Source organism: Bidens hawaiensis, unplaced genomic scaffold, assembly GCF_021521415.1.
Source record: "Bidens hawaiensis isolate Kalapana, Puna unplaced genomic scaffold, B.hawaiensis_p1.1 tig00003182_1, whole genome shotgun sequence".
Lineage (NCBI taxonomy): Eukaryota > Viridiplantae > Streptophyta > Magnoliopsida > Asterales > Asteraceae > Bidens > Bidens hawaiensis.
This window is the reverse complement of record NW_027491173.1, coordinates 1,644,667-1,716,755: the sequence shown is the minus strand read 5'-3', so window position 1 is coordinate 1,716,755 and position 72,089 is coordinate 1,644,667. Positions and strand designations below refer to the sequence as shown.

Here is a 72,089-nt window from a genome sequence, read left to right as displayed (position 1 = left end):
TATGAAATATGTCCGTTGAACTTGAGTAACCGGCATGATTTTAAGCAGGAGAATAAATTTTTTTTAATTTTTTAATTTTTATTTTCATTTTTTTATTTTTATTAAGCACACACATACACACACATTCTTTTTGTATTTTTCTTTTTCTCCCCCTAAATTTTTACAGAAATTATGTACACAATTTAAATCTCAAAAATACTCGGTCTTCAAAACGTAACATCTTAAGAAACCCTACAAGCACATTGAATCTGGCTGTTCCGACCGGTTTCGTAAATAGGTCCGCCACATTATTATCAGTGTGGACCTGTTCAAGATGAATTAGCTTCCGGTCGTAACAGTCTCGGATAAAATGAATTTTGATATCGATGTGCTTGGTTTTAGAATGTTGTACCGGGTTTTTAACAACGGCAATGGTAGCATCATTTTCACAGAAAATAGAGGTAAAGATATTTCAGAACATGATCCAGCAATTGATGTTGCATCTATATGACATGTGAACAGCAGGTAGAAGCAGGATCATACTCAGCCTCAGTAGTGGATGTGGACACCGTTTTTTGTTTCTTGCATTGTCATGAGATGAGTCGATCACCCAATCAAAGTACCATTCTCTCCTCCCGTTAAGGGAACATACCTCCATTAAAAATTAGAATGTCGTGTAGTTGAGAGATGTCTCCTGTCATGTGCCTGTAACAACCACTATCAATATACCATGGTCTGATGATATTCCTTCATAGCTGTTCCTGCACGATGTGCGAGATTAGTTAGTTTTAGGTACCCAGTCCATAGTCATTCTGGGTAAGACTGACTTGTTCAAACGTGTCACGGGTTGCCATGACATATCTTCCTGATTATCAAAGATCGAACATGAAGGCTTTGAAGACTTTGTTACCGGAGACGTAGGCAATCATTTGTATTTGGGTTTTAAAACTTTATTGCTTGTACAAACGGTTGGCTTTGTCTCCAGTTTGTGGACGAAATACATTTTTGACTTTGACCTTTTAAACGATTTCGATTCGGAGGCCCACCTGGGTCTTTGAGCCGAACCCGAGTTTCCGTTCCGCTTTTGAACCGAATAAGGCTTGGTCTGATGGAAACTTGACCTGTCAACCTTGCTTCTCCTCCAATCACCATCAGAGGGCTTTGCCTTATAATACCTTGTCTTATCTGAGTTAAAATTCTTGTAGGTATTTTGAGGCATAGTCCTCTGTTGGCGTCTGTAATATGGAACATATGGGATATGTGAACAATTTCTAGCAATATGACCGGGAATGGCACAGTTGAAACAGGTTTGCCTTTTAACATAAAAATCGTTGTGGCCGATCCCTGGTCTTGCTCTGTTGTGTGAGTTTGTTTTTCCACTTTTGGACTTAGCACTGGATTTTTCACAGTTACAAGTACATGAACTTCCTTCTTTAACAAACTTGGGTGATGAATATTTATAAAAATTCTTATTTTTATCAAGTTTATTAGAAAGCAGATCACTGTTTTTAGTAGTTTTAGAGAAATCAACCACACGATTGTCTTTACTCTTAAGACCAGAGCCCACACAAACAATCGAACTAACAGAATTCAAAACAGGCAGTTTTAAAGAAACATCATAATTAATGTCTTTATTAAACGAAACACAAGAGTCATCATCCTCATCAGTCCATTCGTCAACAATTACTTTCTCTTCACATGAAGCAAACACATTAGAATCGTTCACTCCTGAAGTGGATGCATTCACAGGATCAGACTTGTCATTCTTATCTTTTCTTCCTGTTCTTTGGTGACAGGAAGTTGAACATAGTTGTCATTGTAAGGTGGAGGTACCTTGCTGTATCCTAATCCCTCACCTTCCTTCTCCTTCCACCATAATTGATTGTTAATCATTGAATTAACTACCTTACTGGAACCCTCGAACTTTTTAAAATCAAGTTAGCATTTAAGTTCAAAATTTCCAATTTGGAGGCTTCCAGATTAGCAGTTAATTCAGCAATTTCCTGCTTGGCATCTAGGTGGTGACAACACTTTATGCTGAATTCATATTTAAGCTTAGAAAGATCCTTTTTATTTGCTTCTATTTTATCTAAGAAGGATTTTTCATTTTTCTTAAGTTTAAAGTTTTCTGATTTTACTTTTTCCAAGTCTCTGATCAAGTTATCATTGTGGAGTTTATATAAGTTGATTTTATCAACACAATCTTGAGAACATGGTTGAAAATTTACCTTAGAGGATTTGGTGGTGAAGAAGGCCATGAACTTACCTCGGATGACTGGCCCAACGAATTAGAAGCCCACTTGAACAAAATCCAAAGCCCAACTAGGTGAGCCCAATGCTTTCAAAAGGCCGAGAACCTTGAAAAGTAACCGAGAACACTTGAAACTTGACCGAGAACAAGCAAAACTAGCCGAGAACGTTGAAATTTAACCGAAAACCTTGAACAGTGGCCGAGAACTTTGATCATTGACCGAAACTCTGATACTTAACCGAGAACTATGATTATTGACCGAGAACTGTCAAATCTGCCCGAAAACTCAAAGATCTTCCCGATAACACAATAAAGCCACCGAGAGCTATTAAAAGCTCAAGATACGGTGATCTCTGAAGATATGGTTAAATCCCGAGAATAAAGAAGGTTCTTGATTTGGTAATCTTAAAGATAGAATCAAATCCCACGAATGAAGGAATTTGAATTTAATTCAAAGATTAACTCAAATCCTTTCCAGAAAAATCTCAAGAACCCGAAGAACAGTTCTTCAAGATCCAGAAAACTTCAGCCAAAAACACACCCGTGAATCGCCGGTAGAATCCTTGATATCACCTATAACCGAGCCTAGAATAGGTCTATAGGCTCAGATACCAATTGTAAGTCTCGAATCTGGATCACTACAAATATGATATCAACAATCTAGGTGTTGGCGCGGAATTTCAACACTAGATGATTCAAGAACACAAACAAAGCTCAAACACGTCAAACACAAGAGTGGCTTCAAAACACACGTTAATATTAACGTCGGGTGCTTAAGCATTAGCAATACAATACACGTCTAAGAAAACCTTTTGACAGCTAATAACCACATGAACGAACAACTCAACTGATGACCCACTCACGAACCAACTGGCAACCCTACAAATGTAAACATACATCCTATATATAGACTACCAACCTAGGCCCAAAACAAAGTAAAGCCCACCAAAATCAATAGATTTCGGTTTACACATAAATGCCCAACTAAGCCCAATCTAATGTTAACAATACCAAGCATAAAACACAAAATATAGCCCAACAGAGGCAGTGGTGGTGACGGCGGAGGTGAGTGAAACGTCGCCGGCTTAATATGCTATGCTTTAATATGTATTTTTTGTAGTTAGAATTAATACTAATTATGTTTTAATTATTTGTGTGTTTTTGTTAAATGTTTTTTTGTTCTTGTTGTTCTTAGTGTTCTTGGTGTTGTGTTCTAAATATGGATTAATATTTGATGTTGTGTTTTAAAACACACTGTAATACAGATTACGATGTGTTTTTAGTGATGTAATTTAATTTTCTTTCCATATATAATACAACACACTAGACAATTATGCCGTTATAGTGTTATAAAACAAGTATTAAAATAAAACATACCGTTTAAAAAACACACTTTCCATCTAGACCATCAGATCACTAAAGCTAACGCACCAGATTAAATCTTACACTTTTTAGACATACTTCACTTCTTATTATAACTCCACCCTTTGTATATATATACAGGGGTAGGTTCTAGTGAAAACACCTCTTAAAGAGAAAACTTAAAAACTCCTAAAAACTTCTAAAAAACTTTGTTTAACTTTTAAAAGTTTTTTTTTTTGAATTTTCGTTTTTTTCCATTATTCTTATATGTTGTTATTGGTTAAAAAAAAAAAAAACTTGTCGGTAACCTCGTCGGTCTAGTGCGCAAGTGTAATAGTGTGCATTGCATATATGCAAAAGTGTTTGTATTGCATAAAATACAACACTATTGCACATATTTGATACACACTATTGTACATATGCAATATAAGACTAATACACACATCGAATACACATTAGTATGTATGTGTAATACAACATTAACGCACATGTGCACCACCTCGACTTTTATTTTATTATTATTTTTCCATATAATACAATACTACTACACATATACAATACACATATATTGAATATATGCAATAAAACACTATTAAACTCAAAAATACATAGTAATACACATGTGTAATACAACGGTATCGCACAGTATTACGTATGTGCATTACATCGGTTTTTTTTATTTTTTTATATTTTTAGAGTGAAATATAAGAAAATATAAGAATAATGGCTAAAACAGAATTTTGAAAATATTTTTTTATTTTTAATTAAAAATAATTCTTTAGGAGTTTTTAAGTTTTCTCTCTAAAGGTGAGTTTTCTCTTGATCCTCTCCCCATATATATATATATATATATATATATATATATATATATATATATATATATATATATATATATATATATATATATATATATATATATATATAGGGTAAGGATCCTAAGAGAACCATTGACAATGTACACATATGTATATTATCATTTACCTTAAATAAGAACTTTGATTTTTTTACTTTTTTTAATCTCTAGTTACGTAATATACACATATGTAATTTTTTTTTTCTTTTTAATTCGTATTATACCTATACACATATGTATACTTTCTTTTAATCTCTAGTTATGTAATGTACACATATGTACATTATCATTTACCTTAAATTATACATATGTGTATAGGAAAAAAACATGTGGCACATATATGTACATATTATACATATATGTATATGTATAATTTAGCTAAACCGAGAATTTTTTTTTACGTTTCTTTTTTTTAGAAACCGGGATGATAAATAAGAACTTTGGTTTTTTTACTTTTTTTATTTTTGTGTTTTTTTTTGTTTTATGATTTTTTTTTGTTTTTGGGTTTTTTTGTTGTCTAAAATGGTTCTCATAGTTCTCAATTCACAAAAAGTTCTCATATGATCCTGATCCTATATATATATATATATATATATATATATATATAGCACATTGGGTGCCACACCATGTCACACCACAACCTAAGGCGGAAATGCCGGGGCGTGATCCGATTGCTCACAGATCGAAGATACTATCATGAATATAAGTGACATTATCTAATTAAATATTTTATTCAAAGTATACACACATTATTCAATTACAACAAACAATTTAAATACATGAACATAAGCTCAAATAATGATTATCTTGATTATATCCTAAGGTTTTGTCTAAGTGTCCAAACTTCAATCTTCAATACAAGCAACCTGCATATGCGTTGCAAATGGAAAGAGTTTGTCAACATAAAGTTGAGTGAGAATATCACCAGTTTTGGCACAACAATATAAATAAGCATAGCGTGATAAAAGCGGTAAATATAACCAAGCCATAAACAAGTATGTAAACCGTTGCCAAGCGAATCGGGCGTTGGTCAATAGCATGAGGACCCAATACATGGAGTATGATGGACCCCTTCGAATATACGAATGAATGAATATTAACACAAGTAAGCATGTAACACGTATAATTGATTAAGTCACTCACAATTACACGTATGCACTTGTTTGATATACATATAGTATGAAATACGGATAGGTACGTATATGTACCCAAAACGTTTAGAAAAGTTGGTAAAATAGGGGAATGATAAACTCACCTTAGATTAATGATAACCGAATATAAATATGAATAAGCGAGCTAACGAATAAGCGAGTCGTCCACTACATGTCAAATGATATAAACAATTCAGAATCTGAAACTTTAGGATATGATGATATAAATAAAAACGAACTCGTTGCCGCTGGAATTAATCCAAACGGACGTTTAGAATTTAAGTTATGTTTGTTTTAAGATTTAAGCGAGCTGGTACTGACCAGAATCCGAACAGCGAGTCAGAAGTCAGATTTTGGTCAGTAGCCTTAAAATTTCATTACAAGAATAAAAGTCTTCTGGACCGAAATTTGAATCCGACGAGAAGTATGAGAAAACGTTAAGTCAAAGAAGTTGACTATTTTGCCCTTTAACGAGTTTTAAACGATTTGACCAGTCAACACCCTTCAACCATCGAAATTTATTGAAGGTTATTGACTTGGGAATATATATGAACGATTTCTATGTTTACTATTTACCCGGAAAGTGAAAGGATCAACAGAATCGTTGAGTCAAAGGTCCATACGCATGCAAAGTCAAACGAACAAGCCTGAGTCTTCAATGAATAAGCAAAAACCGAGAGGATACGAGATGGGCAGAGGCTAATAATGACTTGGAATGATTCTTAGGGTTTATGTGAAGGTTTATGGCAGATGAATGAGGCTTTCTTATATAGAGATTACAAAAACGAACCATATTTAGTAAATCTTGTGACATTCATGACAAAACGAGGTACACTATATTCATTACGTAACAAGTAAACGATAAATCGGTTAATTCGTAGTGTTTAAACGAGTAACCGACCGATACTAATTATGACCCGTATACATAATGAGGGGTCATATACGAGTTATATATATGTTATAGAGGCTAACATATTGATATTTAGGCCTTAGTACGTTTAAAACTCTTTAAACGAAAAAGGTTTCGTTTATCGATACGCTATAAGCTTAAACGCAATCGTTAATATCAAAACAAGCATTGTAGCATCCGTTAAGCCGAAAAAGATTTATAAAACACTTATATGACATGTTCTAAGCAATCCGTGAAAATATTTTGGAATTTTACAACGAGTCAGTACGTTTTTCTTATTTTACAAAAATAAGCTGAAAAACACTCGTTTTTACGCTATTTCTTACACCCGAATTAATTTTCTTGCGAAAAACCGGACCCGAACTAAATTTAAAGTGGGCTTTTCATGTTTGGGCTTGTATAATAAAATTAATGGGCCAAAACAGCCCATTATGGGCTCTTATTGAATCCCGATCGGAACAAGCCACCACACCACACTCCTTTTTATATAACTTATACCTTAAGTGTTTTTATCCATTCTAATTCATAACATTTGAAGTCCAAGCAGCTGCAAGGGTGATCTCCAGAAACTCTCAAAAACCTTAAGGTAAGGTCAAGTTTTAAGAAGATTTAACCAAGTTTGATTTATATAATTAACATATAAACATGTTTTAGTTAGTTTTAAACATGATTAACCATCCAAAAACCCTAAAAATCAAGTAAAATTATGTTTTGATGTTAAACATGTTTACAAACCAGGAACATATACTTTTTTGGTCAAAAACACGGATTAGAACATGAATACAACGTTTTTACGGTTAGAAAGTTCGGTTTGAACCCAAAACCGAAACCCTAATTATCAAGGCTGTTACATGGATGATTTATGCTTGGTTTGATGTTATATAATATGTAGATATACTGAGTTTGCAACCCGAGACCCGGAAAGTCGTTTAAGCTAGCAAAATCCATCGAAAACCGACAAGGTAAACCCGTAACACTCGTTTAGGGGCTGTTTAGTATTAGGTTGTGACGTGCTTGTTTTTAGCTTGTGAAAACTTGCAGGGACATCAGGGATCATATAAATGAGTCCCTGTTCAAATTTGGTAATTTTTCGATAAACGGAGAATATTTGGTGAATTTATTTCCGTTTATGAGCGTTTATTTGGGAAAAATAGCTAAACATGTTGAAAAATTCTGAAACTTGGTTTTGGAGTTTTATATGGGATGGTAAGATCAATGGTAAAGTTTGGGAATCATTGGAAATTCCTAAGTATGGTTTGTGCAATCATCGTTTAACCGAATTTTAACAGCCGAAAAACGCACAAAAAAGCATTTTGTCAAAAGAGTTAGGTTCTGGAAATTTTTCAGGGGCTATTTAAGAACATTAAGGCCATTGGTAAAAATTATTGGATTTTTCGGAGGTCGTTTGATACAAACGGGCCATTTATTACCTGATTATAACCTATTAAATGAATTTTTATAAATAAATAATTAATCATAAAATTTCTGAAAATATTTTTATAAAATTCTCCATGTCTTAATGTATTTTTACAAAAATTTGCATAATTTATATATAAGTACATATTTAGTTATGATTAATCAAAGATTTAAATTATAATTGTTTTAACGAAACCGGCAGTTTTGTGTTTAACGGACTGACTGGTATGTCAAAATGTCAAAAGCGGTCAAATATCATATTTTTGAATGATATTGATAAAAACGAACTTGTTACGAAAATTCCGGACAAATCGGGTGGATTGGGCGCGTTTTGTATAATTAAAACCGTGTGAAAACGGAAACGAACCCTGCGATCAAACCAGACACCGAAACCTTAAAATTCTTTCATAAATCAAATCATTTTATCAATCAATATATTTACTTAAGTTTATGTGATCTTACCTAATCCCGAAACGTATAAACGATCAACTGAGCTAGGCTCGGAAAACGGTGAAACTGAGCCAAATCCAGTTTTAAACATTTCGTAGTATACAACGTCACAATCTAAGACTATGGTCATGTTCTGGACCTAACAGCTATACCCAGATTATCTATACAGCCCGACTTAGCTTGAACACTGTCCTAGTATTAACGATACGGTACCGTTTATAGGAATCAGGCTATAAACGAGGCATCTGACTTATTGACACGTGATTTCTGTGCGAACTACGATAAGGTGAGTTTCACGACCCCCACTTTCTAAACTGTTTTACGAATTTTTGGGGTGGAAAGCATGTTTATACACGTTATCGATCTGAAAACGATTCGGGACATAATAAATATCTGAACAATTATATATGAAAAGTCCCTACAAACATAATGATTGACTACGTGCTGATGAAAGATGATTATTATCGTTGATTGATATATTAAGTGGAGATAATACGAATTTGCAAAACATAATGAAATTACACGTGACAGCAGGCTTATACAAACATGTTATGTAATGTTAAACATAACTAATTTCGGAGATAACGTGGTCTATGATGATTATGGGGCTATTGTGGGCGGAAGGGGGGCCACAATAGTAATAAACTAAAGTTGAGTATGGCTTACGAGCCAAGTTCTGCTGCAACTTATAAACTAAAGTTGAGTATGGCTTACGAGCCAAGTTCTGCTGCAACTTATAAACTAAAGTTGAGTATGGTCTACGAGCCAAGTTCTGCTGCAACTTATAAACTAAAGTTGAGTATGGTCTACGAGCCAAGTTCTGCTGCAACTTATAAACTAAAGTTGAGTATGGCCTACGAGCCAAGTTCTGCTGCAACTTATTAAACGAACTAACTTGATTATGACATGAATGTTAAGAAAATAATGTGATTATGCGTATTGAGGGCGGATGGGGAGCCACAGTAATTGGTGATACGTGATAAATACTATATGTGCATATGTGTCTATATACATGCTACGTGATTAGACGTAGGAAATACTATGTGTAGAATATATTAATTAATTGTGTGTACACTATATAATGTTTGAGTTTACGTGGAATCATCGTTGTGGGTGGAAGGGGGGACCACAGTGGTTGATGTTAACACGGAACCGTTGTGGGCGGAAGGGGAGCCACAGTGGTTGGTTAAACACGGAAATTGGAAACAGGTAGTACGAACAAACAATCACGATTTTACTGAAATTTCGAATTTATATGATAAACTTACATGTGTGCATATGCACACACAAGGATATGGCTGTATATATTTATACAAACGTAAAATGCATGTTTTTACATACGCGCGTACATACAAACTATGACTGTGTGGTACGCAGAACTGATTTCGTTAAACTTATGAAACTCACCAACTATTCGTAGTTGACCTATTTTAACATGCTTTTCAGATAATCAGATATGAGAAGTAATTTTCTGTGCGTTACGTGTCTGATTGGTGGTTGCTGTCATGGGCATTTGAGTTAGAAGTAAAGTAATTGAAGAACCGGTTTGATAGTATCACCTAGTTTGTAAAAGATGTTAGAACGATATAATATATTGTAAACTAGTTAGTAATGTTTCTTTATGAACAATGTATTTGATACCAGTTGTATCTGTTGCATTTCCGTTTTACGCTTCCGCAATACGCTTAACGGGGTGTGACAGAAGTTGGTATCAGAGCCATTGGTTATAAAGGATTAGGTTATCCCTTAGGATACCTATAATATAACCGTAGGCTCGATTATCACTGGGAAACTTATTAATGAGTAACGATAGATATTGATGAATGCCGGGATGAACTCGTAGGGCAAGTGAGTTATTATGGTCCGGAACGTAATAACAGACTTGCTTGTACGAGGGAATTCGGGGTGAAGTCGCGGAACATATTGATAGGTAAAAATGGCAACATACGTGCATAAAGGTGACGTGAAGTATATATGAAATGTGCATACGTGCTTATCTGAGATGAGATATAGGGATACGTGTGCGTACGATACTACCGATGATATTGAATCTTATTGTAACGAATATTATATTCGGTCATAATTAATATTAATTTATATTATGATTAAAATTATATCGTATCAAAATTTATATTATACCTGTTCGTAACAAATAAAATATTTAACTTCGGTATTAATTAATAATATCCTTTACGATGATCTAAGCTACCGAAAAACGTTTTCTTCTGATTAACGATTGCACCGAAAGATGTCGAGATCGGGTAGCCTTATGACAACTAAGGAACCGGTGTTTCCTGTAAACGAGAATACGAGAACGCTTAACCGACCTCAAACTAAATCTGGTGATATGACGAAACCACTAAGGAACCTAATATACAAGGCCCAGGAATGAATCACGAGAGGCGTGTCCAACAGATAATGATTTCAAGAATATATATATATACACATATAATACCTCTCAGCCTGGGTCTAACCTTTATTTCATGTACTCGTTTCTTTGACACTAAATTAAACTATTTTCTGGTCATCCTTCGATTTCTGTTGTTTGAAAAACAAACACCATCCCGGGGGAAATACTTAGTGATGAATCCAACTTATTGAATTATAAATATAATAACTACTTTATTGATTCCCCAATTCTGTAAACAGACCGTGACTACCAGTACATATAATATACTAATGATATTTCAAAAAGAAATATTAATAATAATAATAATAATTTCCTTTACAATTTACCAGTACAACTAACTCTGATGAACCTCCTTAACTAGCAAACTCTTTGAACCATCTACGAATAAGAATATCCAACCTCTCCTATATCTTTCCTATTCCAATTGGTTACTGTAGGAGAGAAACCTCATGCTCACGAAATGATGACGTGCCCCGACTGGAATGAAACCTAATTACCTCCAACCAGCAAACTACTACTTTTATTAAGTCCGACATGCCTACGAATACAGAATGACCTGACGAAAGAATATATGTTACAATATTAGTTAACAACATTTAGAAGTCAGGTGAAATATACACGTGCATTCCCACTATAACATACTGATTAAACTCGTAGCGAGCAAATATCTACCTACGGGAGAGACCGAACAAAAACAGCTTCCCAATAATGGGATCATATCGGAACAATTGTCGTACAAGTTGTGAATTATTTATAATTGTTATAACGCGTACTTTGATAGATAAGGATAGTACGGTATTGTCGTGTATAGTTTCTGATACTCCATACAAGCATATGGTGGTGCGCTATACTAATATGGAGGACGATTTGGGCATTTTTAATACAAACATTGACCCCTATTGGGTTAAAATTTCTTGTCATGAGATGACAACTTTTAATATATATGCAAACTTTGGTGTTTGCTAGGCTAATTTTATATACTATCCTTAGTATTCAGACTCGAGAACAAACCTGTGTGATACATACGTGTTAATTGAAATACCTGATTACTTGTTATTGTAATTCCTTTTTGTGATCATTAGCGTATGTGAATTTTGTTAATTGTGAGATAACTGGTTTTTATATTAGAATGGCCCCGAAGAAAGTAAACATGTTGTCTAAGGCAGATATAGCCGAGATGATCGCTCAACAACTACAAACAGTACTTCCGACAATAGCAGCACAATTCGCTGCTGGTATCCATACAACTATGAATACAAATCAAGTGCCGAACGCTAACGCGGTTGTAAATACTAATCCCTCGACAAATACTAATACAACCACAAATGCTCCCCCGAAAAATACTGATACTATCGCAACTAATACTCCCCCGTTGAATACCAATATTACTTTCAATAATGATAATCTCCTACCGAACTTGAACAATAGTTGTAACAATCAAAATCCCCCGCAACACGGATATCAACTTAAGAACTTCATGCTATGTAAACCTATGGAATTTAGTGGTACTGAAGGACCAAATGGACTGGTAAAGTGGATCGAAAAGACTGAATCTATCATTAATATCACTAACTGTCCCCCAGCTTGTATTGTCAAATTTGCTACTTCTACGTTTGTAGACCACGCGCTAATGTGGTGGAATACTGTTGTGCAAATTCAAGGACAAGAGGCAACCAATCGTATGTCTTGGACAGAACTTAAAAATCTTATGATAAAACGCTTTTGTCCGAGAAACGAAATTCAGAAATTAGAGCAAGAACTTTGGAATCTAGAAATGAAGGGTGCAGATCACTTGGAGTATACCCATCGCTTTAACGAACTGGCTCGTCTAGTCCCATGGTTAGTTACTCCAGAATCTAAACGTACTGAACGCTACATTTGGGGTTTAGCCCCCGAAGTCAGGAGTTTGGTTAATTCAACTGGCCCTGTAACTTTCGAAAATGCCTTGTTACAAGCCGGCATTGTAACTTCTGATTTGATTAGAAGTGGTTCATTAAGAATGCCCGGGGAATCATCTGGTACAAAACGAACCAATTATGGAGCGGGAATACAAGAAAGACAACGGAATAAATGCGCGCGCCTTGCAATACAAAATTACACTATGATCAGTTCCGATGTGAAACAAAATAAGTATAACGGGCTTTTGCCTAGATGTGGAAAATGTGGTTATCATCATGTTGGTGAATGTCGGACCAATGTGTGTCACAAATGTGGGAAGGTGGGACACTATGCCCGAATTGTAGAACCGTTATGAATACTATAAATCCACCAACCCAACTCCAGGACTCACAACTACCCCAACCGCAACCAACACGACAACAACCAGTCTACCAAAACCAACCCATAATAAACCGTAATGCCTGTTATGAGTGTGGTAGTATGGAGCACATCAAGAAAGATTGCCCTAGATTGAACCCAATTGCGATGGAAAGACAAAGGCAAGGACCGACATCGACGTCCAACTCGACTAGGGGACAAGTATTGTGAATAAACCGGATAGAACAAATGTAGTAACAGGTACGTTCTTAGTAATGCCTAATATACTTTAGTTTATTGATTATGGACACTGATAGACGTTTCGTTCCTACAAGTTATTACCTTGGAAAATATACTGTCTAGTAAAATAACAATTCTGTATACTATAGAAACCACCAAAAGTAAGACTATAAATACTAACCATATTACTCGAAAAACTACCCTCTTAACCTAAATAACTAGCTATTCCCTATCAATGCACTCCCGGTGAAAGTGAGGAGTCATTGTGTAATAGTCAGTATGGACTAGTTAATTGAGTTCAAATGAAGGTTATATATAGAAATAAAACTGTTATACTACCTCTTCTAGATAAAGAAGTGACCCGGTACACGAAACAAAACCTAGTACCCCAATGACGAAACACGGATGAGGAAATCTACACTATCCGTAACCGAAACTTGAACTTTAAACTTTTATAGCAAACTGAGTGATGAACAAGGAAAAGCCAGGCCAGATGTGCGGATAAACTGAGTAATAATATATAGATGCAAGCGAAAGATATGAAGGAATCATAGGCACATATGTTGTAAAGTGTGCACTATTATAAGTTAATGTGGAATACAAAAGATCCTCGGAGATGCTACAACAATTCGAGATACCCCATTGGAAGTGGGAAACAAACTACAATGGATCTCTTAACACATATTCCCAAAACATCCCGAAAAAGCATTACCAGCTAAATAATAGTTTCTTGACTAATCCACTCCGAATACTTTCTTCCGAATGGTAACAACTATCCAACTGAAAAAGCCTTAACAAAACCTTACTCTTGGTGAACTGGGTATGAAATTTTAGATCCCTAATTGGCCTAAGCTCAATCTATAATCCTCTATAAAACAATCAAATCAAATAAACTATTCAAACCTTAGAGGAGAGTAAGACCGGTAATGTCAATCCTCGTACATTAACAATCATCGTAATATTATGTAAACGCCTATATACTATATTATACGAGCAAGAATGTAACTCGCCATCTTATTGAAATTGAAAAATTGGCGACATCCAAAATAAAATCCGATTCGATTTCGATAACCATAAATAAAGCTCGTGATATTAATAACAAACCGAAGGCCGCCTAAGGCTAACAAGAGGGCTATACTGAGAAATACGAGAAGTTATCAAATTTTGAAAGTTGTTAGTTGAGTTGAGGAAAACGATGGGCTGATTCTAAAATACATGGAACTGTACAAAATTGCCTCGAACCGTAACGTATTAAGCAAAATTATATCATTCCCATTATATATATATATATATATATCGAATCAAAATGAGTGCCTTACTGACATGGCGGAATTAGTACTATTTGAAAGCTTTTATACAGCTAAACTCTATAAAGAGACTCATGGAAATACTGAGTGGAAAAAAAAAAATGTGATACAATAAAATCTTATTGAATAAAATCCAATGGAATCCACAACGGGGAATCAAACGTGTTCGGAAACGGAAAAACGAATTCCAAAACAAATGATTATAAAATTTTCCCCAAAAAGAGCATATTTGACATATAAATTTCGGGGACGAAATTTCTTAACGGGGGGAGAATGTGACATTCATGACAAAACGAGGTACACTATATTCATTACGTAACAAGTAAACGATAAATCGGTTAATTCGTAGTGTTTAAACGAGTAACCGACCGATACTAATTATGACCCGTATACATAATGAGGGGTCATATACGAGTTATATATATGTTATAGAGGCTAACATATTGATATTTAGGCCTTAGTACGTTTAAAACTCTTTAAACGAAAAAGGTTTCGTTTATCGATACGCTATAAGCTTAAACGCAATCGTTAATATCAAAACAAGCATTGTAGCATCCGTTAAGCCGAAAAAGATTTATAAAACACTTATATGACATGTTCTAAGCAATCCGTGAAAATATTTTGGAATTTTACAACGAGTCAGTACGTTTTTCTTATTTTACAAAAATAAGCTGAAAAACACTCGTTTTTACGCTATTTCTTACACCCGAATTAATTTTCTTGCGAAAAACCGGACCCGAACTAAATTTAAAGTGGGCTTTTCATGTTTGGGCTTGTATAATAAAATTAATGGGCCAAAACAGCCCATTATGGGCTCTTATTGAATCCCGATCGGAACAAGCCACCACACCACACTCCTTTTTATATAACTTATACCTTAAGTGTTTTTATCCATTCTAATTCATAACATTTGAAGTCCAAGCAGCTGCAAGGGTGATCTCCAGAAACTCTCAAAAACCTTAAGGTAAGGTCAAGTTTTAAGAAGATTTAACCAAGTTTGATTTATATAATTAACATATAAACATGTTTTAGTTAGTTTTAAACATGATTAACCATCCAAAAACCCTAAAAATCAAGTAAAATTATGTTTTGATGTTAAACATGTTTACAAACCAGGAACATATACTTTTTTGGTCAAAAACACGGATTAGAACATGAATACAACGTTTTTACGGTTAGAAAGTTCGGTTTGAACCCAAAACCGAAACCCTAATTATCAAGGCTGTTACATGGATGATTTATGCTTGGTTTGATGTTATATAATATGTAGATATACTGAGTTTGCAACCCGAGACCCGGAAAGTCGTTTAAGCTAGCAAAATCCATCGAAAACCGACAAGGTAAACCCGTAACACTCGTTTAGGGGCTGTTTAGTATTAGGTTGTGACGTGCTTGTTTTTAGCTTGTGAAAACTTGCAGGGACATCAGGGATCATATAAATGAGTCCCTGTTCAAATTTGGTAATTTTTCGATAAACGGAGAATATTTGGTGAATTTATTTCCGTTTATGAGCGTTTATTTGGGAAAAATAGCTAAACATGTTGAAAAATTCTGAAACTTGGTTTTGGAGTTTTATATGGGATGGTAAGATCAATGGTAAAGTTTGGGAATCATTGGAAATTCCTAAGTATGGTTTGTGCAATCATCGTTTAACCGAATTTTAACAGCCGAAAAACGCACAAAAAAGCATTTTGTCAAAAGAGTTAGGTTCTGGAAATTTTTCAGGGGCTATTTAAGAACATTAAGGCCATTGGTAAAAATTATTGGATTTTTCGGAGGTCGTTTGATACAAACGGGCCATTTATTACCTGATTATAACCTATTAAATGAATTTTTATAAATAAATAATTAATCATAAAATTTCTGAAAATATTTTTATAAAATTCTCCATGTCTTAATGTATTTTTACAAAAATTTGCATAATTTATATATAAGTACATATTTAGTTATGATTAATCAAAGATTTAAATTATAATTGTTTTAACGAAACCGGCAGTTTTGTGTTTAACGGACTGACTGGTATGTCAAAATGTCAAAAGCGGTCAAATATCATATTTTTGAATGATATTGATAAAAACGAACTTGTTACGAAAATTCCGGACAAATCGGGTGGATTGGGCGCGTTTTGTATAATTAAAACCGTGTGAAAACGGAAACGAACCCTGCGATCAAACCAGACACCGAAACCTTAAAATTCTTTCATAAATCAAATCATTTTATCAATCAATATATTTACTTAAGTTTATGTGATCTTACCTAATCCCGAAACGTATAAACGATCAACTGAGCTAGGCTCGGAAAACGGTGAAACTGAGCCAAATCCAGTTTTAAACATTTCGTAGTATACAACGTCACAATCTAAGACTATGGTCATGTTCTGGACCTAACAGCTATACCCAGATTATCTATACAGCCCGACTTAGCTTGAACACTGTCCTAGTATTAACGATACGGTACCGTTTATAGGAATCAGGCTATAAACGAGGCATCTGACTTATTGACACGTGATTTCTGTGCGAACTACGATAAGGTGAGTTTCACGACCCCCACTTTCTAAACTGTTTTACGAATTTTTGGGGTGGAAAGCATGTTTATACACGTTATCGATCTGAAAACGATTCGGGACATAATAAATATCTGAACAATTATATATGAAAAGTCCCTACAAACATAATGATTGACTACGTGCTGATGAAAGATGATTATTATCGTTGATTGATATATTAAGTGGAGATAATACGAATTTGCAAAACATAATGAAATTACACGTGACAGCAGGCTTATACAAACATGTTATGTAATGTTAAACATAACTAATTTCGGAGATAACGTGGTCTATGATGATTATGGGGCTATTGTGGGCGGAAGGGGGGCCACAATAGTAATAAACTAAAGTTGAGTATGGCTTACGAGCCAAGTTCTGCTGCAACTTATAAACTAAAGTTGAGTATGGCTTACGAGCCAAGTTCTGCTGCAACTTATAAACTAAAGTTGAGTATGGTCTACGAGCCAAGTTCTGCTGCAACTTATAAACTAAAGTTGAGTATGGTCTACGAGCCAAGTTCTGCTGCAACTTATAAACTAAAGTTGAGTATGGCCTACGAGCCAAGTTCTGCTGCAACTTATTAAACGAACTAACTTGATTATGACATGAATGTTAAGAAAATAATGTGATTATGCGTATTGAGGGCGGATGGGGAGCCACAGTAATTGGTGATACGTGATAAATACTATATGTGCATATGTGTCTATATACATGCTACGTGATTAGACGTAGGAAATACTATGTGTAGAATATATTAATTAATTGTGTGTACACTATATAATGTTTGAGTTTACGTGGAATCATCGTTGTGGGTGGAAGGGGGGACCACAGTGGTTGATGTTAACACGGAACCGTTGTGGGCGGAAGGGGAGCCACAGTGGTTGGTTAAACACGGAAATTGGAAACAGGTAGTACGAACAAACAATCACGATTTTACTGAAATTTCGAATTTATATGATAAACTTACATGTGTGCATATGCACACACAAGGATATGGCTGTATATATTTATACAAACGTAAAATGCATGTTTTTACATACGCGCGTACATACAAACTATGACTGTGTGGTACGCAGAACTGATTTCGTTAAACTTATGAAACTCACCAACTATTCGTAGTTGACCTATTTTAACATGCTTTTCAGATAATCAGATATGAGAAGTAATTTTCTGTGCGTTACGTGTCTGATTGGTGGTTGCTGTCATGGGCATTTGAGTTAGAAGTAAAGTAATTGAAGAACCGGTTTGATAGTATCACCTAGTTTGTAAAAGATGTTAGAACGATATAATATATTGTAAACTAGTTAGTAATGTTTCTTTATGAACAATGTATTTGATACCAGTTGTATCTGTTGCATTTCCGTTTTACGCTTCCGCAATACGCTTAACGGGGTGTGACAAATCTACTCGTTTTCGAAACCGAATATGTTTTTAATGACCAAATCAATATTAAAATCTGTAAAATTCGTTCTTGGACAAGGGTTAACGAATATGGACATGCATCTAAGCTTTGGGGGATTTCTTGGGGCTTAATACACTCGATTATGTCCTAAAATAAGTGATTTCGGGCAAAAAACGAACTAGGAAAGGAAATAAGCTTAAACGATCAGATCAGCTACCCCATAGTGCCGCCTGGTGGGCCTAGGCGACCCCACCACGTGGTGCTCTGGACAAATAAGAGGAAATTTTATATTGCAAATGTTTAGTCCTTGTAGTTTGGGTTTAGGTCATTTAACGAACTTTTTATGCATAGTTTTAGATTTGAACAATATATAAGGTATAAGGGGCCTATGTAACATTCGTTACTTTTCAAACCCGAAAAATCGACCCATTTCAACTTTTTGGATAATAATATGAAAAATATTTCAAATTTTTTTATGTTCAATGTTCGTTGAGTATTTCATTATTCAATTGTTTATAAATTCCCGAGCCTTAAATTAATCGAGCCGTGCGGGTTAAACGTGTAAATTATCCAAAATCGAAAATTATATAATTTAATTATAAAGTTTAGGGTTAAAAGTGTAAACTTTAATACTTAAAAGAGAGTTAATTTCCATTTAAAAGAATCTTGGAACTTCAGGGGTGCAAACTCTAAATAATATTTAAATTATATTATTATATTAATATAACCCAACCCCACCCCCATCCCTACCCCCGTTTTTCCGGCGAACGGCCGACGACGGCGCCGGCAAATCCCAAACACCCTCAAAACTCGGTTTTTAATCCAATTTATATGTATAATAATGTTTTGCCATCAATATTAAACAATAACCAATTATTTAATTGCATTATAACAACCTAATCCATTTCGTAATGGATGCCGGAATTTCTGAAAATCAAATTAATATGATTGACGCATAAATGCTCCACTAACTAGTATAAATAGGAACCTAAGCTCCATTACAACTCGTTCACACTTTTCTGTCCCTCTCACTTTCTTTAATTTTGGCCGTAATTCTCCGTCAAGCACCTGCTCCCGCGAGGCTCCTTTCTCCGTCTCAACAACACAACTTCGGGTAATTATTATGTGTTTTATAATATTTTTTGATAAACAAATAAAACCCCTAACACTAATTAATCAATCATGTGACAAAAACCTTGAATTGAAACTTGGGTTTTAGGTGAAGAAGATGACCTAGATGTTGTATATATATATATAACCTTTTTCAAGTTTAAACTGAATATCAATCATAGTTCAACTAGTTAGATCGTTGGTCATTACACTCGAGACCCGGGTTCTAAACCCCGGGTCAACCCCTATTAAACTGTTTCTTTTTTTTATTTATTAATAAATAATATATATCTTGAACTGCTAATATATTTAAATAATAAATACCATGTCTTTAACGAATATGAAACCTAGAGCAGCTAGTTAACACTTTGACTTGGTAACACAAGGACACGGGTTCGAAACCCGGGTCAGACACTATTATTTTTTGGTATTATTTAATATCAGTTATTAATATTAATTAGCCTTTTTGATCAATTAAAAATCAAAATAAATTTATAAAACCCTTTTTAAATTAAATAAAAATTATGTAAATTAACTATAAAATATATCTCACCATTTTAAACTTAAAAACCAAGTTTTCCGTTTTCGTAAGCCATTTTTAAAAATCGTTTACTAAATCGTAACGTAAACTTTAATTTTCTAAAACTCGTTTCGTCAATGAAATAATTATATTTACGACTTATAAACAATAGTTCAAGTATTTCGAGCATGTAAACTTCATATTCCTGCCGTTATTATACTTAAATCATATTAATAATCAATTTTTCGTTAAAACATAAATGGTAATATTATAATCAAAGAATGTAAAATAATATAAAATATTCATTACAAGTTATACAATAAAACCATCCCGTAGATTATCGATTGAGTCTCGCATTTACTTATTTATAGTTCGTGTGGATCGCTCGTTCGGATTCTTTAACACACATTCGGTTGCTTTGGTTTTGTTATTGTGCTTTCGGCTTTATTACAAGTTTGCCTTCGATTTCGAGGTGAGTTTCTCACCACCTCTTTTTAATGTTTTAATGTTTTGGGGTAGCATATGTATCCTACTTATTCAATGATTTATCGAGTCATATAGAAACTACAATTCGTTACATGGACTTGTGTGTTTACTTGATTACTTGCTTATTTGTTATATACGTAGATTTCAAGTGGTTTCCTCAATAAGTATGATCATACGCCGCCCTTTGCACTCAGGTCCATTTGTATCGAGTGGAAAAGGGACCTCATATCCGAGTACGTTGGTAGCCCCAAGTGGAAAGGACCTTCGTTTGTTCTTTACACTCAGGTCCGTTGCATCGAGTGTAAAGAACCCTTATGTGCTCATTTCACAAGTTTCATGGAATTTTATGAATTTTACGTATTATATCAAACTGTGGGATTCTCACCAGCTATGTTCATAGCTGACTTTATTTTATACATATGTTACAGGTGTAAAGATACGAGGATGAAAGTTAGAAGACATATAGTATGCCTATAGGATATTCAAAGAACAACTTATCATTGTTTATTTATTTGTTACACCTTGTATTACTTGCAAAACTTGTGTTACATAAAGATTTAAATGAAATAACGTTATTATTGTCACCTAATAGTGTCACATGTGTTTGAGCAATCTATACGTCACACTCAGGCGTTTCCGCTTTAGCCGGGGTGTTACAGCCTAAAGTGAACATTATAAACGTAATTACTTATAAAAACTTGATTTTCAATAATAATGAAGGTCTAAAAATGTTTCGGTTGGTTCAAACGTAAACGACTACGGGTTTGGAAGAATCCGAAATGTTACAGTTTCCCCTACTTTAGGGAATTTCGTTTTGAAATTAAGGAAAACCAAAACATCAATGTTTTGAAAATAATTAAAATTTTAAGGAAAATATCATAACATAAAACTTCTAATAACCGAAATAACACTTCAAATGGCAATCTGATAAGGGCACTTATATATAGGATGTACCAGCGGCGTATCCACCATGTCCTTATCATTTCAACATGTGTACCGTTACCCAAGCTACCTTAGATTTTAAATCATGACACACAATTGTACCTATTATGATTTCCATGAGAGGACTTTGGTAATTACATGTCAACCCATAATACTTAATTCGTCGGATGGTCTGCATAATCCGTTCCATCACGTGGTTTATAAAACATTTAAAACCATCATTTGGAAAGAAAAAAATTTTAAATTCAAGGGATATTTAATAAATGTTAGAGTATGATTAATAAAATAAGGTAAGTTCTAAAATATCTTTTGCTTATGAAGGAAACAAATTTCGTGAAATAAAGGTTATTTATGAATCACGATAATCGAGACTAAGGAATTGAGGTATAGGTATAAGATTCTAATAAGTCTACCTTGATGAAGGGAATTTTATTCAGGGAATGAATTACGCAAAGGTTTAATTTATAACAAATCTTAAAATAGTTAATAGCATGCGGAATATTTGAAGATCGTATTCTTTAGGAATAAAGTTCTTAAGATCGAGAGTATAAGTTTAAACATAGTTAACGCAAATTTTGATGAGTTGTGTTTGGTTAATATGAGTACTTATGAGATTAAAGAGAGGTTAATATAAAGTTATAGCTTTTCACGTTTGTGATTTCGAGATGAGATTAATTAGATTAAGATATTCTAAAATATTATAATAGTTAGTAATTAAAAAAAATAAATATTAATGATAATGTGAAAGTAAACGTATTTAAATAAATCGTTAATAGATTAAATTGGAAAGCGGATATTCCCGAATCACCGAGATAGTCCTATTCCAATTAAATTTTTTAAAATTAGATAAAATATAAAGTAGTTAATTAAATTAGATTTAAATTGGGAATTCGTGGATTTTTCTTTTTTCACAAAATCGTTATAAATATTACGAAATAAATAAATTAAATTATCGATAATGGAAATTTAAGTAAATAACAAATTTTAAATTAAAGTAAAGCATATAATAAAATAAGATCAATGCGAGGCTAGAAATGCAAGAACCACCATGACTATGCTAACGACTACGAATTGATCATTTAAAACATTCAAGATTCTCCAGGTGTATCAAAAATCAAAGTAGGGGGTTGAAGTATTTACGAGCCAACGTTTTAGTTTCAACTAATTAACGAACTTAATCATTAAATAAAGTGAAGTGATGGGTTTTAATGGGGATTTTTCAAAAAGTCAATTTTAACTATAAAAATTTAATTAACAGAAGATTTAATTTAACAATAAAAATTAAATTTGAATAATGAAAAATTTAGTTTAATATCAATAAAATTTACAATATTTGAATTTTAATAATAAAGATTTATAAAATGGAAAGTAAGTTGTGAAAATTAACATAAAGTTGAGGAAAGACAGGAAGTAATAAAATATTTATAGTTAAAATTGAGGGTAAGGATTTAAATGCACTTAGAAATTTATAGTTTGAGAATATGGATTTAAATAGAAAAAGATGATTTTAATAATATTTTAACAGATATAAGTTAGTATAAGATTTCTTGTTCGAGCTATTTTAGTTTTGTCGAGATTGGCGGTCGTTTGGTTAACGGAATACAGCAGCAAACTCCTTGTCGATTCTAGTAGTCGAACAACAATCACGAGAAGCAGACGAATGACGTTGATTACGAGAATTGATTCTTAGGAAAGACGTTCTATGAGGACCAAAGATGAAACTTTATAAGATGATGGGTAAGTTGTGGAAATGAGTCATTGAGGAATAATAGAGAAGTGTAATAGAATTGTGCAACTGCTGACTCGAGGACGAGTCGGGATTTAAAATAATGTATATAAGTTTGAGGCATTTAAGTAAATAAATAATGTTTATAAAATTTTTCAAGAATTAAATAACCAAACATATCAAACGAGTTAACCTCCCATGAGCTTTTCATGGTAATTTGAATGATCCAACTTAATAAAGCAACATAAAGTTTGTGAATTGGCCTCCCATGAGCGTTCCATGGCAATTTGTTGGCCCAAGTCAAATAACGAGTAATAAACAATTGAGTTGGTCAGCCCAATGAGCGTGTACATGGCGTTTAAATGATCCAACTAATTAACGAATTATCAAATCAATAGAGTTGGTCGGACCATGAGCATTACATGGCATTTAACCGACTCAACTAAATATCAAATCAACGAATCAAATAAATTTAAAAAAACTAAAAACACAATTTGGAAGTATAACTGTTTAGCCGGCTATATTTACAACGCAACCGTTTAGCCGGTTACGGGTACCACTTAAAGTTACTGTTGTACGACATTTGTGTTACCCCCATGCTTCAAGGTGAAGAAGCAAAACAAAACACGAGAATTCTTAAGGAATTTCCCACAATAAAAAGCAATCTACTAAAAATAAGAGGATTTAAAAATATTTTGAAAGTGAGGCATAACCTCGGAATTCGTATGTGTGTGCAATAAATAGATATGATACAATACAATAAAATAATTAATCTAATTAAGCTGTAAAAAATTTAAATAGCACATAAGGCAGTTTAGATAAACACGTATAAGGTTCCTAACATATGTCTAGGACAATTTCTAACAACCTATCTTATAACCATTGGCTCTGATACCAATCTGTCACACCCCAACCTAAGGCGAAAATGCCGGGGCGTGATCCGATTGCTCACAGATCGAAGATACTATCATGAATATAAGTGACAATATCTAATTAATTATTTTATTCAAAGTATACACACATTATTCAATTATAACAAACAATTTAAATACATGAACATAAGCTCAAATAATGATTATCTTGATTATATCCTAAGGTCTTGTCTAAGTGTCCAAACTTCAATCTTCAATACAAGCAACCTGCATATGTTTAGCAAATGGAAAGAGTTTGTCAACATAAAGTTGAGTGAGAATATCACCAGTTTTGGCACAATAATATAAATAATCTGTAAAGCCCCGAACCCCGGGAACCCCACAGTTGGTAATCATTCAAACACTTGTAAATTTAGTAAACTTAAAAACCATTTCTTCAATTAAAACAAGCATTTCAGAGTGTAAATTTTGCGGAAAACATGAAAAAATGAAATAAGTTCCCGAAACCCGGGAATTTTGCCCAAGAACCAAAATAAGTATAACTGTTATAAGTTTCCTTGAAATAAAATATTCATAAACAATTCTTCCTTCCAGTATGCCCTTCACCATCCAAGTAGCTCCGTGCACGTCCAAGCGATAAGGCATCCTCTTCCAAATCTTGAAACTTACACTAACATGCACACAAAGTCAGCTTAAGCTGAGTGAGTTCAAGTTTTAAATAAGTAACAAAATTCTTAAATAATCATTCCAACGGTTTTAAAACGGTGAATGGAAATGCATCGGTTAGGTCACCACCTTCGATAAATAGTCATTCTTACGTATAAGCATCTCTATACATGCATTATATATATATATATATATATATATATATATGTATATATATATATATATATATATATATGTATATAACATCCAATAAATAACATTCAGGGCTGAGAAAACGTACAACCCAAACACGTAACATTCAGCGCATACAAACACAAGGTAGGCATACGCAACATTCAGTAGTCGAGACGACTACAACATTCGCCAAATATTGGCCATTCTAAATATATATAAATAAATAAATATATATATATATATATACATACACATTCTATAACATTCCAAGGCCTACCAATACTAGCAAACCTATGTAAAACCATTCAAAACATCTCACCAAGTAAGAAAAACACCTAGGTGTGCATGCTAGCCCAAAACTTAAAAGAGTAAAAAGGGACATCATGAACTCACCTAAGATCGATCGAATACTTGCAACGAGCTAGGAAGTTCCTAAGGGCAAAATCACAAGCAAGGGCCTGTAAATTATACATAACACGTTACTAAACTAGACTGTAGGAACACTCTAGCCTAATGGGCCATACTAGCCCAACACTTGGCCCAAGGCCCAACAACTTGGCCCAAGGCCCAACACTTGGCCCAAGGCCCAACACTTTGGCCCAAAGCCCAACAACTTGGCCCAAGGCCCAACAACTTTGGCCCAAGGCCCAATAATCTAGCCCAAGGCCCAACAACTTGGCCCAAGATCCAATGCTTGGCCCAAGGCCCAACAACTTGGCCCAAGGCCCAACAACTTGGCCCAAGGCCCAATACTTTGGCCCAAGGCCCAAGGATAATCAAATCGGGTCGAATGCGCGGGTAATAAACCTTAAAACCATTTGTTAAACGACTTAGCCCCGAATGGACCAAATTCCATTTTAAATATTTTCATTCATCAAGATTATGTCACCCGAGTTGATAGGGTTGACGGTTCCTTTTTACAACTCTTACTTTAACGTTTAAACGAAAATTCGCGCATCGCCGACTCGATTGACGAAGCACTAACCACAACAACCCCGAGCATCAAAAAAATAATTTTCCCACAGCCCTTAGACTCCCCTAGGGCCATGCAAACTGATTCGGTTGGTCATCCAACCGATTAACGCATCAAACTCAACAATTCTAGACAACCGAACATAACAATCAAACTACAACTAGTTGATCAACTTAACGAACACCTAAGAACATGATCTTTGAGTATGATATACGGGACATACCTAGGAAGATTGTGGTGCAAAAACTCACTTCAAACAGCCCCGACAAGAACACAATTGAACATCCACCGGTTAAGCCTAAAACAAACTTATCAATCAATAACGAGTAAAATGTGTAGATTTTAGCATGCGAAGATGCATTTAATTACATAGGATAACCTTTGAAATAAATTATTAAATTTTTACCAGACTTTAATAAATGTCTTAGGTTTATAAAAATATTTTTATTATATTTTTCTATTGGACACAAAAATCATAAAAATTCTTCCAACACAGAAAGGTATGTGCAGCTATTTCAGCGCGCAACAAAATGGTTTTATTTTTATAAAATTCATTACTGAACCAAATTAAACGATTCCAATTGGGTTTGGTTCCTAACTCAAAACACTAACTTCCAGAAGTGGAACCAACAAGTTGGACTTGTCAAAAAAAGGTTATGACGTCGGGAAGACAGACCAGAATCCGTCATCCGGCATCAGCTTTGACACTCGATTTTATAAATTCATAAAAACTATTCAAATCTCGTCCAAAAATTACGTATTATACCTTTCTTGAAACTAGACTCAAATTAGAACATCATGGAATCAAGAATCGATCAAAAACAGTGGATTAACATCACGTTACAGACCCTACAATAAACGTATACGAATCTGTCAGCAAGCTGTTATCATCAAAACTCAATCTTAACGACCAATAAGCGCGCCATAAGGATGACTTAAGGTGAAAAGGAGTTGTATACGTATAATACCGACCGGGAATTGAAGTTTGGACGTCCGGACGGTGGCTGATTGCACGCAAAACGAGGTGGAAAGGGGGGTGCTGCTGCTGCCGCAGGACATGGGAGCTAGGGTTTTAGGTTTTGAATATAATATAAAATGTTACGTTCTGGCCCTTCCAAGTTAAAAATTGTGACACTTGAATAAAACTTAAGTAATCCCACTTATGGGTATGACAAGGAGGTCCCCGAAGTAAGCCAGTTCGAACCCGATAAATATACAAACTCTACAACGTGCATGCCGATAAACGAAAATGTCGGGTGCTACATACTAGTATAATACTTTAAGCCGTAAGAGGGGATGTTTTGGGAAAAAAAGGATGGACAAACGGACTTTTAAAACGTATTACAAGGCTCTAAATGAGAAAGATGAAACCCCGACTTTTTGACCAACATTTATAAACGATCGAGCCGATTAACAAAATTTACGGGCGTTACATGTAAATGTTTAGCTTCAGTTGGTTTCTTTCCTTTGGACGATTCGGCTTCACTTGGACGATGATAAATTGCTTGTTTGTAATAGTCTCTTCTTAATGGATTCGCCCTATTGTCATCGACAATCTTACTTGTGCATTCCCCTTTAAAGTGACCTTTCTCTTTACATATGAAGAAACGAACCTTGGATTTGTCATAGCCAAGCTTTGATGGTAAACCCTCAAGCACATTTTTTCCGGTGATTTCTTTGAAGTGTTGAGCTCTACAAATGACACTTGCCATGCACCATCTGATGTGTATCATCTCCATCTCTTTGGGATTAATCTGGTCATAGTATTTCTTCGTCATGTTGTAGTTACCAATTCTTCCAGCAACTAAACATTCATATGATTCTAAGACAGACCCGAGAAATGCCATATGCTCTTTGACTGTTTCTATAGTCATTGCCACCCGTATTTTTTATGTTCACTGCAATGTTACATTGAAGCACGTCGGGATCAGATGCTTGTGAACTGGAAGATGCTTGAGAAACAGGAATAGTGCCAGAATAGTTGCTACTATACTTCGGTGTAGCAGGCACATTAGTCACAAAGGCTTGTCCTGTGGGTTCTGAACAGATAGCGGTCTGAGTCATTAGACGTAATGAAACCACAGATTGAGAACTCTTGTAATAAAGTCCAATGTCTTGAGAAACAGCAGTACTCTTCATCTTTTGTTTCTACCTAAATTCTAACTCATGGGCTTCAAGCTTCTCAATGAATCTTGCTATGTTCCGACGAGCATAAGCAACAGGATTGGATTGATGAATCATAATAAAGGTGCCTCTCTCCTCAGGCAAAGCAGCAGCAAGTTTATCGATGTATACATATTCAGGCTTGTCAATCCCCAGCCTTTTCATTTCATTCACAAGATGGCAATATCTTTCTACAAGCTGTGCAAATGTTTCACCTTTTACTAGGGTGAAAATATCAAACTCCTTCTTAAGCAGTGCCATCTTGCTTTTTCTCATATCAGGATTGCCTTTGTCCTTATTTAACAGTGCTTGCCAAATGGAGTAACAAGATCCATTGTGTCGCAAGAGCTGGAAGATCTCCGCCTTAATTGCTTGCTGGAAGAGGTTCAACATTTTCTTCTCTTTTTGGAATGAAGCTTTGTCATTTGAGACAATCTGTAGTTGCTTCCATTCTCGTTCTTTGGAATTATGTATTCCTCCTCAATGATAGTCCAGGTATTATAATTCAAGGCTTGAACATATGTTTCAAATTTGTCAGCCCATGATGGATAGTCTTCCATCCTTAGAAGCTTCGGTGGTTTGTTGGAAGTACCCATCTCGTTTTCTAAATTGATGTTCTGAAGCAAAACTGAAAGTTGAGACACGTAAGCACTGAGATTATCCATGATTACAAAATCAAGGAAAGAATAAGATAATCCCCTCTCGGACATTACTTAGGTCCGACCCAATTTCAACCCGTTGACCTAAAACAGCCCCGACCGTATAATAACTCGCATCACACATTATTTCAAAAGGTAAATTCCAATTGGGTGATTGCAAAATCCGGGCTTCCACTAATTTCTGTTTCAAAATGTCAAAGGCCTTAGCACATTCATCATTAAAGTCAAACGGGGCATCCTTTAACAATAGGTTACATAAGGGTTTGGTAATGTCACTAAAACCCTTAATAAACCTGCTATAAAACCCGGCATGCCTAAAAATAATCTAATGCCCTTGACATTCATGGGATGAGGTAGAGTGGAAATAACTTGAACCTTAGCTCGGTCCACCTTGATCCCACGACTCGACACAATATGGCCCAACACAATCCCCTCTTGGACCATAAAATGGCTCTTTCCCCAACTAAGAGCCAAGTTTGTTTCAAAACATCTTTTCAAAACTCTTTCGAGCTGATTTAAACAAGACTCAAAAGATGTGCTGAAAACCGAAAAATCATCCATGAAGATTTCCAAAGACTCCCCCACCATATCTGAAAAGATACTCATCATACACCTTTGGAAGGTGGCGGGGCGTTACATAGCCCGAATGGCATTCGCCTAAACGCGAAAGTGCCACACGGGCAAGTAAACGTCGTCTTTTCCTAATCTTCAGGATGAATAGCTATCTGGTTATAACATGAATAACCGTCTAAAAAACAATAAAATTTCTGACTTGGTAGCTTTCAACAATCTGATCGATAAACGGAAGCGGAAAGTGATCTTTCGATGTTGTCGCGTTCAGTTTTCGATAATCAATGCAAATACGCCACCCGGTTACCGGCCGGGTGGCAACCTCGTTACCTGAATCGTCCTTGACGACTTGGATGCCTGCCTTTTTCGGTACTATATGAGTCAGGCTCACCCACGTACTGTCTGAAATGGCAAAAATAATACCAGCATTGAGCCACTTCAGCACCTCCTTCTTCATTACCTCCCGCATGTTCGGGTTCAATCGCCTCTGTGCATCATGTGCGGGTTTCACATCCGGAACTGTCAGAATTTTGTGCATAACAATCAAGGGACTAATCCCTTTCAGATCCGCAATGGTCCCCCGATCGCCTCCTTGTTCGCGACTAGCACCTCCAGCAAAGCAGATTCCTGTTACAAAGACAAGTTAGAAGCTATAATAACAGGCAATGTATCATTCTTACCCAAAAACGCATATTTTAGATGCCTCGGTAGCTCCTTCAGCTCCACTTTTGATGCTTCCTGTAAAGACGGTTTCAACCCGTTATCGATTTTCTCGGGAAGCGGTTCCACCTAAACCGACCACGGGGTCGATCTCCTCGTAAAGTTGCAACCTCCAGCTTCTTCTCCTACGCCTCTTCTAGCTGCTTATTTGTTTTCACCTGTAACCTGTCAAACATAAAACACGTCTCTGTTGTACCATCTGTGTCCACGACCGAGCCATATAACGGAATGCACTCGTCAATAATGTCTACCATAAAGCATTCATCATCAACCGAAGAATTATTTACATGTGTGAAAACATTCAATCTAAGCTTATGGTTACCAAATGTCAAGTCTACAGTACCAGTTTGACAATCAATTTTGGCATTCGCGATAGCTAGAAATGGCCTACCGTGTATAACCGTGGGCTGTTTGGTTCTCTCACACGAAACATAATCAAGTACCAAAAGTCAAATGGAAAGTAAAAGTCTTCCACCTTGAAGATCACGTCATGTAACATTCCCCGGGGAAGTTTCGGTGTCTGGTCAGCTAGAACAACCGTGGTAGAGGCTGCCCAAAGCGGACCGAAGTCATACTGATCATATAGACTTCCCAATAGGATGCTAATTCTAGCTCCAAGATCTAAGAGTGCCCGTGTCATTTTAAAATCACCCACTTGAATGGATATAATGGGCAGCCCCGGATCTCGTAGCTTAGGTGGAAGAACACCCGAAAGAATTGCACCCACATTATCTGTTATATCAATCCGTTTCGGAATCTTTCGATTCCGTTTCTATATGCACAAATCTTTCAAGTACTTTGCATAGACGGGAACTTGCTTTATGGCATCTAAGTAAGGCATATTAATTTTAACTTGTCTAAACTTTTCCCACATTTCTTCTTGCTGTAGGCCCCGTTTAGATGCCATCTTCACCTTCGATGGCGACAACAAAGCATCGGGATAGGAGACGGTTTTAACCTTCCCCTTGTCTATAGAATTGTTGTTACCATCCTTCAAAACCGGTTCGTTAATTATAATTTCACTTTTATTATGTTCAGTTAAAACCGGTTCTGGTTCGTCATCGCTGACAACAGTTTCATCAACGTCTTCTACCACCCCATCGACCCGAGGTGGTGGACCCCTAACCTTATTGTCATACTTTTTCCCATTTCTTAAAATACTTACCTGATTAACGTGCGTTTTCGAACTCGAATTGAAGTGCCGCAGGTTCACTGTGGTGTCGCTCGGTAACTGACCCGCGTTTTTCTGCAACTTCGCCATATTCGATGCGAGCTGACCAATCTGCTTCGACATTGCCTCTAAAGACTTATCACTCAACTCGAACTGTTTCTGTGTTTCCTTCTGATTATCTATCACACTTTTCAACAACGCATCTAACTTCGAGAGTACTGACTCATCTAAATTTCCTGAAGTACCTAAATTACCCTTCTGCTGGTCATGATTCTGATTACCCGACGAGCTGTTACCTCGGTAACTATCTCTGTTATATCCCCGACTGTTATTCTAACTATTTGAACGGCCCTGGCGGTAGCTCTTCTGCTGTCGGTTCTGACTGGACCCCTGAAAGTTCGGGTTCGACTGACTCGAGGTGTTCCCGTATCTGAAATTCGGGTGATTCCTTAGGCTTGAGTGATAAGTGTTCGAATTGAACCCTTGGCCTTTGGAATCCCCGTACGCGTAACTGAATTCCTCCTCATCGGGATACCCTTCTTTATCAAACCCGAGGCAATCATATACCTTATGCCCCAATTCACCACAATCTGCACAAACCGGGAATTTCACCCCGACTTTAGCAACTACTTTTTTCTTCTCTCATCTATAACCCGTGAGTTTTCTTTCCAACTATGTAATTCTCTCTAATTCACTCAAGGCTGATTTAACTGATTGGGTGACCCCATGTTTTCGTCTTCGTTCTGCAGCTACTTCTGACTTGGAATCTTCACATATAAACTCTAAAAAATCCCAGCCATCCTCTTCAGGCTGATTCAATAACTGACCATTACACAATCCTTTCAATTGTTTCCTGTCCTCATGTAAAATCTCGGATTTTTCGTATTTGTATTCGTTTAAGTTTAAATTGATTCGGGAACGTAATTTGGATCTTCCGAACTGTTTAAAACTTGTATTTATTGGTATTTAACTTGGTTTAACTTATTATATAATTTCATAACTTTCAATTATGCAAATATCCCTTAGAAACCTTTAAAATCGCTTAAAACGGCTAAAATTCGTATTTTCAGGAGCTACAGGGACTAGTTTTGCCAATTCTTTCCTATTTTCGATTAAATTAACGAAACTTAATCTCCAAGAAATGCTATAGCTGGTCCAATTTCGTTTTCTTGGTGTCCAATCCAAATTTTATTAGTTATTGTACTAGATTTTCTCATTAAATAGCTTATTTTGTTTCCTAATTTGTTTTTAGCATCCAAATTGCTTATTTTTGGCATAAATCGAGTAAATTAAGATCCAAGAAAGGGATTACAACTAAAATACAAGTCCATATTGTTAAATTACTGATAAATCACGAAATCTTTGATTTATTACATCGATATTCTCATTAAAATCGTATTTTGTTACTTAAACGAATAAATCTTCCAAATATGGTTCGTTTTTTCTATTCTTATATAAACAAGACTTATAATCTCTGCCATAAACTTCCCTAAACCCTAAATAAACCTTTCTTAGCCGTCACCTATCATATACCATTGGTTTCTCTTTGGTTTTTGCATTATTATTGAAGATACATGCTTAATCGGTTGACTTTGCTTATGTACCGACCTTTGACTTCCGTTTCTCATCAATCCTTTCACTTTCTGGGTAAGTTTTAAACATAGGAATCGTTCATACCTATTCTCTTGTCAATAACCTTCAATCAATTTCGATGGTTGAAGGGTGTTGATTGGTCAAATCGTTTAAAACTCGTAAAAGGACAAAATAGTCAACTGGTTTGACTTAACGTTTTCTCATACTTTTGATCGGATTCAACATTCGGTCCAGAAGAATTTTATTCTCAAAATGAAATTTTAAGGCTACTGACCAAACCTGACTTCCGAATCGCTGTTCAGAGTTTGGTCAGCACCAGCTCGCTTAAATATTAAAACAAACATAACTTGAGTTCTAAACGTCTGTTTGGATTGATTCCAGTGGCAATGAGTTTGTTTTTATACATATTATCATATCCTAAAATCTCATATTCTGAATCGTATATATCATTTGACGTGTAGTGGACGACTCGCTTATTAGTTAGCTCGCTTATTCATATTTATATTCGTTCGTCATTAATCTAAGGTGAGTTTGATCATTCCCCTTTTTATACACTGTTTTCAAAGGTTTTGGGGACATATGCGTACTTACTCATATTTTCTATGCTATATATATACACAAAATCGCAAACATAATCATTGTGTGAATATCAGTTGAATGCTATTTGCTAATTGCTACATATTTAATTGTTCACTTGACAACATTTGGAGATTCTCATTAGTATGATCATACGACCGTCTTAGTAACTGGAGCTGATTCTCTTGGCGAAGGTAAACTGAGTCATTGTAATCAATGCCCGATTCGCTTGGCAACGATTCATTAGCACACTAGCGCGATTTGGTTATATACATGTTTTGTTATGATTTGATTGATTATTATCACATGGTTGGTTTGCGCATTTATCACTTATCATTTATCAATTATCTATCATATACATATATTATTATTTGTTGTATCAAAATTGGTGATCATCTCACTCAACATGTGTTGTTGACAAACACCATTTTCTACGCATATGCAGGTTGTTTGTGTTGAAGATTGAAGTTGGACACGTAGACAAGACCTTAGGATATAATCAAGATAATCATAATTTGAGCTTATATTTATACATTTAAATTGTTTGTTGTATTTGGATTTTGTGTAGATTATTTGAATAAAATAATTAAATAGATATTGTCATTTATATTTATGATAGTATCTTCAAGCTGTGAGCAATCGGATCATACCCCGGCATTTCTACCTTAGGTTGGGGTGTGACACCTCATAAGTTAATCCATCAACGAAACACTTTACCAATTCCCACAACTCAATATGATGGTGCGGGCACTTCCTGATCATTTCCTTATAACGAATAAACGCCTCATGAAACAACTCACCCGGTAACTGTGAAAAGTCTCTAATCTCAATCCGGGCTTCGCTAGTCTTCGACTGTGAATAATACTCGTTAAGGAAAACCTGTTGCATCTCACCCCAGTTCTCAGTACTGTGCATCGTTAGCGAATTGAACCAGTATCTGGCTTTGTCTTTTAATGAAATTTGAACAATCGCAACCAAACCTCATCCTAATCATATGTACCGTCACTGATTGACCCACAAATAGCTGCAAAATTTGATAAGTGTGAATACGGGTCTTCCAACGCCATCCCATGAAAGTGAGGAACTATATTAATGTAGGATGGACATGATTTGAATGTCGGTTGCCCCTCCACATCAACCTGTTGTCACACACCCCCAACCTAAGGCGGAAATGTCGGGGCGTGATCCGATTGCTCACAGCTCGAAGATACTATCATAATATAAAAGTGACAATATCTATTTAATTATTTTATTTCAAATGTACACACAAATTTACATGTATTACAAAACAATTCAAATAACTGATTATAAACATATTTAAAGATTGTCTTCATTAAAATCTATGGTCTTGACTAAATATCCAAACTTCAATTCAAGCAACCAGCATATGCGTAGAAAACAGAGTTTGTCAACATAAAGTTGACTGAGAATATCACCAGTTTTGCATGTCAATATAAATAAGCATAACGTAGTAAGTGCGATTAATGAATCAAACCATAAGCAAGTAAGTAGACCGTTGGCAAGAGAATCGGGCGTTGGTCAATAGTATGAGCACCCAATACATGGGAATACGTTGGACCCCTCCGAGTATGCGAATGAATGAATATTAACACAAATAAGCATGTAACAAATATATTTGATTAAGTCACACACAATTACACGTATGCTATTGTTTGTTGAGTCGGATATTTGCAAAGGAAGATTGGAATCTTCTCAACCTCCTCAAGAAATCGGCTAAGTATGGACTACGAGCAATCTTGGATCATCGAGCATGGTTTACTACATCGATCATGGTCTTTCAGAACTATTTTAGTAAATTCTTCAAAGTGTTGAAGTCTTCAAGCAAGCTACACTTCTCCCAGCAAGAGTGTTCTTCTATCGAGTACAGATTGCCAATCGAGCAAACGACTTGATCATTCAAGTTATAGCCAAGTGATCAGAGCACATTGGTGTCGAGCATGGATGCAATAAGAAGATTTCATATGTTCTAACTATAGACTTCGAGCATGGTTCAGTCCCGAGCAAGCTTCACATCCGAGCATGCTGAAGATTGTTCTATAAGTCACAAGGCAGGATTGAAGACATCAAGAAGAATATGCTTGCTCGATGGACAAATTCGAGCAAAGCAAGGATTAGTCAAGAAGAATGAAGCATGCTAAAGGAGAATATTTTCTATCAGAAAATATTCTAAGTAAAGTATGCTCGAAGAATCTCATCGAGCATACAGTGCATATCGAGTCTGCTCGGGCAAGATAAATCATGCTCGAAGACTCTAACACTTGTATTTTATTTGTCATTCATTATGTAATGATTAGGGTATTCTAGAAGGAATGTCAGTGCCTATAAATAGCGTCTTAGGTTTCCAATTAGGGCATGCGTGGATAAGGCACAAAATACGAGAGCACAAACATTCTAATGAATATTCTCTTTGTCTCCTCGTACCGCCGCCGCCTTCACGAAACCCTAGACATTCCTTTCATTGTTACATTAAATGATATATTCAATGCAGTGAATCTTTGTCTTTGATATTGTTCTTACTGATTATCGATTGTTGTTTTGTTTATATATTTATTTCACACCTTCGCTCCCATCTGTTGAATATCTTGATTCCGCCGGGATATTCATTAGGCCTTTGGGTATATTAGATCTGTGTGTTCTTGTCAACCTACTAAGGTTTGCACCAGGTCCGGTCCTGACAAGTGGTATCAGAGCTTTGGAAGCTCGCTGAAGGCCACAGGACTGAAGGTTTGAGATAAACTTTGAAGCTTTACAAAGTTTTCATCTGTTAAAGTCCAGATCTGAGAAGATGGATGATCAAGAGGTATCAACAAACAAGATTCCAGTGCTAATCGGACAAGAAAACTTCATTAGATGGAAAGTATTGTTTGAAGCTGCAGTCAACTACAATGACCCCGAGCTTTGGAACTCAATCCGTGATGGACAATATATTCCCTCCCTTGCAGCAAACAACAATGCCACCATTGAAAGCAAAGTGAAGAAACGAGATGACAAGGCTCTGTCAATGCTAAAACTAGGTCTTTCATGGGAAATATTGACTAGTGTCAATAACCAAAATACTGCAAAAAAGATGTGTGATGCAGTTATTGATATGTTTGAGGGAAACACTAAGCTAAGAGACATCAAAAAGGACAGATTGAAACAGCAGCTTGATCGTTTCAAGTTCAAAGAAGGTGAACGATTAAAGTCTGTGTTACAAAGATTTATGACGATTTTCAACGAAATCAGAACAACTGACTTACAAATTTCTGATTTTGAGCTGAACAAGAAACTGCTTTCTTCACTGTCCGATGAATGGTACACAGCCAGCAAATTCATTAAAGAGAATGTAAATTTTCCCAACTTCAAGTTGGATGATGTCTTAGCATTTCTAAAAGCTGTTGAGCATGAGATGATCGAGAACAACATGATAAGAGAAGAGAAGCCTAGCTTTCCAATGACAAGTGCTTTAGTGGCACCAATGGCAATCTTACTCTCAAGACTCAGCAACAGCCGATAGTGGAAGAACCTTCTGAATCAGGATCAATGTGTGGAGGAAGCCAAGCAAGATTTAATGTCCAAATGATTGAGAATGATGTTGCCTCTACGACCAATGGACATCAAGATTTAATGTCCAGATGATTGAGAATGATGTTGCCTCTACGGCCAGTGGATATCCTCCTTATATGCATAACAGCTCAGACAATGGAACTAATTTTCAGGCCTTATTTTCAATGTTCACTGACTCTTGCAATGAATTTGTAGCAAAGAATCTGATTCATACAAGTGTGATGCAAGAGGATTTGGAGAAAATTGATGTAGATGATCTTGAGGATATGGACCTAAAGTGGCAAGCTGCAATGTTGGCAGTAAGAAGCAAAAGGTTGTACAACAAGACTGGGAGATCATCGTTCTTAGGACCCAACGACCGTATTGGATTTGACAAGTCTAAAGCCATTTGTTACAATTGCCAACAGCCAGGGCACTTTCCCAGGGAATGTAATCAACCAAAGCAATTTGGTAATCAGGTGAATCAGAACCAGTTCTACCGAAACCAACATCAGAATTACCAAGGGGCTCAACAGAGAAATCAGCTGGTTAATCACAATCCTTATCAGAAACATAACAGACTCCAACAACAACAAAATCAGTCACAACAAAGAAACAATCAGATTCAATTTCAGGTAATCAAAACAAAAGTAATGACAATGCTGTGAACCAGGCTAGAGATCAAGGAAATGTTGCAGTAATTATAGTACCCCAAGATGGGGAGTTTGACTGGAGCAACCATGCTGTAAAGATGGAAAAAGCCAATGTTACATACATGGAAAAGGTGCATGAGAAAGAAGAATCTTCACGATCACAGGTACAATCTGAACCCTCTATTTCTGATCTTTTAACAATTGATGATCTTAACAAGGAGATTGGAAAGTGGAAATCTGAGTGTGGAAGGAAGGAAGCTATTCTAAATGTTTGAGACCAGTGAAGTCACATATGAAAATCAGGTTAAGATTTTGGAAGAAGATTGTATGCAATCCTACATGACTCAATCTAAGATGACTATTGAAATTAAGGGGTTGAAAAAGATGTATACTAATGAGAAGCTCAAGAATTCAGAGTTGCTGATTCAGATGGAATTTTTGAAAAACCTTGTGTCAACTGGAAACATAGTGGGATATGTTAAGAAGATGACCCCTGAAGAAAAATACAAGAAGGTACCACCACCTTTCTACGAAAAATATCCACTCAAGGTGGACAAAGAGAGCAGAAATGAATATTTAAAGCAATTTAAGAGTGTGTTTAAGGATAAACAAGAGTTTGTGAAGAAATATGAAAATGTGACTATGAACAAAGAAGGTGAGTTTGTTGTGAAGGAAGCTGTTGAGTCAAATGAAAAGGAAGTGAAAAAGGTTGATGAAAAGAAGAAATAGAGTGAATACTCCAGTGAAGGAAGCACTTGTAGCTGCAAAAGTGACAAATCATCAAATGGTAAAAAGAAAAAGAAGGCCTTAAAGAAAAAGAATGATGAACAAATTCCAAGGATTCCAAATATGACTCCTATGTTGAAAAAGCATTATGAAAAGATGAGAAAAGAACACAAGGTATTTGACATATGTGATAGATCTGAAGTCAAAAACAGGAATAATCAATCAGGAAGCTACTCATATGATCAAGGACATCCTCCCATTTATCCTGTGTTCTCCAACCATGAACTTTTTGTGACATTTGAGCCAAAACAAGGTACACCTCAGTACGTATTTACCGATTAAGCAAATAAACGCATTTTGCGTAACAAACGAACGATTAACCGAACGGGTCGGGTTATGACCCAGATATCTCGGGGGGCCATCTATAAGTGATATACGATCTATACAAGCTAAAATATTAGAAATATGGTCTTAGTTTGATAGCAAACAAGTTAAACGAAAATATGCTCGTTTAACTACCCGCTATAGATTTAAACGTGAAAGATAGTTACAAACCAAGCATTGTATCATCCGTTAAGCCGAAAAAGACTTACCAAACACTTATTGGAAATGTTTTAAGCGATCTGTGAAAATATTTTTGATTTTTAGAAACATATAGTATGTTTTTATAATTTTACACAAAACTAGCCAAAAAACACTCGTTTTCTCACTGTTTAACGCACCCGATAAGTTTTTCGCGCAAAAAACGGAACCCGAACTTAATTTGGACCGGGATTTTCGTATTTGGGCTTGAGAAATCAGAATATTGGGCCAAAACAGCCCAAAGGGGGGCCCATGAAGTTTCCGATCGGACCAGCCCACCCCACCCCCCCATTTTTTTATAAAACTTATTCCACAAGCTTGGTTATTCATTCTAGTTTATAAAAGTTGAGGTCCAAGCAGCTGCAAGCTGATTTTTCCAGAATCCTTCAAACCCTAAGGTAAGGAGCTTAAATAAGTAACTTTTGTACTTGTTTAACCTTGATTAATACCATAAAAACATGTCTTAATTGCTAAAAATCATTCCTAACCATGTAAAAATCCTAAAAATGGTCCATAAACATGTTTTGATCATACACATGGTAAGGAACCTGATTTGATAGTTTTTTTGGCCATAAACACGGAATAAAGGGTTGAAACGGCGTTTTTACGGTTCAAAAGTTTGTTTTTGTGCACTAGCCGAAACCCTAAGTTAAAGGGCTGTTCTATTGATGAAACCTGCTTGGTTTGTGATATAGGACTTGTATCCAGCTTGCATAGAAGCACAAGAACCTGAAAACTTGATTAGAAATTCGGAAACGAGCCAAACCCGCTAAGGTAATGCCGAAACACTCGCTTACGGGCTATTTAGATTAAGGTTGTGATGTGCATATTATTAGACCTTGAAATTTTGTAGGGACATCAGGGACTATTTTAATGAGTCCCTGTTCAAATTTGGTAATTTTTCGACCAACCGAGAATATTTGGCGAATTTATTACCGAATTGGGACGTTTATTTGGGAAAAATAGCTAAAATACTTCAAAAATTATGAAATTTTTCTGAGAACTCAGATTTGATGTATTTTGATTACATATGAATTTTGGGATCATTTGGAGAAGTCTAAAGGTGTTTTGTGTATATGCGTTCGTGTGAATTTTTATAGCCGAATTTGGGCCGAAAAGAATATTGCATGAACTTTTTACATTCTGGAATTGATACAGGTTGTTTCAAGACATGATTTGAGTATTCAGGAATTTTTGTGGAATTTTTGGAAATTGTTTGGGGTAAACGGACGATTTTCAGGCGAAATATAGCTGATAAAATGAATTTTTATAAATTAATAAATCAGTAAATAATTCCAGAAATATTTTTATTAAAATCTACATATTTTAATTGATAAGTGGCTAAATTTTCATAATTTAATGATTAACGGTTAATTAATATGCTAATTTGAATATTAAACAAATTCAGTTTCTATAAAAACCGACAAGTTCGCGATTAACGAATGTGCGGGAATGTCAAGACACCAAGAGTGATCAAAAATCATATTTTTTGGACTAATTAGGTTAAAAAGAACTTTTCTATGAGTAACCTGGACAATCCGGGTGGATTGTGCGCGTTTCTTCTCAAATCAAACTGAATAAACGGAAACGGGCCCCGTGGCTAATCCAGGACCCCAGTATGTGATCCTTCTTTATAACTTAATCATTTTATTAACCAATACATTTACCTAAGCTTATTTTCCCATAACTTTTTTCTGAACGCGTAAACGAACAACTTGGCCCAGCTGGGAAAACGGGAATCTGAGCCAAGTTCAGTTTTAAGTATTAGACATTGAACAACATCACAACCTAAGCCTATTGCCACTTTCTGGGCGTTCCAGCTACACCCAGATTAGTTATACAGCCCATTTTAGTATTGAGATTATAAAAATATTAAAATATTAATATTATTATAATATTGATTATAGGAACTACTGATAGCGGACCAAACAAACCACGAGCTGATACAGTACTGATTATCTACTAAACCGTGAGTTTCATGACCCCACTCTTTACAGTTTTACGAACTTTTGGGGTGAAAAGCATGTTTGATTATATATACATACCTGAAACATGTATTGATGTGAATTATCTAAGTGCTAATACACGAAAGTCCCCACTAACACAGTGATTAACTTCGAGCTGGTGGCTTGTGAATAGTACTATTGGTTTGACAAACCCAAACGGAGCCGGCATGTATTGCTGAGACTTTACCCCGTTTGCACATGACCATAATTATACAACACGCTATGTAGTGTTACACATAGCTACTTGGGGCATGTTGTGGGCGGAAAGGGGCCACAGTGGTTGATTGAGCGTGGGAAATGGATGCACGCAGCACATACAGTCAAGGCTTCACTGTAGCTTAGCATAATTACATCATGTACATACATACATATTTATTTCATGATTACAAGTGTTGACTTGTGAATACTCATTACTGTTTTCTTGAAACTCGTGAAACTCACCAACTCTAGTAGTTGACCCGTTTTAAACTGCTTTTCAGGTGTACCTAAATCAGAATGATTTGGTGATCTGTTACTTGCTCAAGGTGTGTGGTTGATGCTATGTGAATAGAGGCAAGGGTGTTAGTAGTAAGAACGTATAGTTAACGAACCAGTTTTGTTTGTATCACCTAGACTGTAAAACAATGATAGAACAATGAGTTGTAATATATTGTAAATTAATTTGTAATGTTTCTTTATAAACAATGTGTTGATACCAGAGGTGTCTGTTACATTCCCGTTTTACGCTTGCGCATTGTGCTAGTCGGGGTGTGACACTTTTTGACATAGGGAATGTTGAGTATATTCCAATGATCAAGTATGCAGCTGATCAAGAAACAAGCTCCTCAAGCACACCAACTAAACTGAAAAAGATCAAGTTTGTCAAAGAAAAGTACCTTCAAGTGCCCGATGTGAATAAGCCTATGAAAATGGATTTTAGCAATTCTCTATATCCAAATATCTCTTTAGGTTTTGACTTTCCTAAGCCCAGTGATAGAATCAAGGACAAGCAACTGCTTGAAGATATGGGAAGCTATGATAAAGTATGGTGCAAGAAGTGTGATGCCTATGGTCATCACACTGATTCTTGTTAGATTGAATAAGAGATATTTGAAATTCCTGATATTGTTTGTGGTTTTGATATGAAAGGATACAAACAAATGTATGAGAGATATTTAAATGGTGAAAGGAATAAATCTGATGATGAAGATCATAGAGTCAAATTGGAGAACAGGTTGAAGTCAGTTCTGAGGATTAATGAAGTATCAAAGGCATCAGACAAGACTGTCAAGGGAAAGAAGTCAAGTGACAAAGGAAAATCAAAGATGAGACCTGGTGTTCTGAATGGATATGAAACATTTCTCCTGAAACAAGGCTTTGAACCAAGGGGATATCAATGGAAGACTAAACAAGAAATAAACAACTGGAAGGACTATGTGATTGACAAAATTGAAGAAAGCATCAAGTCACTAGTTGATTATGAATCTGATTTAGATGAGTCATGTGAAACAGTATATGAAGATCCAGTTCCAACTCCTGTTGAAGCTCCAATTGACACTGACTTACAAACTGATACAGTTTGTAGCTCAGAATTAACTGATCTCTTTGTGTATATGTGTGCAGGAACAATCCTTGAATGAAAATGATATATGGTACATACATTGGATGTTCTCGGCATATGACCTGTGATAGAGAAGCACTTGTAACTATGAAAGAAAGTTTGAAGGACCAGCTGCCTTTGGGAGTTATGAGAATGGAGGAAAAATTGTTGGCAGAGGCACTCTTACAAATGGCAAAGTATTCTTTGAGAATGTGCTGCATGTTGAAGGACTACAATATAATTTACTCAGCATTTTAGAAGTGTGTGATAACGGTGCAAGGTCGGATTTGATGATGCATATTGTTTCAATTTAATGCCTGAGTTTATCATCCCACCAGAAATGATAATGATGATGGCTCCAAGGAATGGAAACCTCTATGAACTGTGAATGAAAAATGATGTCTCTAGAGGTGGCTCATGCTTTGTATCCAAGGCCACTGAAAATGAAACAAAAATGTGGCATAGAAAGTTTTTTCATGTGAATCTCAAAAACATGAACAAGCTTGTGAAAGGAGAGCATGTGATAGGTCTCCCTATCAAGGAATTCAAGCTAGAAGAAAAATGCTCTTCTTATCTAAAAGGAAAACAACATAAATCCTTACATAAGAGCAAATTTATCAACTCAATTAATGAGGTGTTGGAACTACTCCACATGGATCTGTTTGGTCCTGTAAGTGTTCCAAGCTTTGGGAAAAAGAGATTCTGCCTGATAATAACCGATGATTTTTCTAGGTTTACATGGGTCTTCTTTATGGGAAGCAATGATGAGACTCCAGAGTTAATCAAGACTTATGTACTGAAATTAGAGAATCAACTTGAGAAGAAGGTGAAAGTGATTAGAAATGATAATGGATCAGAATTCAAGAATGGACTTATGGAATAATTTTGCACCTCTAAAGGGATCTTTCAATAGTATAGTGCTCCAAGAATCCCTTAGCAGAATGGTCTTGTAGAAAGAAGAAACATAACATTGATTGAAGCTGCAAGAACTATGATAGCTGATGCCAACTTACCAGTAACTTTCTGGGCAGAAGCTAGCAACACTGCATGCTATGTGCAGAATAGGGTTCTTTTGAACAAAACTCACAACAAGACTCCTTATGAGATAATCTTCAAAAGAAAGCCTTATGTGAAGTTCTTGAAGCCTTTTGGTTGTAAATGCTCACTGCTGAATACAAAGGACTATCTGAAAAAGTTTCAATCCAAATCTTTGGAATGTTTCTTTGTGGGCTATTCATCCCAGCCAAAGGCTTACAGAGTATATGTTAAAGAGCACATGGTGGTTATTGAGTCTTCAGGCATTATCTTTAATAAGAATCACTTTAATAATGTAGAAGGACCCAAGTGGCTATTAGATCTAGAGAAGATGATTAAATCTTTCAAAATTTACAATGAGGATATGGATGACAACATGTTCATAAAGAGTATTGAAGAGAAAGGGAGGCAAAAACAGATTGGTATGGACAAGCTGTGGTCAATGTTGCATCAGAAGAGAAATGATTTAACTTTGAAAGAAGCTCCAACAAATCAAATGAGATGGAGATCAGTGACCAAGAAGCTGAAATTGAAGTATCCAATGATGGTCCAAGTGAAATTGAAAGTGATCCAATGCAAAGTCAACAGCAGAGTCAACCTGAATCAACAGAGAGATTTGAAGACAGGTTCCAGTCATTGTTTGACTCTTTGCAGATTAGAAACAATGAGGCATCTACTTCAGGAAAAGCCATTAATACTAACTCTCCTGAAGCTGAAGAAGAACCTTCAAATGAAACTTCTGAATTGAACAGGACAAATCTTGAATTAGAAGTAACAGCAAATCAAATTGTTCATACTACCTCTACTGAAAAAAATCATCCTGCAGAAAACATTATTGGTGACTTGCATGAAAGAGTCACAAGAAGTTCCTCTGAAAAGGTAAACATATGTCTTTATGCTTGTTTTCTATCCCAAGTTGAACCAAAGAACATTAATCAAGCCTTAAAAGACAACAGCTGGGTGGAAGCCATGTAGGAAGAGTTAGCTCAATTCAGGGACTTACATGTTTGGGATTTGGTTGACAAACCCAGAGGAAAATATGCAATTGGAACCAAGTGGGTATTCAGGAACAAAAAGGATGAAAAAGGGATAGTAATCAAGAACAAAACAAGGCTGGTGGCTCTAGGGTGCTTACAAGAAGAATGAGTAGACTTTGAAGAAGTCTTTGCCCCTGTTGCAAGATCAGAAGCCATCAGGATCTTCTTAGCATATGCAGCATTCATGAACATTAAATTCTATCAATTGGATGTCAAGTCTGCATTTTTGAATGGGAAGATTGATGAAGAAGTTTATGTGACTCAACCTCCAGGATTTGAAGATCCAATTCATCCAAATACGGTGTACAAGCTGAGCAAAGCACTGTATGGACTACATCAAGCTCCTAGAGCTTGGTATGATGAGCTATCAAATCAACTTTTGGATAATGAATTCTACATAGGAGCAATAGACAAGACTCTTTTCTACAAGAAATGGAGAAGTAATCTACTTCTAGTTCAAGTGTATGTTGATGACATCATATTTGGTTCAACAAATGACCAATATGCAAGGACTTTGAACAAGTGATGAAGTCAAAATACAAAATGAGCTCTATGGGAGAAATGAACTTCTTTCTTGGATTGTAAGTGCAGCAGAAGACTGAAGGAATCTTTATCAATCAATCCAAGTATGTTAAGGAAATTCTAACAAAGTTCAAGTGCCAAGACTACAAGACAGTGTCCACTTCAATTGACACACATGAGAAGATGACACCTGATGAAAAGGGGGAGCCAGTGGACCAGCATGAGTATAGAACCAAGATAGGATCATTGATGTATCTAACAGCATCTAGGCCAGATATTATGTTTGTTGTGTGTGTTTGTGCTAGATTTCAAGCTAACCCCAAGGTCTCCCACATGTTAGCAGTAAAGAGGATATTCGGATACCTTAAAGGAAAACCAGACTTAGAAATTTGGTATCCAAAGAACCCCTCATTTGACCTGATGGTCTATACTGACAGTGACTATGATGGTTGCAACATGAGTATGAAGTCAACTTCAGGAGGATGCCAGTTTCTAGGAAACAGGCTTGTGTCCTGGCAGTGCAAGAAACAAACTACAGTGTCCATCTCAACTGCTGAAGCTGAGTACATTGCTGCATCTGCCTGCTGTGCATAGGTTCAACGAATCCAAAATCAACTGCTAGACTATGGTCTGAATTTCTTACTCATTCCCATTTTAATTGATAATACTGCTGCCATGTTTATTGTCAAAAATCCTGTTCATCACTCTAAAACAAAGCACATTGAAATAAGGCATCACTTTATTAGAGACTGTAGTGAAAAGGGCTTAATAGAAATGAAAAGGGTAGAAACAACTGATAACTTGGCTGACCTGTTCACCAAACCATTAGACAAAACCAGGTTTCATTTTCTATTAAAATGCCTAGGAATGATAAGTGCTGATGAAATCTAATTGATGATGTGTGCTTAAGTAAGATGCTAACTGACTATTTATTTGCTTCTCATTGTGTTTGATTGCATGATTTGTTGAAATATGTGCTCCAGTGACTTTTCTGTTGATTGAATCATGCTTGTTGAATTGAATGTGTGAAATAAGAAATGTGTTTACTGTTCTTGTCTCTTGTACTTGAATATTTGCATACTTGATCCACTTTGAATGATTTAAGTGCTTCGAGTATGAATCTGTGCTTGATATTGTTTTTGTTGCTCTTCGAGCACAAATAATACGACTTGAAAACTTTTCTAAGTATTTCGAGCACATATGACATGTTTCTACTGTTCGAGCACAGACATATGTATTGGGAAACTTTCTAAGTATTTCGAGCACATGTCTGTTGCTCGAGCACAAAGTTAAATCTAGAATATTTTTCTAAGTACTTCGAGCACATGCATTGAAATGATAGACTCTGCTCGATAGGATTCATATGTGGTCGAGTGAAAGATTATTCAAGACTGTATGAGTTTGCTGATTGTGTGAATTTTAAGTGCTGTTTGTAAGTCATATGTTCTTGAATGACAAGTTGCTTTTCAAAACCAAGTGCAAAATGAAGTTTTCAAAGAAAGTGATTTTTAAAACAATTAACATGATTTTTGACTTATCAAACAGTTTTTGGTGAACTCATAAGAGAAATGATAATACTATTCAGTTACAAGCTTTGAAGAAGCTTAAAATGTTTTTAAATAGGGATAGGATCCAACCTTTGGGAAATGATAGTATATTGTTTAATTTCCTAACACATGGATTATAGGCTTAAAGGATTTATGTTCAGTAATTGACAATTTGTATGGTATCTTCTCATGAATGTAGTGACCTATGTGATACAAATATAATGATCATGCTAAGACTGATGTGGTGATACATTAAAGATTAAGGTATGTTTCCTTTCATATCTCTCCGAATGATGGGCAGAAAGGTAATTATCCAGTCATACACGAGCCTGTTGTTGTCTTGGTCACACAAAATTATTTTACAATGTATCTGAGCAGCTATAGAAAACATTACTATATAATAGCTTAAAAAAATATTATTACAAGTAAAGTATTATAACTGATAAATTTCAAAAAAAAAAATATATTCAGACTTAAAGGGGCACCAAGTGAACTACAAGGGTCGGGCATACAAATAAGTCCTAAACACCGTGAATGTAAGGCATGTAAGTCAAACGTTCAACCTTAAAGTATGATTTATAATAAATCTGCTCATATTCTAAAACTATTTTGTACAAGGCATCAGGGGGTTGAAATCAAATTGGGGTTACTTGAAGAAAACTAAATAAGCCTTGAGAAGAGATTAGGGACAACCTGAAGTCTATAGTTTTGGCCATTCTACCCATACGCATAAATTGAACCTTAAGTATATCACAAGTGTCATGATAATCATGCTAAGTGCTAATACCTAATGTCAACCTGACTTAAGTCATAATAAGGCCGACTATGAAATGGTGTGAACGTAATTGAACAATCCGATCCCATGTTGAGATCTCTCTTTAAATGTTTTTGAAAAGAATACAAACTGACTTAAGTCACCTTAAACTTTTGCTTAAGTTAAATCAGTGGTTCAAAATGATGTATCTTATTGATTTGAGCAAAGTTTGTGTGTGAAACCTGTCTAGCTTGCTAGACATGTGATGTTCTATTTGAAATGAAATCTGGAATGATACTAGTGTTTTCGAGTATGTCCTACATGTTACAATTGTTTTTTGAAATGACTTTGTCCTTGAAGTTGTCATTTGTGGCTCTTCGAGCACAATCATATGCTTTGAAAAATTTTCTAAGTGTTTCGAGCATAGATATCTCATTTGTTGCTCTTCGAGCACAATGATATGCTTTGAAAACTTTTCTAAGTGTTTCGAGCAGAGATATTCATCTACTGCTCTTCAAGCACAATGATATACTCTGAAAACTTTTCCAAGTGTTTTGATCATACATGTCATCTTTACACTATTCGAGCACAATGTTATGGAATGATTACTGATGTTACGTGTTTCGAGTATGTGTGCATGTTTGAGACTTGAATTTTTGCCTGTTCGACCACAAGATTTGACTTGATTGATTTTCTAAGTGTTCTTGAGCATCCTGATTCTCACGAGCATACTGACTTGCTTGTCTGAGTTGTATTTGATAAGTAACTGAGATGATCTCGAGTATGATCCTATACTCGAGCATGTGTGAATGCACACTTTTTTTGATAACTCTGAAACTTGGCTGAGTAAAAGTCTCAAGCACGAGTGTATTCAACCACAGTTATGATAAATCTTAGAAGATCTTAAGGATTTTTCTAAGTTCTTTACTTGAGTATACTGGCTTTTGAGCAGATCATAAATGAACATTTTACAATTTACTTAACCATTTTCCTTTAAGAGTACGTCGAGCATGAATTGAAATAAGTACTCGAGTATAGTAAGAGACAGCTGTTTGTTTGGCTGTATGCTCGAGCAAGGGAGGTACATTTAATTTGAATTAAATGACAACTGTAGTGCCCTAGACGACAAATCAGGTCTATACTGACCAAACGTTAGGTATAAAAGGGGGACTTAGAAACTTTTTCACTCATTTTATTTCCCTCTTTCAACCTAAAATGAAAACCCTCTTGCTCGTGCAACCCCTGCTCACTCAGAATTCTTAGTTGTTCTCAATACGTACTCGAACATAGCCATTAGCTTTGTTTCGACCTTGGTAAGATATCATAAGATATTGATTATCGATTATCGTATCCCCGAGTTTTAAAATTAGGGCTTCGATTGATTGCTTACTAACCTGTTTGTTTGCTTTATGTAGGTTCGCAAACTGCTATGGAACAAGTCACTGAAGACACTCTTCTTCTCTAACTAACTAGCCTCTATTGATTCTGCGTTTATGAGTACTGATTATTTCTTTGTTTTGCAGAACTGATGGCCATGAGGTTCGAACCCAAGCATAACATGTGCGCCTGATTGGAGGTTGACAATGAAAATAGAGAGTTGGAGTTCATCATTAACTTTTTAGCAACTCCAACTTACGGGTGGCACTGACAGAGAATCCAACTATATACAGAAATCATATCACCGATTTATGGGGATCTGCTACATATGTAAACGACATAAATGAGATAAGGATAGAGCATCAGTGCTAAATCAAGACATTGAAGTAACCGAAGGCTCCATACGAGAAGCCCTGCAACTAAATGACAATCATCAACAACAGCTTCTCTATTCTACCTCAAGATTGCTAACTATTTTCTAAGAGTTGCTCGGTTATCATGGTGGTATCTATGAGGGTCAATTCAAAAAGGGGAGCTTTCCATCAACATACAGATTTTTGATACATCATGTGATTCAATCCTTATCTCCGAGAAGAGGGATATGGACATTGTTGAGCAGAGAACTTTCTTCGATGCTGTGGCAATTTTGTTTAGACAACCATTAAATTTCTCAAGATTCATATTCAATGGTTTAGTCACAAATGCTGAGAAGGAAGTACATCAGAGGTTCATTATATATCCCAGATTCCTCCAGATCCTTGCAAGATCTGAATCTGGTAGGATAAGTTTTAAGGTTGCAGGATCCCAACATTTGCAAACGAATCAAAGGAGCAAGAAGTCAGTTTGATGAGACTGCTGAATGGGACATCTTACCTTGGCTACTTGATCCAAATATTGAAGTGATGGATGTACCAGCCTCACCTGCACAGAGTGAGGATGAGGAGGAAGAGGATGAGAGTGAGGAAGATTCTGATAGTGATGATGATGATCAGATCAGGTGATGATGGTGCTGCTAATGAGCTTGTAATTGTTGAACCACAGACAGGAAATGTGATAGATGAGCCTATTGTAGAACCCATTGAACATGTAGCTCACAATGTTGAAGAGTTGGATCGTGATGTTGAAATGGATGAACCAATTGTTGACCCAGTTGGTAATGAAGTGATTATGTTTGTGGGTGCTGAGTCAGATGTTAATAAAGCTGTAAGTGAACCAGCAGCAGAAGTTGAAAAACCAACTGTAGGTTCTAGTGGGAGGGAAACCGAACACATTGATGACGATACATTTTTTGCCAACATAGTCTCCAATGTGACTGACACTATTCAAAAGATCACACCACCCGAGTCACCTGACCCTGTTGAAGACACTACTGACACATCCTCTCTTGAATCAGAACCCGCCCATGATACAGTTCTCTCATCCCTTGCCACAACTGAATCAATCTATTCCAGTCCTGAACCCATTCAAGGCACTACATTCCCAACACCACCAATCTCACCAACACAAGAACAAATCATTTCCTCACCACCAAATCCTTTTACTCAAGAAACGCATGTTCCTACACCACCAACTTCACCTTTACATACACCTATTCAATCTGAACTCATTTTTACATCACAAGTTATTCAATCTACACCTGAACCCTATAAACTACCATCACCAGAAACCTCTTCACCTGAACCATTATCTGAACCTGACTTTCAACCCACTCAGGAAACACCACCTTCAAGCCCAAATTTCTATACCCTCATCTTTGAAAATGCTAAGTTGGAATTTGAAAACATAATGCTAAAAGAAAAGAATGCTTTTCTGGAAAAGAAGAACACAGCTCTAGAGCTTCCTCTGCAACAAGCCTTACTCAGGATTCAAACCCTGGAGTAGGCTGAGGTTGAGAAGACCTCGATGCAACAAAACAGGGGGAGAATGTTAATGAGGAAGCAGATGCTCTAAAGCTAATTCATGAATATTATGATGAGGTTAGTGAGGAAGAGGCTGGAGTGGGAACATCCAATGCCCTACAGATAATTAATGAATAGTATGTGGGAGATGCTGGAGAAGAGGGGGAGTCGGATAATGTAGAAGAAACCCCAGAACAGATTGCAAAAAGAAAACAAAAGGGGAAAGGAATTGCTCATACTGATGATCTACATCCCAAATCTGCCTATAGAATAAGATTTGGAGATGAAATGTTGCAAAGAGATGATGTAATTGATCCAGACATAGCTGAGTTTGAATCTGTTCAAACAGTAATCAAACTGATTAACCAATAAAGGGATAGAGTTATAGTTGAAGAAGAAGAAGAAGAGGAGGTCCCTCAGGAGGAGGTACTGGAGACATTGATAGCAATGAAAAGGAAAGAGGAGGAAGATGAGAAACTGAGAAAATTGGCAAATGAAAGTACTAAGGCTGCAATGGAAAATATGAAGAAAAGCCAGACTCAACAAACTCAAGCTGAACCTAAAACAATCATTCCAGTTATTCCAGTCATTCAATCTGAAGAACCCATTACTGTTGAACCAGAAAAAGAATTGGATGAGCCCGAGCATGCACAACCGGAGCCTGAGCCTAAAACTCAAACTGAATATGGTCTTGGAGTTAGAGATGAACCTGAAAAGGATGAAGGACCAAAAATGCCATGGAACAAATATGTAAAATTTATTGCTCAACTAGTCATGCTCAGGACATATTATGACATTCTCTTGAATCCTGATGAGTATGCACCAGAGACTGTGGCTGCGGCTAAAAGGGCTCAAGCAGCAAAACGAGAAGAACACTGGAAGGCTAGCCAGTTGCTGATAAAAGATAAACTAGAGCCAAGGATTGATGAAGTTGTTGATGATGAGCCTCACATTACATAGCCCAGAGTTTAAGAGATCATTGATGATGAACCGACCAAAGTGATTGGTGAGCCTATGGTGACTGAACCAGTTATCACTGAGCCAGAGCCTGAGGTTAATGGGTCCATGGAAAGAAAAGAAACATTAGAAACTAAGACCCCAAAAGCCAAAATACAAAAGTCTGTAAAGAATTTCTACACCAGAAAGCAAAAATCCAAGGTTGTGGTTGAGCCAATAGTTACTCAAAGTGTAGAACCAATGATTGAGGCTCTACACAACTTGGACGAACATATGGAACTTGATGAAGAGGAGGAAAGGGCAAAGAGGGATGAAGAAAAAGAAAAAGAAGATAAAGCCTATCTTTTGAGCCTCAAATATGATTCAAAATATTTGCAAAGGATGTCCAAAGAAAGCAATGCATAAGAGGCTGAAGGCTGGAGAAGCTGAGAATCTAAAAGGGCCTTTCTGTTGCGAGCTGGACATAGACCTGCCTTTCTCAATCTGCAATCATTTGACACTTTTGATAGAATGTACAAAAATTCACTTGTTAATGATGTAGCAGATTATGTACACAAAGTAAGAAGGAGAAAGGATGAAGGAAAAAGTGCGATTAAAGAGACTGAGAAACGTAAGGAAATAAATGAAAAAGAGGCTCGTGACAAGAGAAATTATGAAGAGGTGAAAAGTAAACACAAGGATATCAAGTTCCTGCAATTACATGGATTCGATTATAACTCTCTCAATGACCCGTCTCTTGAAGAATTGAAGAAGAAAGTGAAAATGGTCAAGGACTCTCACAAAGATGCCAAATGTGCTGCAGACTGTGCAAGGGAAAGAAAATTGAATATGCAATTACAAAAGGAGAGGGAAGAAGCTGAGAGGAAAAAGGCAGAAGTAGTGGAATGGTTCGACGATCGTGGAAGAGTGCAGACATTGAAAGATATTGTAATGTAAAAGGGGATGACTGAAGCTGAGTTTGATAGCATGCCTCATGATCAATTACTTGACATATATCATAGAGAGCAAAGGCTATTTTAGGAAACTAAAAAAGAAGTATTGGCTACAAAGTTGAGAAAACAAAAAGAGGAAAAGGCAGAAATGATAAGCATTCTCTGTAGAAGAGGTGCAAATATGGGGAGACTACTGATGCAGACTGATGAAACTATCAGACAATGGTATGAAGAATCAGAGAGGGAAGTTGAAAAGAAAAAATCCATCTGCAAGGTCAGGTAGACCTATAGTCAGATCAGAGATCGTGAGGCCTGCAGCTCTACCAAGAAACTTAAATTTGCCCACAAATCTCTATTTTGACAAGAGGTCAAAGACACTGAGGGTAATCACTAAAGATGGTGAAGAGACTCTCATCATCTTCAGAGATAACTTCAGAAATTTTTCAATAGAACAATTGCAGAGGATGGCTCAGCTAGACTTATTTGACAATCAACAAAGAAATCAATTTGCTAGCCAACAAAGGAATGATCTTTCAAAATTCTCAAAAGAACAATCTAAAAAGGGATTTCCATTCCTCAAGAAAAAACAAAGAGAAGCTCATACATATGCAGAAAGGGAGAGGAGGAGAAAGATAAAAAGTGAAGTACACTTAGCTGCCCTATGGGAAACAAAGAAGAAAGAAACCCAAAAGGCAAGTAGTTCTAGCACAAAAAGAAGAACTTTAAAGGAATGCTTGGCCATGAGAAGGGAGATGAATGAGCCAAACTTGCAAGTTCAACAAAATGGAAAGATTGCTCATCTCACCTACAACAGAAAGAATGACTCTGTATCCTTGGGAAACTCATCAGGGGGAACTATTGCTGTGGTGGAGTATGATGAAGACTTAAAATTCATACACGTCCAAGATCTTGAAGACATTGTTGATGCAGAAGTTCCTCTTGATTCTAATGATGGGGTGGAGCTTGAAATGTTTAAGCAGAAGGCTGCCTTGATAAGACTTAAAAAGAAGAAAGCTGCTGAAAGAAGCCATGGAAGAAGATAGCAGGATGGAGCTCATGGATGATCAAACTTACTCCTGTTTATCTTTTTGAGTTTTGTTATTTGGAGCAAGCTTTACATCCAAGCATGCTGAAGATTGTTCAATAAGTCACAAGGCAGAATTGAAGACATCAAGAAGAATATGCTTGCTCGATGGACAAATTTCTAGCAAAGCAAGGGTTAGTCAAGAAGAATGAAGCATGCTAGGGGAGAATATTTTCTATCAGAAAATATTCTAAGTAAAGTATGCTCGAAGAATATCATCGAGCATAAGTGCATATTGAGTCTGCTCGAGCAAGATATATCATGCTCGAAGACTCTAACACTTGTATTTTATTTGTCATTCATTATGTAATGATTAAGGTATTCTAGAAGGATTGTCAATGCCTATAAATAGTGTCCTAGGTTTCCAATTAGGGCATGCGTGGATAAGGCACAAAATACGAGAGCATAAACATTCTAACGAATATTCTCTTTGTCTCCTCGTACCGCCGCCGCCTTCACGAAACTCTAGACATTCCTTTCACTGTTACATTAAATGATATATTCAATGCAGTGAATCTTTGTATTTGATATTGTTCTTACTGATTATCGATTGTTGTTTTGTTTATATATTTATTTCACACCTTCGCTCCCATCTGTTAAATATCTTGATTCTTCCGGGATATTCAATAGGCCTATGGGTATATTAGATCTGTATCCGATCCTGACATTGTTTGATATATATATATAGTATGGAATACGAATATGTACGCATATGTCCCCAAAACGTTTATAAAACTTGGTAAAATAGGGGAATGATAAACTCACATTAGATTAAATGCAAGTGAGTATAATTAAGAATAAACGAGTCAATGAATAAGCAAGTCGTCCACTACATGTCAAACGATATAAACAAATCAGAATCTAAGACTTTTGGATATGATAATATAAATAAAAACAGACTTTTGGATATGATAATATAAATAAAAAAAAACTCGTTTCCGCTGGAATTAATCGAAACGGACTTTTAGAACTCATGTTATGTTTGTTTTAAGATTTAAGCAAGTTGGTACTGACCAGAATCCGAACTGCGAATCGGAAGTTGGGTTTTGGTTAGTAGCCTTAAAATTTTATTACAAGAATAAAAGTCTTCTGGACCGAACGTTGAATCCGATCAGAAGTATAATAAAACGTAAAGTCAACGTTATTGATTATATTACCCTTAAACGGGTTTGACTCGAATTGACCCGTCAATACCCCGAAATCTTAGAAATTGATTAAGGGTTATTGACAAGTGAGTATTAATGAACGTTTGATTAGTTAACAACTTACCCGAATAATGAATGTATTAATGAGAAATCATGGTCAAAGGCTAACTAAACGACAAAGTCAAACTGCAGCTTCAATACTTCACGTAAAGAGCAAAAACGGGTAAACGAACATCGGTTAATGATAGGTAACGGCTGAGAATGCTTAGTTGCAGTAACCATTAGGGTTTGGAGTTATGATGGGTTTAAATAGGGAGCATATCAACTTGTTGGATAAGAAACGGGTCAGTTTTGGTAACCAAATCCATAATTAAGGATGAAATCGGGTCATATAATCATCGATATATTAACAAAGTGCTGAGTATGAATCTAGACATCATTACACACTAAATACAATAACTTGTTGCTCAATGTTCGTGATTTAGGGTCGATTAGGGAAAGATTTATCATTAAACGAAGATCTGAAACGAAAATGCCTGATCTGGTGACATCTTCGCATCGCGTGAAGGTACAGCTTCACTAAACTTTCAACTTTTGACAGTTTTAGTCCCTGTAGTTCCAAAAACTCATTTTTAAGCCGTTTTAAGCGATTTTAAAAGTTTCTAAGGGCTGTTTGGCACAAATGAAAGTTAAGGAATTATAATACAAGATAAAAATAATTATTTCACTAATAAATACATAATTTTATTAATAAGAAAGATCCGAATAATATTTGTAACCTGATAAACGAATACAAATATGAATATGGAAAACACGAAATGTTACACCTATGGGACAATCGGTGAGGCACCATCCGAAATAGCCGGTCTGAACCGACTATTTACACCCTGAACCAGGGCCTTGTAATTCCTTCGTCTGCCCGTGGATTTTCAAAACCTCATCGGTTAACTTGAATCTGTGGTCTTCGTTCTTCCCGATACCTTCCAATACCACCTCTGTCTTGGTCTCTCCTCCTTTCACCTCTTACCCTAACTGGTTCCTTAACTTCCTCGTCTGCGTTTCTCGGCTTAAACCCATCATTCCTTCTAACCCTCCAATCATCCCAATTACTGCCATCATTCCTTGGTTCTCGTTCCTCCTCATCTCCCTCTTCTTCGTCTTTAGTATGGATACTGACATGGTCAAAATCTCTGATAATTGGTTAATGGTGACGAGGGGTATTATTTGGATCTGATGGCCCGGGTCTGTCAGGGTTTCGGTTTCGGTTTCTGGATTGTCTGGCTGAATTTTTGGGTTGCTGATTTGTGTTTATCGGTAGTACCTAATCATTGTTTGGTGGGTTTTGGGTGTTAGGTGGGTTTTGTTTTGGTTTGGAAAATATCGGGTGGTGGATTTCGGTTCTGATTCTGGTTTTGACCTTCCATGTATGATTCTCTGTTCTGGGCTCGGTTCTGCAAGCTACACGTTCAATTTCTGGCTCGTAAATCAATCGGGAATTTCTTCCTGAATGGCGGGTGTGCATAAACCTGTTACCCGCACAAATAACACACCCCGCACAAAATGGAAAAATAAAATAAACTAAGCTAAAAATAAAAATAACAACTAAATTAATCAAAGAAATTAATTAATCACAAAAACACTAAGCACACTAACTCCCCGGCAACGGAGCCATTTTGATGCTAGATTATCGCTATCTAGTCAAAAACAAGTTAATAAGTGTCCTAATCATCTAAGCAAGCTAGGGTAAATAGGGTGTTGAACCACGAGGAGTATGTGGTCAGTGTGCAGTGAAACTGATTCCTAACATTATGAAGTAACTTAAGTTAACAGTGCTGATCACACTAGCAAAAGATTTGGTTTTAATATTAAACAAACAAGTAAACAACTTTCAAGCAATTAATAAAAACAAATCACACCCAGGGTTCAAGTAAGTAAATAAACCACCATCTCATGTTCACCTAATGTAAGGCCCCGATCCCGGTAGCCTTACATTCGGTGTTGGATTTACTCATAAACGTAGTTAGCTACAGCGGAAGTCTATACAAATCGCAGCGGAAATTTAAACCATTTATAAAACAACTTCTTTCTCTATATATTGTTCAATATGGATAGCCTCGTACGCGTCTCGAGCTTGCCACGCCATCACAATACCTGCATGCATACTAAAAGTCAGCTATACGCTGAGTGAGTTCTAACGTTTCTTTACATTTCATAACATACTATTTGTAAATACATACATCTTTTATACGTAGCATGGCGTCTATAATCTTTACTTACTTTCTCTATGTCTGTCTGTCTATCGTGTCATAACTATATTCCTATACGCTTGCTCGTAACTGAGCCTCCTACTCTTACTCATATCCGAGCCTCCTATCCTTGCTCATAACCGAGCCTTCCTTGCTCATAACCGAGCCTTCCTTGCTCATAACCAAGCCTCCTATCCTTGCTCCTAACCGAGCTTTCTATCCTTGCTCATTACCGAGCCATATAAAGTTAGAGGGATTTTCCATCCTAACATATTGTGGATACATGAGGCCCGAAGACTCTACGCATGAATGTATACACATTATTCTATACACAATATTCATACTCGTTTATATTCCTATAACATTCTACGCAAGCATTAGTAGGGTTTGTTCCCTAACTCTTTCTATTCTATCAGCTATCAATCAAACATTCAAATATATAGTAATAAATTAATATATAGACACGTTCTTACAAGATATATGTCATTAACTAATATTGCATATATATATTCTTTCACATACGAGTATGTTTACAGCCCCAAAAACGTTTAAAGGAAAAAGGGGGCTAGAACTCAACTGGATCCTGTTGCATTTAGCGTTAATGGTAATCTTTTTCCTTAGTTGTGCACGGCTAACTGTTTAACACATATATATATTCGTTAATTAACCGTGTAACTAACTAGCTAACAGAACTAATTAAATCTGTACTTCAGTTATCCAACATATTTGATAAGCTAGGCTCGTTTGTTAGGGCTAACGAATCTAACGGAATTACTTAGTTTAATGACGGTCTTTATTTCGCGTTTATTCACTTCATATATACATACATACATATATATATATACTATTATAATAAAAGAAAGTGTTTTTTGACAGATGTCATTCATAGACCCAACCAATCTTTTTATTTTTACTTCATAATATTCTGACACGTGGCTTAACCACTACTCAGAACGATGATTCAGGAAGCTAGGATTTAAAACACTAATTTTTCTCAACCGTTTCACCGAGTACTGGTAGTTACCAACATGATTTGATGGGTGGTTTCTTTATTCCTACAGTTTTATTTTCTTCTCCCCACTACTAAAAGCATTCAAATTGGTTCCTTTTATTTGTTACTTATGTTTAATCGAAATCCTAAAGGTTTAGAGCTTCCAATTATATGAACTTCATTATGAAATAATATAATCAGATTGAAATCCGATTTTTGACTTTTACTGTGAGTCAACCATTTAATTATGAATAATTTGATTATTGAGGCCGATTAATTTATTATGTTTTTACATTATCCATTACTTTGGGGATATATACTTTGTTCCCTACAAATGCACCATCAAGATGTTCAAAGGGAACACTTTGGGTCTATCGTGGTTTTTACGAAGTGTTAAACGTGAATATCAGTTGGCCTGGGAATGATGTTGTTTAGGTGAGTGTTGGTTGTTAAAAAATTCAATTTCTTAGTATTCCATTTAAGTTTATTTCGTAGTTTATGAGAATTACCTAAACGTACACGGTGTATTAATTGTTATGGAATGAAATATTTTTCGTTCAAAAACATATAAACATTGTATTTTTGTGTACTATGATCTATGAAGCTGCTAAAAAATTTTTAGTTTGGTGTTAATGACTTTAATTTAACTTTGACAACTATTTTTTCATTTATTGTTATTTTTGAAGGTAAACGGTGTTATTGATGCAAACAGAAGTTAAGAGTAAAGACAAAGGTTATGAGACAACTGTGAAAGACGTTTTTCGTTATCAGGTCAAGACATTTTATGTGTGTTCCATTATTTTGACATAACTGTTCTTCATATTAATATGGATCGGGATGCTTTCAAATAAGATTTGGATGGATTGCTGGTTTTTTTATACTATCTTTACTGTTTGACCAAGGAGGACTTGCAGGATGTCAGATATATACCGTGTTCAATATATAGTCAATTATCGCATTCATCAGATATTTACTTTTATGTAACTCATATCAGATTTAGTGGGGCATGGTTCTAGATGTATTTATTTATTTTTTTTTCTCATTTTGAGTTTTAATTCAAGTGTTTCTCTTTCATGGTGCAGCTGCTGTCTTAAAAAAGACTGCAGATTATGCCTTAAAATTCCATCTATGATGCAGACAAGTTTTTATCATATTCTTGGGAGGGAGACTCTGCAAGTCTTTCTGATTTTTCAATTTCATTCGAGTTCGATGTATCCAGATTTAACTTCATGGGTTTTTGTTATTGATGGGTCAAAATCTCTTTTGATCTTAAGCAATGTTATTGATTTTCGAAAAAAACTTATAAAAAGTGTATTTGACTTCTGAGCTGCTTTTCAACTTCAATTTGGATGTGAGAAATTTGCTGTCATACAGAAAACATAGATCAAGTTTGTATATGGTAGCTGGGTTGACTCCAAAGGTCAAAATATTTGTTATCAATACGAGTTTTAATAGATAATGTCAAAAATTAATTCTAAATTGTATTAAAAAAATCATCATCATCATCATCATCGTACTCAGTATATCCCACCAATAACAATGCTATGGTAGGGTCTGAGGAGGGTAAGATGTAGACAGTCTTACCTCTATCCCATAGGGATAGAGAGGCTGCTTCCGGTGAGACCCCCGGCTCGATAGTAGTTTTGCATCAAGCCTTGGACATAAGGCACATAGCACTCAATCATCAGGGACACCGGCTGATGATTGGTGCATGTGCCCTTGTCTTTCGGCTATCAACGCCACCACATGATGCCTGATTAACATTCCGCCACTTTTAACGTTATTTTCACGAGATTAGTAAAATAACGTCAAAATTAGTGCACTTTTACTTTTGCCCACCCGAGGGTTCACACATATATACATTATATGCGCGCACCGCAAGCAGGGCGTTATTGTATTAAAAAAATAAAAGTCATAAATTATGATGTATGCTTTTAAAGTATGTTATTTTTTTCTTGATATGTTATTGATGGTTTTTTGTTTTCCAGAGTTTGATGATGCTAATGATGATGGAAATGGGACCTCCATTGACTTCATTGAAAACTTTAAGAGGTAACATCTAAATTTTTTCTTTGAATCAATATGATTCATATTTGCTTACTTTTCTTTTACATATTAATTAGGGTTATTCGTAATATCTAGCTGCTGTTTAATTTCATTATCAAGTTGATGTGTTTTATATTTTGATTATGTGAGCTAATTAAGTAAATGTATTGCACTATTGCTTCATGGTTTAACAAAGTTATAGGGTATACCTGTGACAATTGGAAAGTTTGATTCTTTTTCCAACTTGTTTATATTGGTTTGTTCAGGTGACATTATTGTTTGTGCTTCTCTACCGCTTAATATGGCATCATATTGTTACTTTAGTTTATGTTCACGTTGTATAAACAAAATTAATGAACAAGACATGTTTAAGCCAAATATTGATATTACCATGTGTGTCAATCACTTCAATAGACTCCCATTTATACAAAATCACATTTATATTATTAATATTTTTTTAGTCAAAAGATAGCATAGCTGCTATACAATTATGCTCATATTGTTAATTTAATGTATTAATATTTCAATTTATTCACCTATTTATTCTTTCATTTATATTACAGGATGATAGTCTTAACATGGTTCCACCTAAAAGTAACGCTTTGGTTGGAAAAAAGTTAGCCTTCAAGTCTTCAAGGTTGATATTACTAATTATAATATCACCAACAACTTCAACTCTTTCACCATTAACAAATTCACTGATGATGCATCCGTAATCTCTAAGCTTGAAGCCAGTTTTGACATTGATCAGGTAACATGCTGTTTTATATTCAGGATATCAATCAAAAACTTGAATGTATTTTACTTCTATTATCTCTCATCATTTAACATATCCATTTTTATTTACTATGTAGGTTGATTCCACACAGTCCTTTAATAACAGATTCATGGAAAGCAAATCTCAAGATACAGTCAATTTCAAGGTATTATCTTATATATAATATATAAGAACAATAGAGCATCATCATATATAATGTTTCTTAATCATCATCATCTTTTCATTTGTTTAATAAGGAGACTATATCATGCACAAGTGACAACTGCACTCCGTTATCACTTATGGCTTCAAGTAAGGGGAAGGCTTTGTTGCATGACGGAAGGGATGAAAGGGTCGGGAAAGCAAGCGCCCATTCAGATTTAGCTCAACCTGATTGAGGTGTATAATATATGAATTGTTTTTGTTTTTGCTTATTTACAATATCTACAAGTTGTTATTACTTATGATATTTGGGTAATTATTATTATTTTTTTTTGAGTAATATGATACATGTGGCAAAACGGGTAATTTGGCCATTTAGATTCTGGAACTTTTTGGAAGGCATGGAAGTAATAATAAATTGACTACTTTGTATAGATAGACTAAAAGATTGGTGTTAAAACTGGGCTAACAGAGGGTGTACGTATTTGTAGAATATGGGCATGCTTGACTTTTTATTGGTCAAACTGTACCTTTGGAAGATTCAAATGACTGGGAAATTTGGAAAATTTTGGCCCGCTTGGAAAGTTTATGACTGTGCTTGTTCAACTTACAAGTGTTCAACTTACGAGAGTAAAAGGGTCGAATTATGGCAGAAATCTGTTTTGGTGTTGTGAGAGCATTTTAACTCATTTAATATTTGTTGCATGGTGGTAGTACAAGCTCTGTATTACAAGAAATAAACTGTTGATGGTGGTTCTTGAAAAATGATAAAAGCTTACTTATTGATGTTGTGATGAGGGTTAATTTATGGGATTCTTCATAATCATGTTTGAATTGTTTATTCTTCAACAATTGTCTATTCCACTCTATCCAGATTTCTTGAAAATGTGTATGGGGTCTTTGGCAGAGAAATGTTTCTTTTGACAATAACTGAAATAGGCTTTTTTTTACTTCCAAACCCAATACAATATCATCAAATAGTATTCGAAAGCACATTTTGTTATTATACTTCCCAAACGGGTCGCATTACAAAGTAGATGCAAAACTGTAATGCAACTTTAACATGCCACGTTACAAAGTCACATAAATTAGGGAACCTGTAGTTGCTAAGAATACTTGTTATAAAATTTTCTTAATTTCATAATTTTCTATACCCCACCCCATGTATCACATGGGTTTATAACCTAGTATATATATATATATATATATATATATATATTTCTTTTATTAACCGGATCTTTTATCTTTAAAAAGTATCGGGACATACGAAGGTGACGAGGTTGGTTAGTTTGGTTTATTTTGTTGGATTAACTAGGGTAGGCTTAACTAGCTCTTGGGCTTGGCTAAATCAAGCCCAACAGAATTATATTAGTATCTGGGTCCAATCACATGGCCCAACCAATATTGCACTAATCAATCTATTCGCAAAAAGGGATGTGAGAGCCGGAGCTCAAACCCGGGACCTCCAAGTCCCTATCCCACATCTCTAGCACTAAGCTACCATCTCAAGGTATTGTCCTTGTTGTTGCTATTATTATTATACAAGATCTGTTATAATATTGCTGTTCATGTTGAGCTGCGCTGCTGCTGTCCTTAAGATTATATGACATTCATGTTATTATTATTATTATTATTATTATTATTATTATTGTTATTATTATCCATCACGATGCTACCTGTAGCATCATTATTATTATGCTTAGTACTATCTATTATTATTATTATTATTATTATTATTATTATTATTATTATTTCATTTCTATATTATACTCAACTAAGATCTAGCTTGTTTGCGATAAAGTTCGAATCTTTATCGACTTTAAAGCCCGGTTTTAGCTAGATCTAGAAATATAAACGACCCCTAAAGTTCATATTTTAATGTCAAGTTTGTATTTTATTAACCTTTAGGTCCCGATCTAAGGTTCTACCAATTTTCATGGAGAACCGACATCAAATGAACCACCTTTACACTACAAACGTACCTCTAGTGAAATTTGTTTTAGAGCTTAGTCTTGACATGAGCTAGATCTTGATTCTTTTTGTTGTTTGGATGCGAGAATCACTAAAACAACTTGGATCTCGTTCTCAGGTTTCAAAATAAGGAGAGTGTGTGTGTAGTAAAAATGGAAAGTTATGAAATTATGAGATATAGGGGTTTTTTTGAAAGATTTAAGGGGTATTTATACCTTAAGCCCATGGACGCTAGGCCCAAAACATCTCTTAGTCCATACTTTATACTCTAAGTCCATATTCAACTTAAGCCTACTACTCTATTATATTATTTTCAAAAAGCCGGATGTTACAAGTCTACCCTCCTTATAAGAGGTTTCGTCCTCGAAACCTGCTTAATCCTTGTAAAAGGAACGTTTCTTTTGTTCACACCCTTTCTCAAACCGTCTTAGCTTCCTAGCTTACCAGTATATCCTTCTTACTCTCTTGCAGTCACCGAGTGGTGTTCACGAGTGTTAGCTGTTCAAGGTAGCTTGCCCATGAAGCCCTCGATGATATGCTTCTTGTATTAACTTAACAAGTCTCGTCTCGTCTCTTTAAGAGGCATTGTATTATTCTACCGATTACTTTAAATTCTAAGGTCACGTATCACGTGACTACCGTTCACAAGGATTCATTCATATCATAATTCAATCCATAACATCACATTCAAACATGAGTCTAAATTTTAAATTTAAACAGTAAGCACGAAATCTTTAAAGTTATACATGTGACATTTGTCAATTTCGGATTATTTTATACAAAGGCAACATGTACGACGAAAAGTCATGTGGAGCCGAGCTTCAACTCGAAACAAAACCCAATGGCTTATTGTATTATCTCAATCGTTTATGAGTTCCCGATCGCGATGACCTTCGTACTTGCATACTCGATGAAGCTCACATGTCACGATATTTTGTTCATCCCGGTGCGGATAAAATGTATTTCGATCTTCGTTCTACCTTTTGGTGGCCGGGTATGAAGAAAGACGTAGCAACGTACGTTTCGAAATGTCTTACTTGCTCTAAAGTCAAAGCCGAACATCAAAAACCCTTTGGGTTACTCGAGCAACCACCAATCCCCATATGGAAATGGGAAGACATTGCTATGGACTTTATAATGAAACTACCCACTACACAAAAAGGCAACGATAGCATTTGGGTGATTATTGACCGATTAACCAAGTCTGCTCACTTTATTCCAATTCGAGAAAAATACTCCGTTGAGCAACTTGCCCAAATCTACGTTCGCGAAATCGTGTGTCGCCATGGTTTACCTTTGACTATCATCTCCGATCGCGATGCTCGATTCACGTCTCATTTTTGGCGATCACTTCAAGAAACCTTGGGAACTTGTCTTGATCTTAGCACCGCTTATCATCCTCGAACGGATGGACAATCCGAACGTACGATTCAAACACTTGAGGACATGCTTCGAGCGTGTGTACTCGATTTCGGTGGGAATTGGGATTCTCACATTCCTTACATTGAATTCTCTTACAATGACAGTTTCCATTCTAGCATCGGTATGCCTCCTTTCGAAGCTCTCTACGGTCGCAAATGTCGTTCCCCGATTAGTTGGAACGAAATCGGTGAAGCTCAAATTACCGGACCCGAAATGGTCCAAGAAGCCACCGACCGTATCGACCAAATTCGCAAGAACCTAGTTACCGCTGGAAGTCGACAAAAGAGCTACGCCGACAAACGGCGAAAACCGATCGAATTCAATGTCGACGATCTCGTCCTTCTCAAGGTATCCCCTTGGAAAGGAGTTGTTCGTTTTGGAAAGAAAGGAAAACTAGCTCCCCGTTTCGTAGGCCCATTCAAGATTCTTGAGCGAGTCGGAAAAGTAGCCTACCGACTCGAACTACCGGAAGAACTCACCGGTGTTCATCCGACCTTTCATGTTTCAAATCTCAAGAAGTGCTTAGCCGAAGGTAGTCTCCATATACCTCTCGACGAAGTACAAGTCAATGAATCAATGATTATGGTTGAACGACCCATTGAAATCATGAACCGCAATGAAAAGAAACCAAGCGAAGTCGCATTAAATTAGTTAAAGTTCGATGGGAATCACGGCGTGGCGCGGAGTTTACATGGGAATGAGAAGACTCGATGAAGGAGAAATATCCATATTTATTTACATCATCTTAATTTCGGGACGAAATTTCCTAAAGTAGGGGATACTGTGACATTTGTCAATTTCGGGTTATTTTATACTTGTATTCTTAATGTAAACCCAACCCATTTTGTATCCCGAATCTTTCGATATTATCAAAATGATGAATTGTATGTTAAATATTTGTTTTATAGTTGTTGGATAAAAAAAACACCCTTTCCGGTTCTTAAAATTCCCCGAAAACGCTCAAAACGAACTCCAGGGACTAAAACTACCAAAATGGAGACTTGAAGGACCCATTTGTAGTTTGTGCTTTCTTGGGTCTATAACCAACCTATTTTCATGAAACACCCTTTATGAAAGACCCATTCAACTTACCCTATATATACACACCCATCTTCTTCATTTGTGCTTGCTCATTTCTTCATTTCTCTCTCAAATTCTTGAATTCTAAGGTTGTTCTTCATAAGCTAATCTTTCATTTTAACTAACTTCTCAATACTTAAAGCTTGATGTTACAACATATATATAATATACACTCCTTGTTTACCTTCGGTCTTTCATTTCTCCGGTCTCGGCCGGTTGAAATGTCAGGCTAGTAAGGCAAGGTTACATGGAGGACTTTGTAGTCCTTGTTTATATATTTAACAAATCTAACCATATAACTTGTTATACTTGCTTAACTTCTACATATTTTAGTTTATTGTTCATATTTGTCAAGTTCCATGGTATTGGATATGTGGTGACTAGCCTTGGTTTCATCCCGAGTTGAGAACCGAACCAAAAACCGAACTTTTGTTTAAAAGCATTATTGTTAACTTTTTGAATGTAAAACTTGAGTATTATTATTTATAAGTTATTTTACAAGTTCCATGGTAATTGGGTATGTGGTAACCATCCTCGGTCTTATTCCGAGTCAAGGACCGAACCAAAAACCGAACTTTTGTTTAAAAGCTTTATTGTTAACTTTTTGAATGTAAAACTTGAGTATTATTATTTATAAGTTATTTTACAAGTTCCATGGTAATTGGGTATGTGGTAACCATCCTCGGTCTTATTCCGAGTCAAGGACCGAACCAAAAACCGAACTAAACCGAGTTCACTCGCTTAAGACACACAAGTGTGTTTTTTAGCCACCAAAACTCATATTTTTCTTCAAGATTATATTTTAAATCAATTTTAGTTAATACTTGGCATGTCGGTAACCAACTTGATCTTATAACAAGTTCGAACCGATAAGGTCGTATACTCGCTTAACGAACGTTAAGGTTTTTCACAATAGAACTACATACTTGGTTAAGTCTATTTTGATTTTATTGAGTTATCTCATAACATTTATTATTTTGGGAAGTTAACTGTGAGCTTGGTCAATTATCAAGTCTCGAACCGACAAACCCGAACACTCGTTTAAACCTCGTTTTGGTATTCTTATAACCAAGGGTTTTGCAATATCGCATTTTAACCCACATTATTACTTAACATAGGTTGAGTAAAAAAAGAAAAAAAACTAATGAGTAGAATACCGAGACCCGGTTTCGAGTAAACTTATTTTACAAAACTCGTTTCTTTAATTCCTCAAATATTTATATTTTAAATCCTAAACTTTATTTATTTACTTTATTTGTCATGTATTTTATTTTAAACCCTTCAAAGACTACCTACTAACACAAGACCCATTTAATATAGGTCTTGCTCGTTAAACCGATCTCTACGATTATTCACGACACTATCTTTCAAGTTACTTGTTAATGTGAGTACTTTTTCATCCCCCATTTTCCATCTTTCGTTTTGGGGGTGGCATTGCATACTTATTCAAATTCAAATGATTTATACTTGAGTCTTAAACCACAACACATATTGTATATGTTTACTTAAATAAATGCTCGATTTGGTGTTATATGCTTTACATGATTATGTGCAAATTCTTGAATGCTAAGGCGGGTAGCCTCTTGAATGCTAAGGAGGGTAGCCTCATCAAAGTATGATCATACGTTAATTCCGAGTATATATGGTATCCCCATATAGAAAGGAGTCGTCAATGTATTCTTATTGACGATTTCATTATTGTCGTCAATGTATTCTTATTTACGGTTCGTCAATGTATTCTTATTGACGGTTTTATTATCTAAATTGTTTCCATTATTTAATGTTTTCATATACTAGTTGTGGATTTCATACTATATACTTATTGTCCAAAACTATGAAAAATTTATTATCTAAATTGTTGCCATTATTTATTGTTTTCATGTACTTTTTATTGCCCCTTCACGTACTTTTTAATCCTCTTGGTTTCGGGAGTAACCAAATCGGGACATAAACGAGCCATCTTGTTAAACTTGGTGGTATACTCTCGATGCGACATAGTACCAGCCTCCAAGGTCAAGAATTATTGTTCTATCTTATCCAATTCATATGGAGGACAAAACTGATCGAGGACCAATTTCTTCAACTCATCCCACGTCATCCTCCTAATCGAACGATCACCCATAGCTTGCGCCAAGTTATCCCACCAACATAATGCCTCGGAATGAAACGAGGCGGTAGCATATGTGACCATGTCATCCCCCTTGCACTTACTAACCCTCAGAACGGCCTCCATCTCTCTCACCCACTGATGCGCTGCCAAAGCGTCTTTAGTACCATCGAAGGAAGGGGGGTCGCACTTCTTAAAATCACCATACGAGCAACCCCGGGTCGATACACTAACAGTCCGCACCTCATCTTCGTCCCCACTCGACACATACACTTCCTCTTCCTCTTCGACCTGTACCTCCGCCCTCTTCCTTCCCCTATCCGAACCCTTACCAACCAGTGACTCCTCCATGGCCCTGACGGCCTCAGCAACGATCTCAGGAATGGCGCTATGGAGCTCCTGGTAAACCTCATCCGCGATAGCCGCGCGCATAGCAGGATCTAAGGCGGGGTTATGCCCCTCCTCATGAATCGGCGTGTCCTGCTGGGAAGTAGGAATCTCACTCTCGGCTTCGGCACGGGACTTACTACCATGACCACGACCACGACCACGAACACTAGAACCACCTCTCTTAGCTGCTCGAGTATTAACCATGACTTATCCCTACAAAGACAGAATTTTAATATGGTCAGGTACAAGTGGCATTTAGAACATGTAAGGTAAGGGTAAACTGCTAATGACGTTGATCAAGTGTAATTAGTCGTTTACTTTACCTGCCCGTCCTAATCACCCCTGTCCCTATCCATATTAGCCTTCTATCTAACACTTAAACAATTAATCATATACTGGAAACTTTTAAACTTTAAGGAATGAATAATAATCTAAAGTTACCTCTTGGCGTGCAGCTACTCGCGGTGGGCATACCGGTCTCTTTTCTTATAGTTCGAGTCCAAGCATTCTGGGATGCTCGGATCCCTCGAACCAAGGCTCTGATACCAACTTGTAAGGCCCCGAACCCCGGGAACCCCACAGTTGGTAATAATTCAAAACACTCGTAAAAATAATTAAACTTAAAAACAATTCTTTTCATTAAAATAAGCAATTCAGAGTATAATTCAGCGGAAAACATAAATAATAAAATAAGTTCCCAAAACCCGGGAAATTTGCCCAAAATCAGCATAGTTATCTTTAAATAAAAACTTGTAAAAATAAATGTTTAATAGTAAAACTTCAATTCCCGTATGCCCTTTCACCGTCCAAGTAGCTTCGTGCACGTCCAAGCGATAAGGCATCCTCTTCCTAAACTGAAACTCACACTAACATGCACACAAAGTCAGCTTGAGCTGAGTGAGTTCAAGTTTTAAATAAATATTATCAGAAATGGAAATTTTGATAATCATACCAAAAGTCTTTAAAGTAAAAATAAGAGAGTACATCCATTAAGTCATCATTTACCGAAGACTAGACTTTCTCATACGTGTGTAAACATCCTTTAAATAAATCCATATATGTATAACAACATATATATATAACATTCACGTATAACATTCAGGGTCGAGCAAACGTACAACCCAAACACGTAACATTCAGCGCATGCAAACACAAAGTAGGTATGCACAACATTCAGTAGTCGAAACGACTACAACATTCGCCAAATAGAGGCCAAACAATAATTTATATACATGTATATATGTTAACATTCCAAGGCCTACCCTATTCTAGCAAGCCTATATAAAATCGTTTAAAACATTTCATCCAGTAGGAAAACACTTAGGTGTGCATGCTAGCCCAAAAGTTAAAAGAGTAAAAAGGGCGTCATGAACTCACCTGAAATCAATCGAACACCTGCAACGAGCTAGGAATCCTTAAGTGCACAATCACAAGCAAGGGCCTGTAAATTATACACAACACGTTACTAAACTAGACCGTAAGAACACTCTTGCCTAATGGGCCGCCCAAGGCCCAACACTTGGCCCAAGGCCCAACAACTTGGCAAATCGAGTCGAATACGCGCTTAATAAACCTTAAAGCCATTTGTTAAATGAATCAGTCCTGAATGGACCCAATTCCCATTTTAAACCTTTCATTCATCATGATTATGTCACCCAAGTTGATAGGGTTGACGCTTCCTTTTTACAACTCTTACTTTAACATTTAAACGAAAATTCGCGCACCGCTGACTCGATTGACGAAGAACTAACCAAAACAGCCCCGAGCATCGAAAAATTAATTTTTCCACAGCCCTTAAACCCCCCCTAGGGCTGTACAAACTGATTCGGTCGGTCATCCGATCAATTAACGCATCAAACTCAACAATTTGCAATTCTACACCCGATAAACCCTTGTTTTCGAACTAAAATCGATTGACCGACCTAAACACGTCCATTGGCCATGAAATTATAATACGATGTACATGTCATACCTAGTGGGATTTTGATGCGAAAACCTCACTCAAAACAGCCCCGGAAACGCTCAATTGGGTAGCCACCCGGTTAGCCTACAACAAGACGTTTTTCGATCAATACGCGCAATATGAGGACCAATTAGCGTGAAAAAAACTTGGGGAATCGTAGTACATACCTTGAATTGAAGTTCTAAGGTTTAGAATTGGCTGCAAAAAATAAAAATCGCGGGTCTTGGCCTTGATGTTTCTGCCGATCGCAAACAACCAAGGGGGCCAGGGTTTTGTTGTGTTATAACATAAGATATTACACTCTAGTCCCTCCATATTGAGGTGTAAGGCAAAACGGAAGGAATAGTTAGGTTCTTTAACATACCAGGATGACGTAAAGGCTTCCGAGAAATGTCGGTTAAGTCCCGAGAGTTATACATACTCTACAAGCTTTAGTTCTTGAAACCGGAATTAACGGGTGTTACACTATTAATCATTCTTGAAATTTGCATCTTCCAATATCTTCCAAAATCTTCTTAACCATTAAATCTTTCACTTTCTCGCCGCCATCAATCTCTTCTTGTTCCCTTTCGTTTTCAAACAGATTTCTTTAAAAGGTAAAGAAGTCAAGTATTGCGCGTATTTCAAAAGCAGTCTGGTTGAAGAATTTGTGGTGATGTTGAAATATTAGATGTATTCGGTTCATGTGTTTGGTAAGTTGATTTAATTTGAAGTTACTGAATGTTGTTTAGTCATCAGTTGCAGTTACAGGTTTGGTCATCAATGGTGATTGGCGATATGGAGATGACGATGAATAGCATTTTCAGGTTTTTGGTGTGGACCGATCAGATTCTCCTGATCAACCAGAAAGGTCTTCAGATTAAAAATATTTTGAGGCGTTCTCGGTCAAACCGTGACCAAGGATTCTTTTGTGCTACCAAAGATACATCGTGTTTGATGTTTCAGAGTCAATCAAGTCTAATAGTTGGTGTTGTTTTCACTAACCAAAGTTATGGTCATCTACTTCTATTGGGAAGTAGCATGACCTGTGCTGGATTACAGGCCGGGGTTATTATTACCAGAATAAAGGCACTAAATAAGACACTAAACTTCCAAGTGTCTATTTAGAAGGCACAGTATATACGCCGGAGGGAAGAAATGAAAGGTGTAGAAGCATGCTAGATCTTTGCGATTGACATTTTTTTTATAATAGCTAAAATCAAGCAGTAAACCAAGGGGGAGAATGTTGGGTCGTATTTTGTGGTTTATGCTTGTAGTTTTGGTTTTGGTTTTGTTGGGCTTTTATAAGTAAACCGAGATATGTTGATCTCAGTAGGCTTTAGTTATGTTTGGGCCTTGTTGGTTATATATATATATATATATATATATAACTTATGTTAACGATATTACTTTGTTCGTTTATTATCATTCAACCATGTAAGTTAAGGGCTTAAGCACCCGACGTATAATATATGTGTGTTTTGAAGCTTCTTTGTGTGTTTTGCTTGTGTTCCTAGTTGCTTTATTGAATTAGCTTAGTGATTAGTTTCCGCCTAATCATCGAGTATATTGATATCACATTGAAAGATCCGTCACAGGACTTACATCTCAGTCTCAGTATCCTCCTTACTACTTTCCACAGTCTTCTCAACAATCTTGGTATGGCTTTCAGTAGACTTGTCTGGTCGGAGATTCTTCACTGCAGCTGCAACTGCTTGAGTAATCGCAGCCTAAATAGCAGGGTCGAGTTGATACTCTTCTTCACGTACTGTCATGCTTCTCTCTTAACTAGAGTCAGTAATCGGTTCTTCGGAGGGTACTCGGTTAACACGTGTCCTACCACGGCGTTGCTTTCATCCTCCCTGTCCAGCAGTCTTAGCACCAGCCATCTATTCTAAAGGAAAAACACAGGCATCGTCACGTGAGGAACTATTTTGTACAAGGATAGTAAGGTTGCAGGTAATAACAGTGGCCAGCTAGGATTAGCTGCTCTCGTTATGTAACACCCCGGCTAAAATGGAAACGCCCGAGTGTGACGTACAGATTGCTCAAACAGACGTGGCACTATTAAGTGACCATAATAACATTAATTCATTAAATAGCCAAGTACACAAGTTCAACAAGTCAACAATACAAATTGAA

General features: G+C 36.0%; 1 protein-coding gene across 1 annotated transcript; it reads left to right on the top strand.

The window, feature by feature from the left end:
* The first annotated feature begins 36,259 nt into the window (after window positions 1-36,259).
* On the top strand, window positions 36,260-36,970 carry LOC143622531 (uncharacterized). The gene has a single exon (XM_077093649.1). It carries the CDS (start codon window positions 36,260-36,262, stop codon window positions 36,968-36,970), a length of 711 nt encoding a protein of 236 aa, XP_076949764.1.
* Window positions 36,971-72,089: the final 35,119 nt, after the last annotated feature.

Bases quoted from the DNA above. Each gene is read 5' to 3' on its own strand.
- LOC143622531 (XM_077093649.1), top strand. From the start codon at position 36,260: ATGGATGATCAAGAGGTATCAACAAACAAGATTCCAGTGCTAATCGGA.